This window comes from Lepidochelys kempii, chromosome 3, assembly GCF_965140285.1.
Source record: "Lepidochelys kempii isolate rLepKem1 chromosome 3, rLepKem1.hap1, whole genome shotgun sequence".
NCBI lineage: Eukaryota > Metazoa > Chordata > Testudines > Cheloniidae > Lepidochelys > Lepidochelys kempii.
Window position 1 is genome coordinate 35,117,671 of NC_136382.1, and position 72,089 is coordinate 35,189,759.

Here is a 72,089-nt window from a genome sequence, read left to right on the forward strand (position 1 = left end):
AAAAGAATCTTAAAGTTTTACAGGGCTATAGAAGATTAACACAGGTTTTAGTAGCAATTGAAAGGCTTAATCAGCTCACATTGCAAAGAATTAAGTAACAGAGTGATAGCTGCTCATTCAGGACTCACAATGCCCAATTCATGCAAGCTTTAAACACTTATTACATTAATGGCATCAGAGGGAACACAATCTTCCCAAAATATTGCAGGTGATTTTCTTCCTTTATCTCCCTGACTCTGTCTTCTCCTCCCCATTTATATTACCCCTTCCAAGATAATTTAATCCTTTCCAGCCTACTAAAACTCAAAATGCAAGAACAGTCTATGTGAATATTTTAAACAGCTCCATTCAAGTTTATTCCTCAGCATCACATAGTACTACCTCAGGTTGGATGTAATGGTACATTATACGACCAGGCTAAAAGTTTTCAACTTGAACTGTTATATAATCTTAGAATTAAGAGCGAGAGAGAGATTTCTTTGGTCATCTACTCCATTACCTGCCAGTGCAGGATTTCTCTCCATAGGGTAGTTTTCATCAAGTTCAGTTTTAAATGACAGATGTAGTAGAGCTTCCACCAGTTGGCAAGCTCCTCCACAGGGTAAATAGACATTTAGAACATTTTCCCTGGTATTCAGCCTAAGGGTTCCATTGCTTAATTTCATCCCATTACCCTTAGTTGTTATAATACTTGTGCCACCCTGAATGATTCCTTTCCATCCTTGGCATTCACACCATTCAAACTGGTTGTGCTCTGTCCTACCCCTCTTAATTCTCATTTGGTCAATCTAGTGGTCTATAGATTTCTTAAATGTCTTTCCTCATAAATCAATCTTGCCAGGCCCTTCTTCATTTTTGTTGAAATTCTCTGAACTCCCTCCAACTTAACTCATTGTTATGTGACTTGCCCCAAACTTAACACAGTATATTTTAACAGCATGGTTAGTGCTAAAGAGTGTATTAAGTAGGTGCACTTATTAAGCTTTTGTGGCCCTTTCTTGGGAACAGATTGCTAGCCTATATTAGTTATGTAAAGTTTTGGAAATGACAGTGATATTATAGTCTGGCTGTAAAAGCCTGAACAATGGCTCTCTAGGCTCTGCCTAGGTAAAAGTTAATGTACATTTACTTTCATTTTTATATACGATTTATGAAGGGCATATGCAGTGAAAATTATAAAAACCTACTTTACTTGATTTCCCTCTGGAAAATACTGTAGCTCTTTCAGAGAAAAGCTTCTTTGTCTTAACATCCAATCCCCATACAATTACAAATGAACAAAAATAACTAAAAAGAAGAAAAGACCTCTGTGCAGGTCAAAAGCTTGTCTCTCAGCAACAGAAGTTGGTCCAATAATCACTAGTCATTCTAAGCTGCAGATCTCTTCAAAAAAGCCATCGCACATGGAGTCTTTTTTAAATTTATTGTTTCATTGCACAGCTAATAGATTGACAGACATGTGCAAAAGGTGACTGCTTCCACATACACCAAAGAAAAGAGTGACTACAGATCACATTGCCCTAAAGTACACTGGAATGAAGACACACCATGCAGCATCATCATCAAAGGTAAATTCTATGTGCAATCATTAAGCATCTCTGGAAAACCTCCCTGCTGTAGGCATATTCCATCTGTTTCAAGCTGCCCTACTCACTTCTACCAAATATGATAGGAAAATAGTTATGTGGGAAAAGACTGCTACTTTTATTAATGATGAGTAGGGGAAAATGTTTCATAGATTACTAAGAAGAATCCCTACTGATTTACAAATCAGTAGTATGATTTGGCCCCAAATTAGTAATAAACTATCATAAATAACCAATACATTTATGCCAAATCTATGTCCATGATCCAACTCCCACTGATGTCAATGGACTGCTCCCCCTTGACTTTAATGGGAGTTGGAACAGGCCCTGTAATATCTAAAAATGACCCCCACTGTGATCACAATTTTATTTAAAGCCATATGCATTGGTCAGCAGAATCTGCATCAAGGGTAAGTTTACTTGCAATGATTAAGCCTGCACAACCTCCTTACTGTAGGCATATTCTATCTGTTTCAGGCTGACCTACTCACTTCTACCAAATATGACAGACAAATAGTAATTGTCCTAGTGCAGTGGTCTCCAACTTTTTTACACCCAAGATCACTTTTTGAATTTAAGGGAAACCCAGGATCTACTCCACCTCTTCCCCAAAGCCCCGACCCACTCACTCGATCCCCCCCTCTTTCTGTCAATTGCTCTCCCCCACTCTCATTAACTTTCACCGGGCTGGTGTAGGAGGTTGGGCTTTGTGGGCAGGGTGGGGTGCAGGCTCTAGGCTGGGGCTGAGGGTTTTGCAGTGTGAGAGGGTGCTCTGGGCTGAGCCTGGGGCAGAGGGGTTGGGGTGCAGGAGGGAGTAAGGGGTGCAAGCTCTGGGATGGAGTTTGGGTGCAGGAGGGGGCTTCGGGCTCTGGGAGGGAGTTTACGTGATTGGTTAATCAGTTAGCTGACTGGCTAACAGTGATTTCAGCAAAGGAAGAGTCTGTCTGGATTCCAACTGGAGATTTCTACAAGCAAGTGGAGAGAAGATGTTGTTTTAGACTCAGCAGACTGTCTAGATTTGGTGATCAAAGACTCTAACTGAGACTTAGGTGAACAAAACCTAAGCTTTTGGGACCTCTCAGTTTCTTCTCATTGTGTTTCTGTGGGGACCGAACTGTTCAGATTTTAATTTGTTTTCTTTATTTATGTTTATGTATAACTGTGAAGGTAATTTCTGTGGATTATAAAATAGCCATGTCATGCTGTAAAAATTAGCTTTATTTCTTGATCATACGATTTTACAAAGTTATTTAATTAAATTCATTTCTTTAGTTCCTTTTGGGGCTTGAATGTGGGGAGGTTGACCCTGTGCAATCCTTGCTGAAAATCCAAACTCTGGGTCTCCAGCTACTTTCTATGGGAGTTGGGGTTTTTTTAAGGCACTGGAGAAGGGCAATAAAGTGAACTCTAGTCCACCCAAAGGTTACACTAGCACATCAAATCAGTGGTTTATGCAGTCCTATATACTGTCTGCCATTATCCTGTAGCAGATGCTTCATAGGAAGGGCAATAAACTTCACTGTGGAAAAATGAAAGCCCAAGGAATAAAGCCATTTGTGAGTAATAGGGACACCCAAAATGCACGTCTGTGCACCCTTTATGCCATGCCATATCATCATGTATTCTTTATTTACCATGTGGTTGCAAAAATAAGGGAATTTATCTCATTACCACTATAACCAAATATAAAACACAACCAGACAAATAAAAAAAAATCACCAAAGATTTCATACATACAAAAAAACCTCACCACCTTCTTTCTTTTGCCATGGCCAGACTCTTGCCAAATCCTCTATTGTTTTTTATACCATATATCAACTCTGAGATCCATCTCTTCCTTGCATCCCACCTGTCAGGGCCAGATCATGGGCCAGATGAGGGCCAGATTATCCCACCTGTCAGACATAGTGGTCAGAGCCAGGGTCAACAGTCAGGAGCCAAGAGTCAGCTCGGTCAGGATATCAGGAGATCAGAGGCAGAAGACAAACCAGAGATCAGAACCACAAGTTGGTAACCAGAGTCAGGATACCCAGGGGGTCAGAGACAGAGGACAAACCAGAAGACAAGTCAGATGCCAGGAGCCAAGCCAGGTCAAGGTGCCAGGAAGATAAGCTTTGGGAGTGGAAGCTGGAGGCACAAGGTACAAAGTCCAGAGAAGGGTAGATCCCAGTTGTTCAAACAGCTTCCTTTTCCTGTTGCTGGTTGAAGTAGGGCCAGCAGGCCAATTGGTGACTCTGCCAATGAGACAGCAGGGTAGAGCTTCAAACTGGGGCTTGGCTTCCTGGGTTAGCAGCTGTCAGCAAGCTGCTCCTAAAGACCCAGGTTCAAGGACTGTAGGTCACAATACCACTGTCAAAATCCTTGTCCCGGACCACCTCATACCTTGATTCCCGTAATCTTACCTTTGTTCGCCTCCATGTATTTCATCTCCCCTATAAAAAATGCTGCTGCAAAAATTGACGTTTTCTCCTGTTGCTCTGACCATGCCACTTTCCTCTTTTGATACATTCACTAGATTCCCCTTATCTTTTCACATCAGGTTCAAGTTTCTTGCCATTACTTTCAAGGTCCTATACAGGTCTGCCCCTCCAACGTTCCTTCTCCTGATCTATTTCTACAGCAATGCCTAAAAAACATGACCAATATATCATTATTTATAGTTAGCGCAGAGGTCCCCAAACTGGGGGGCACAGAGGAATGTTCAGGGGGCATGGTGGGGCTCAGGCCAACTCCCACAAGGGGCAGGGAGGAATCATAGAATCATAGAATATCAGGGTTGGAAGGGACCTCAGAAGGTCATCTAGTCCAACCCCCTGCTCAAAAGTAGGACCAATCCCCAATTAAATCATCCCAGCCAGGGATTTGTCAAGCCTGACCTTAAAAACTTCTAAGGAAGGAGATTCCACCACCTCCCTAGGCAACGCATTCCAGTGTTTCACCACCCTCCTAGTGAAAAAGTTTTTTCCTAATATCCAATCTAAACCTCCACCGCTGCAACTTGAGACCATTACTCCTTGTTCTGTCCTCTTCCACCACTGAGAATAGTCTAGAACCATCCTCTCTGGAACCACCTCTCAGGTAGTTGAAAGCAGCTATCAAATCCCCCCTCATTCTTCTCTTCTGCAGACTAAACAATCCCAGTTCCCTCAGCCTCTCCTCATAAGTCACGTGTTCCAGACCCCTAATCATTTTTGTTGCCCTTCGCTGAACTCTTTCCAATTTATCCACATCCTTCCTGTAGTGTGGGGCCCAAAACTGGACACAGTACTCCAGATGAGGCCTCACCAATGTCGAATAGAGGGGGACGATCACGCCCCTCAATCTGCTCGCTATGCCCCTACTTATACATCCCAAAATGTCATTGGCCTTCTTGGCAACAAGGGCACACTGCTGACTCATATCCAGCTTCTCATCCACTGTCACCCCTAGGTCCTTTTCCGCAGAACTGCTGCCTAGCCATTCGGTCCCTAGTCTGTAGCTGTGCATTGGGTTCTTCCGTCCTAAGTGCAGGACCCTGCACTTATCCTTATTGAACCTCATCAGATTTCTTTTGGCCCAATCCTCCAATTTGTCTAGGTCCCTCTGTATCCTATCCCTGCCCTCTAGTGTATCTACCACTCCTCCCAGTTTAGTATCATCCACAAATTTGCTGAGAGTGCAATCCACACCACCCTCCAGATCATTTATGAAGATATTGAACAAAACCGGCCCCAGGACTGACCCCTGGGGCACTCCACTTGACACCGGCTGCCAACTAGACATGGAGCCATTGATCACTACCCGTTGAGCCCGACAATCTAGCCAACTTTCTACCCACCTTATAGTGCATTCATCCAGTCCATACTTCTTTAACTTGCTGACAAGAATACTGTGGGAGACCGTGTCAAAAGCTTTGCTAAAGTCAAGATACAATACATCCACTGCTTTCCCTTCATCCACAGAACCAGTAATCTCATCATAGAAGGCGATTAGATTAGTCAGGCATGACCTTCCCTTGGTGAATCCATGTTCTGCTCTGGCTGTGTCCCTGGCTCCTGGCCCTCTCCCCAGACTCAACCCCAGCCGCGGATCCGCACCCAGACACAGGCTCCGCCCAGCTGCTGGCCCCCACCATGAACTAGTTTCTGCTCTGCTCCCACCCCCCTGCTCCAAACCTCGGCCCCCTCGGCTTGACTCCAGTCCCGGCCCCAATCCCGCTCCCAGCTCCACCCCCAGCCTCAGCTACAATTTGAGCTTTGGCCCCCTTACCCTAGTCCACATCCCCTCCCCTTTCCCCACGGAAAGGGGCAAGAGAGGCATGACCCTGAAAGGTTTGGGGATCATGGAGTTATGGGCAGTTGGTGATAGCTGGTTTTGAAAATCAAGGAGAAAATGTCTGTTTTCAGGGGCCTTATCTACTATTGTTTATTTTATTGCCTTGCACAATGGGCCCGATTACAGATGGTCCAAATTTTTCATCCAAAACATTTTTTCTAACAAAAAATGGCTTACTTTTTTTAAAAAAAACCTAAACATTTGCAAATAAAGTTTGTTTTACAAAAAAGTTTGGGTTTTTCACTGAAATGTAGGCTCTATTTTTGTTTCCCCTTCTTTGCTACTAAATGCAATGGAATGAATATCTGGGGCCCCCCTTTCCCCTTCCCCCCAATTTTTAATTTTCTGTTTGACACTTTGTAACTTTTCAAAACTTCCTTAACTTTGGAAAAGGTACAGAGAGGTGAAGTGGAAAAAGAAACTTTGTAACTGCCACACTAACTTTTCAAAAAGCTGAGAAATGCTTTTAAAAGGTACAGAGTAACAGTTAGACAGTCTCATTTTGCCTTTTGCCAGGTACTTTTCTAAAGTTGAAGTGGTTTTGAACAGTTACAGAGTATTAAAGGCAATATGAAAAAGTCAGAGGGGAAAACAAAAAAAACAAAAAAATGGATATAATTCACTTTATTGCATAGTGACAAAAAGGAAAAGAAAAAAGGGCAGAAATGGTGGGGGAAAATGAAATTTTGACTGGGGCCTGTGGAAGTTACCGGAATGCGAGTATTAAAAAAGTAACTCCCTGATTCAGCACAGCACTTAAGTACATGCAGAACTTTGAGAACATGCCCAAGTGTAATCACTGCGACTGGATTCAGGCATGTATTCTTCTCACCTTTATGCCTTTATCTATGTCACTCTTTCTCTTCTTATGATCTAAATAATCTTCTCCCCATCATTCTCATACCTCCACAAACACTTTTCCCACTAACTCTTTCAGCAATACTTCACCAAATATAGATATAGAAGTGCATCACTTGGAGACTGAACCTTCTGATGCATCATCTGTAATACTATATGAAGCTGATTTAGCCAGTAAGCAATTTGAGATAGGACCACATCTTCCATTCTGTTTGTACAGCTCTAAATACATTGGTAGCATTCAATAAATAATAATTTGCAATAATTAATGTGGGATAGCATCATCTGTTTGGCAGAGAGGTAAATTGTGGAATGTAAATGAAAGGCTATTGAGGAATGCTCAGAATCTTTTGTCTTGTTCCCAGAGCCCAGACAACATTGAAATACTTAAAAAAATAACTATGAAAAAGCTGAGAGCAGCAAGAGACTTCTGGGTACTGATATGAAAATGAGCATGTTTAAGCCCTGATCCTGTGACTGGTAGTGCATGGATTAGCCCCATATAGAGCCCTAGTTACAAGTTTGGGGACCTAAGTGTCGCACTTCATTAAAAATAAGATTCTACACTTACATCAATTACCCTATGTGTAAAAACATTTCTATTTTCCTCTATAAATCCTCTCAATTTTCAAATGAGCATCAGCAGTATCTTCTCTCCACATACATACAAATGGACACCATAAACAGAATTATCATGACTACTCATTTAAAATGCTTGAATATAATACCTATTTAGCTGCAAATGAAGGTTTCATAATTCCTTCAAAAATATCCTTACTTGAAAGAAAAACAAACATAATTAATTCCTGTGAGATTTTATTTTCTGCTAGTAACATACTTTATAAAACATTAAAGAAAATTAGCCAATAACCTGAAAACAAAAATTATATGGAGAAATATGCTCTTTTGGCTCATGCTTAAACAAGTGTCCTGTCATTGTGGCTGGATTAAGAGAAGCACAAAAGTGCTTAAATGCAAAAGAGCTACATGGAGGTATCCAGGATTCAAATAAATTCTGTTAGAAATTGTTTCTGGCAGTTAGAAATGCATAGTTCCTTTGGTAAACTGGATTATAATACAAGGGACAGGGACTGTCTTTATGTTCTGTGTTTGTACATCTAGCATAATAGTTGTGGGGTGAGGACAAAGTCACAAAGTTCAGCCACCAGGTTTGCCTGACATTATCTGGGATACTGTTCCTAATGGCTTGTAGTCCATCTTTGTGTGGAATGTTGGTGTAGAGGGCTTCTACATCCATAGTGGCCAGGATGGTGTTTTCTGGAAGATCACCAATGGTTTGTAGTTTCCTCAAGAAGTCAGTGGTGTCTCAAACATAGCTAGGAGTGCTGGTGGCATAGGGCCTGAGGAGAGAGTTCATGGCAGACCTGGTGGCTGAACTTTGTGACTTTGTCCTCACCCACACAACAAAAACACTAACCCAGGAACCTATCCTTGCAACAAAGCCCATTGCCAACTGTGTCCACATATCTATTCAAGGGACACCATCACAGGAACTAATCACACCAGCCACACCATAAGAGGCTCGTTCACCTGCACATCTACCAATGTGATATATGCCATCATGTGCCAACAGTGCCTCTCTGCCTTGTACATTGGCCAAACCGGACAATCTCTACACAAAATCAGACACAAATCAGACATCAAGAATTATAACATTCAAAAACCAGTCAGACAACACTTCAACCTCCCTGGTCACTTAATTTCAGACCTAAAAGTTGCAATTCTCCAACAAAAAAACTTCAAAAACAGACTCCAACAAGAAACTGCAGAATTGGGATTAATTTGCAAACTGGACATCATTAAATTAGGCTTGAATAAAGACTGGGAGTGGATGGGTCATTACGTAAAGTAAAAATTATTTCCCCATACTAATTTTTCCCCACTACTGTTACTCACACCTTCTTGTCAACTGTTTGAAATGGGCCAACCTGATTATCACTACAAAGGTTTTTTTTTCTCCTGCTAATAATAGCCCACCTTAATTAATTGGTCTCGTTACAGTTGGTATGGCAACACCCATTTTTTCATGTTCTCTGTGTGTATATATATCTTGCTACTGTATTTTCCACTGCATGCATCTGATGAAGTGGGTTTTAGCCCACAAAAGCTTGTGCCCAGATAAATTTGTTAGTCTTTAAGGTGCCACAAGTACTCCTCTTTTTTTTTTGCTGATACAGACTAACACGGCTACCACTCTGAAACCTGTATATAACTGATTGTTTTCTATTATGTCTGCATTCCATGCATAGTCAGGCAACATTGACTCAACAGCTGAAGTTCTATCCTGGCATACAGTGGGTTCAATGAAAGACCTGGGATGGATTTGGAGTGGGGGGCAGTCCCTTCTTTGGTTGGAATCTGAAGGAAACTTACACAGGACATTACAGATGCCTGATGGTTTTGGGTGGACATCTGGTCTCAGAATGCACGTGTACCATCCTTAGAACTGCTCATTACCACTGTTGCCTCTGCCTCCCCTCTTCCTTGTCTGGATATCCAGTCAGACCTCTACATCTTTGCAACTATTCTGGTCATATCCATAACTGTCAACCTGTTGCCTCCCTCCCCTCTATTTATTTCATTTCATGATCTAATCAACTTGACGGCCTTTTAAAAAAATTGATAATTCCTAAACAGATCATAGAAATGAACTGAAATATAAATTTGAACTAAGTTAAACATAAGCTCATAGAAAGGAGTATCTGAATATTTGGCAACACTGGATTTGGCAGCTCTGGTGAGATCTGTTAGACAAAGGAAGGCCCATCATCCGTTACCTAAAACATGACTAGTGCTGAGTGAATAACTGATATTTGTAGTTTGGTGGCTGAATCAAAAAATAAAATCCTGAAAAATCCACTTTGCTGGAACAAAACAAAACAAAACAAAACAAACAAACAAAAAATTGTTTCAGGTCAAAAAAACATTTGGTTTGACCTGAAATGCAATCTTTTAAAAAATAAATCTGGCTAAATTTTGAAACAAAATGTTGTCTCAAAATGAAGGGCCAAAATGTTTCATCTGGAAAATGTTGTAACAAATCATTTCAACTAGGGCTGTCAAGTGATTAAAAAAAAAATCACGATTAATCACACAATTTAAAAAATTAATTGTGATTAATCATGCTATTAATTGCACTGTTAAACTATAATAGAATACCATTTATTTAAATATTTTTGGATGTTTTCTACATTTTCAAGTATATTGATTTCAATTATAACACAGAATACAAAGTGTACAGTGCTCACTTTATATTTATTTTTGATTACAAGTGTTTGCACTGTAAAAAGACAAAATAGTATTTTTCAATTCACCTAATACAAGTGCTGTAGTGCAATCTCTTTATCATGAAAGTTGAACTTACGAATATAGAATTATGTACAAAAATACTGCATTCAAAAATCAAACAATGTAAAATGTTAGAGCTTGCAAGTCCACTCAGTGCTACTTCTTGTTCAGCCAATCGCTCAGACAAACAAGTTTGTTTACATTTGCGGAGATAATGTTGCCCATTTCGTGTTTACATTGTTACCAGAAAGTGAGAACAGGTGTTCTCATGGCTCTCTTGTAGCTGGCATTGCAAGATATTTACGTGCCAGATACGCATGCTTCAACCACCATTCCAGAGGACATGCGTCCATGTTGATGATGGGTTCTGCTCGAAAACCATCCAAAGCAGTGCAGAATGACGTGTGTTCGTTTTCATTATCTGAGTCAGATGCCACCAGAAGAAGATTGATTTTCTTTTTTGGTGATTCGTGTTCTGTAGTTTCTGCATCAGAGTGTTGCTCTTTTAAGACTTCTGAAAGCATGCTCCCTACCACTTCCCCCTCAGATTTTGGAAGGCACTTCAGATTCTTAAATCTTGGGTCAAGTGCTGTAGCTATCTTTAGAAATCTCACATTGGTACCCTCTTTGTGTTTTGTCAAATCTGCAGTGAATGTGTTCTTAAAATGAACAACATGTTCTGGGTCATCATCCAAGACTGCTATAACATGAAATACATGGCAGAATGTGGGTAAAACAGAGCAGAGGACATACAGTTTTCTCCCAAGGAGTTAAGTCACAAATTAAATTAACACATTATTTTTTTAATGAGCGTCATCAGCATGGAAGCATGTCCTCTGGAATGGTGGTCAAAGCATGAAGGGGCATAAAAAAGTTTAGCATATCTGGCATGTAAATACCTTGCAATGCTGGCTACAAAAGTGCCATGCAAATGCCTGCTCTCACTTTCTGGTGACATTATAAATAAGAAGAGGGCAGCATTATCCCCTGTAAATGTAAACAAACTTGTTTGTCTTAGCAATTGGCTGAATAAGAAGTAGGACTGAGTGGACTTGTAGCCTCTGAAGCTTTACATTGTTTTGTTTTTGAGCATGGTTATGTAACAAAAGAAATCTACGTTTGTAAATTTCACTTTCAGGACAAAGAGATTGCACTACAGTACTTGTATGAGGTGAATTGAAAAATACTATTTTTTCTGTTTATCATTTTTACAGTGCAAATATTTGTAATCAAAATATACACTTTCATTTCAATTACAACACAGAATACAAGATATATACGAAAATGTAGAAAAACATCCAAAACATTTAATACATTTCAATTGGTAGTCTCTTCTTTAACAGTGCGATTAAAACTGTGATTAACTGTGATTAATATTTTTAATAGCAATTAATTTTTTGAGGTAATTGTATGAGTTAACTGCAATTAATTGACAGCCCTAATTTCATCTCTTTTGAAAAAAATCTTTTTTTTATTTTTGGCTGAAACTATTCGCCAAATTCATCTCAAACTCCTACTAGTTTCAATCAACCTGAAACCTCAATCAATCTGAAAATTTTCAACCAGCTCTAACCAAGACAAAGTACTGTATCCTTTTCAAGGAAGTGATACTATTGACAGAGAAAATAATCAGAGCTACATTGTGGATGGCCCTGCACCTATGCACGAGTGCATGGGAAAATGGCACAAAAACCTTTCTTCGCTTGTTTCTTTGTGCAGTGGCAAGCCACAGTGTTGCTGGGCACTGTCACTGGTCCCTGAAATCACTAGCTGGGGTGCCCCACAAAAGTACTGAATCAGGATATGTCAAAGCCACACCTTCTTTGCCACAGCCAGCTGAGTTGGCTGTGTACAGTGGAGAGTGCACTGAGGACCCACTTAAGCTGCCATCCTTAGCTTGAAGTAAAGCATTTTGGCAGGAAGCCAAAATTCCTCCTGGAGCTTCTGCAGCAGCATGGATCCCTCTCAAAGAAGAGCCATGACATTAAGATACAGACTAGCCCTTAATATCGGCAAAGCTTTGAAAGTGAAATCACAATACACATACTGAATACTATTAGTACTGAGCCAAATTTTCAAAATGTCTGTTATGTTTGGCATACACACAATCACTGTACAGCCCTTGAAGAGAAAGTGAATTTGGCAAAATGGGGCAAACTTTCAATCATGCTTAGTTTATAAGAACACGTTGTTACCTTTTATGGACTCACCAGTTGGAACTTGGAACTCAAATGGATATTCCATTCTTTATGAATCATTTACACCTATTGGATAGTTTGTATATCTTGCACTTTTGTTTCCCACTGCACCATTGATATTTACCACTGAGTTCAAACTTTCCAGGCTAGTGATGTTGAATCATTCTCATATAACTTTTCTGCTTGTCATTTAGTAATCAGGTGCTTGCATCAGAAAGCAAAAACACCTTTAGAATTAAAATTTTAAGCAAGTTGTATGTAACTTTAAAAAAATGGTGATAATCTGAATTTAGCTTTAAAATGCAGGAACATATGCAAATATTTCTCCAAGCGCCATCCCTGCCTTGAGTTTTGCTGGCATCAAATTACAGTGACCAGATTATCATGACTGATACTTCAAATGATGAGCTCCAGAATTCTGTAGTCAGTGACTTTGAAACTGGCATCCCATGCTATTTGCCTCTGAAATGTGGAATGGTTTTCTGTTTCTAAATATTGATTCAAAGTACAGTACTCAGATTTCTTTGGTTTTAAACACTTGGGCCGTAACTACTTTGAAAAGTAGCTAGTGAACAGCACACAAATGTCTGTCATAATAATTGTGCATTCACATCTATTACATCCTCAGATACAAAATCACTAAGGAAAATAATTGGGATGGGGAGGAAGTAAACATTCTTTAAAGACAAGACTTGCCGAAGAGCAGTGTTTCTTTCCCTCTTATCCTTGGTTATCTCTCTTCCATCTCACCCTATCCCATGCTCTCTGGTGGTTTTTCACTGTTATTTGTTTAAATTGGAGTGTCACCTCTTTGGAAAAGGGATTGTATGCAATTTATATGTATTATAAAGTATATAGCACAAATATGGGTGATGTTAAATAAATAAATAATGATCTAGGGTACAATTTTTAAAAACATCCATGGGTATTTCTACACTGCAATCACAGGGTGTGACTGCAGTTTGTTTAGATAGACACTAGCTAGCTTGGGTTACAGAGCAGTGGAGCTGTGGCAACATGCAAGAAATTACCTAGGGTTCTGGGTGGGCTAGTAAAGCCTGTGTTGAAGCACAAGCTGTTGTGGCTTCACTGGTCCAGTACCCTTGTCAGCTAGATTAAAGCTAGCTTAGGTATGTCTACATGAGTGGTAATTAGGCTGACCAGACAGCAAATGTAAAAAATCAGGACGGGGGAGGGGGGTAATAGGAGCCTATGTAAGAAAAAGACCCAAAATCGGGACTGTCCCTACAAAATCAGGACATCTGGTCATCCTAGCTGCAGTCATACCCTGTGATTGCAGTGCAGACTTATCCACAGGAACTTAATTCCCAGTTTCTCACGAGTGATTTTAGCACTTAGGAGCCTAAATCTTGTTGACAATCAATGGGACTTTCTGAAGAGTCTGAAGTCATTTAGGTGGTTTTGAAAACTTTACCCCTAGACTGCAAAATCAAGAGCAAGAACATTGTCTCTTTGCATATCTGGAAAGCACCATGTTCACCAATGGCCCTATCAACATGATATTAATACTTTCTTTAAAAAAATACTATAAAAGGGTTTTTATTTTTCACAAAGCCAGCTGTGAATTTAAAGGAAACATGATAAACATGTATCATAATTTTTAGATGACTATTTTTATTGTATTTACCTGAGAGATTGGAAAGACTCTGAAGGAGCTGATCTAGATTATTGGGTAAATAATAGACTCATAGACTTTAAGGTCAGAAGGGACCATTACGATCATCTAGTCTGACTTCCTGCACAACGCAAGCCACAGAATCTCACCCACCCGCTCCTGCAATAAACCTCTCACCTATGTCTGAGCTATTGAAGTCCTCAAATCATAGTTTAAAGACTTCAAGGTGCAGAGACTCCTCCAGCAAGTGACTCGTGCCCCACGTTGCAGGGGAAGGCGAAAAACCCCCAGGGCCTCTGCCAATTTGCCCTGGAGGAAAATTCCTTCCTGACCCCAAATATGGAAATCAGCTGAACCCCGAGCACGTGGGCAAGACTCACGAGCCAGATACCCTGGAAAGAATTCTCTGTAGTAACTCAGATCCCACCCCATCTAACATCCCATCACAGGCCATTGGCCCTATTTACCATGAATAGTTAAAGATCAATTAATTGCCAAAATCATGTTATCCCATCATACAATCTCCTCCATAAACTTATCGAGCTTCATCTTGAAGCCAGATAGGTCCCTTGCCCCCACTGCTTCCCTTGGAAGGCTGTTCCAGAACTTTACTCCTCTGATGGTTAGAAACCTTCGTCTAATTTCAAGTCTAAAACTTCCCGATGGCCAGTTTATATCCATTTGTTCTTGTGTCCACATTGGTACTGAGCTTAAATAATTCCTCTCCCTCTCCGGTATTTATCCCTCTGATATATTTATAGAGAGCCATCATATCTCCCCTCAGCCTTTTTTTGGTTAGGCTAAACAAGCCAAGCTCTTTGAGTCTCCTTTCATAAGACAGGTTTTCCATTCCTCGGATCATCCTAGTAGCCCTTCTCTGTACCTGTTCCAGTTTGAATTCATCCTTTTTAAACATGGGAGACCAGAACTGCACACAGTATTCCAGATGGGATCTCACCAGTGCCTTGTATAAAGGTACTAACACCTCCTTATGTTTACTGGAAATACCTCACCTGATGCATCCCAAGACCACATTAGCTTTTTTCACAGCCATATCACATTGGCGGCTTATAGTCATCCTGTGGTCAACCAATACTCCAGGGTCCTTCTCCTCCTCTGTTACTTCCAATTGATGCGTCCCCAGCTTATAACTAAAATTCTTGTTATTAATCCCTAAATGTGTGACCTTACACTTCTCACATTAAATTTCATCCTATTACTCCAGTTTACAAGGTCATCCAGATCTTCCTGTATGATATCTTGGTCCTTCTCTGAATTGGCAATACCTCCCAGCTTTGTGTCATCCGCAAACGTTATTAGCACACTCCCACTTTTTCTGTTGAGGTTAGTAATAAAAAGATTAAATAAGATTGGTCCCAAAACCGATCACTGAGGAACTCCACTGGTAACCTCCCTCCAGCCTGCCAGTTCACCTTTCATTATGACCCGCTGTAGTCTCCCCTTTAACCAATTCCTTATCCACCTTCAATTTTCATATTGATCCCCATCTTTTCCAATTTAACTTATAATTCCCCATGTGGCACCGTATCAAATGCCTTACTAAAGTCGAGGTAAATTAGATCCACTGCGTTTCCTTTGTCTAAAAAAATCTGTTACTTTCTCAAAGAAGGATATCAGGTTGGTTTGGCACGATCTGCCTTTTGTAAAACCATGATGTATTTTGTCGCAATTACCATTGACCTCAATGTCCTTAACTCCTTTCTCCTTCAAAATTTTTTACAAGACCTTGCATACTACAGATGTCCAACTACCACGCCTGTAGTTACCAGGATCACCTGTTTTTCCCTTTCTTAAAAATAGGAACTATGTTAGCAATTCTCCAGTCCTACGGTACAACCCCTGAGTTTACAGATTCATTAAAATTCTTGCTAATGGGCTTGCAATTTCATGTGCCAGTTCCTTTAATATGGATGAACATTATCCGGGCCCCCCGATTTAGTCCCATTAAGCTGTTTGAGTTTGGCTTCTACCTTGGATTTGGTAATATCTACCTCCATATCCTCATTCCCATTTGTCATGCTACCATTATCCCTAAGCTCCTCATTAGCCTCATTAAAGACTGAGACAAAGTATTTGTTTAGATATTGGGCCATGTCTAGATTATCCTTAACCTGCACTCCATCCTCAGTGTTTAGCAGTCCCACCTCTTCTTTCCTTTTTTTCTTCTTATTTATATGGCTATAGAACCTTTTACTATTGGTTTTAATTCCCTCTGCAAGGTTCAACTCTACATGACTTTTAGCCTTTCTCACTTTATCTCTACATGTTCTGACCTCAATAAGGTAGCTTTCCTTGCTGATCCCTCCCATCTTCCTCTCCTTGTATGCTTCCTGCTTTTTCTTAATCACCTCTCTGAGATGCTTGCTCATCCAGCATGGTCTACAACTCCTGCCTACGAATTTTTTCCCCTTTCTTGGGATGCAGGCTTCCGATAGCTTCTGCAACTTTGACTTAAATTAATCCCAGGCCTCCTCCGCCTTTAGATCCATAAGTGCTTCAGTCCAATCCAATTCCCTAACCAATTTCCTTAATTTTTTAAAGTCAGTCCTTTTGAAATCAAAAACCCTAGTCACAGATTTATTTTTGTGTATCCTTCCATTCAGTTTGAACTGAATTAGCTCATGATCACTTGAACTAAGGTTGTCCCCTACAACCATTTCTTCTATGAGATCCTCACTACTCACCAAAACCAAATCTCAAATGGCATCCCCTCTTGTTGGTTCAGCAACTACTTGATGAAGGAATCCATCAGCTATCGCATCTAGGAAAATCTGAACCCTATTATTATTACTAGCACTCGTCCTCCAGTTTATATCTGGGAAGTTAAAGTCTCCCATGATCACGCAGTTCCCATTAGTATTTACTTCATTCAAAACATTAAAGAGGTCTCTATCCATATTCAAATTAGATCCTGGCCGTCTATAGCACACCCCAAGCACTATCCCAGGGGAGGATCTAGTAGCTTTCTTCCCCAATGTGATTTTTGCCCAGATAGACTCTGTTTTATCCATTCCATCACTTCTTATTTCTTTACAGTCTATCTCATCATTGATATACAATGCTATGCCACCACCTTTCTGTCTTTCTTAAACAGCACATACCCTTCAATACCTGTACTCCAGTCGTGACTGCTATTCCACCATGTTTCTGTTATCCCTATAATATCTGGTTTCACTTCCGGCACCAGTAGCTCTAGTTCCTCCATTTTGTTACCTAGGCTCCTTGCATTGGTGTACAAACATCTTCATTTTTGCTGTTTGGCCTCACTCACTTTCTTCACGTGATTAGGCACGGACATTCTACCGCCAGTATGACCTATTAGACTGGTATCCACACTGCCCTTCCTCCTTACTTGTTTAAGCACATGACTCCAATGGCCCCTGTTGCTTGTTCTTCATTTTGTTGAATGATTTATTTATGGTATGTTTGTGAATCCAGGTCCTTTGGTGGATGATGTCATCTTTCTCTTGTATTACACATGCAGTACTACTGGGGGAAAGGCAGTGTCTCACATTCTACTACTTCTCTCTGTGCTCCATTTAATTCCTTTCATCTCCACAGTTTATTTACATGGTTCACAAATGCATTTCAGCTGCTACTGTAGACAGAAGGCATCTTAAAAAAAATGTACATTTGCATGACAGTAAATGACAGACATCAATTTTAAGTCCATGTTCAGTCTATGACTTGATATTTCATGGAGAAGACAAACTATTTTATTTGGTATTATTCACTCATCCTATAACCATATAGGCAACAGATTTCCAGAATTTTTCACGTGCCTAAAGGCTAGTAGTCATTTATGGGGATATGTTATCCCATCAGGTGCTAAATAAAGGCGACAGTATGTGATAAACCATGTCGAATAAAGAAGGTTGAAAAACAGAAGTACTTCCTTTTGTTTGTTTTAAAGTAATAGGCAGCAGGTTTAAAACAAACAAAAGGAAGTATTTCTTCACACAATGCACATTCAGCCTGTGGAACTCGTTGCCAGGGGATGTTGAAGGCCAAAACTATAACTGGTTTCAAAAAAGAATTAAATCAGTGGCAATGATCTAATGTCAATTAGCCAAGATGGTCAGGGACGCAACCTCATGCTCTGGCTGTCCATAAGCTCTGACGACCAGATGCTGGGTCTGGATGACAAGGGATGGATCACTTGGTAATTTGCCAGTTCTTTTCATTTCCTTTGAAGCATCTGGCATTGGCCACTGTCAGAAGACCGGAAACTGAGCAAGATGGACCTTTGGTATGGCCCAGTATGGCCACTATACATTCAGAAACATTTTTTTTATTGAAAAATGTTGTCCCTTTTTTCATGATAAAATTCCAACCCTACTATCAGATATGTGCATTTCACACACCTATAACTCCTATTACAGACCAACCAGAAGGGAAACACAGCAAGATCTTTAAAGCACATCCTCCTTTCAGGAAGCCTGCTTTCCACTTGTCTGGGTAAGAAAGATGTCACGTGCATTATCCTCCCCCTTAGAACTCACCCCTGCAAGATGCTGGGAACCCTCAGCTCCCACTGACTTCAGTTAGAGAGGTGGGTAGGTGCTCAGTACCTCACAGAATCAGGTCATTACTCTCTCAACAGCAGATACTTAATTTTTACCCTCCCAACATTTGCCTTACTTCTTCTCTCCTGAGGCTTGATAAAATTCAAATAGGAGCCAACCTTTTTGAATGTTTGCTCCTGCAAGTTATAGTGTTTTCAGGGGCAGCATTTCTGCAGATGGGACTAAACCTCTAGTGCTGCCTTAGATACCATCCACAGGGACTTGGCAGTCTCTTTAATAGTACATGAATCTTTCCGATAAACGGCATTGTTAACCTCAATGCTTCTTTCACATTTATCATGCATATATATTTTGAGGAAGAAATAATTTATCTCCTTCTGTTGTTTGAGCAAGAATCCCTTTTAAATCCTCCCTGATGCATATCAACTCCAATATCCCAGTTTTCTTACTTGTTGAATTCCCGCTGCTATGAATGGAAGATATATACGGAAATAAGAAAATCAGATTCAGGATCCATTAGTAAGATCCAAGAGGAGAATTTCACCCTGTAACAGGAACCAGAATTTTTTCAATTAATAAATCTTTGACCAAACATGAAATACACAACATAGAGTCATAGGGTTTTAATACGATGTCCTAAACAAAAGGCCATTGGGCTAGACAATTAATTTTCCTTTCATATGCTTATTGAGAAAGGAATATTTGAGGTAAGATTTGTGATTTTTTTTCTCCTTTCATCTTCACAACTTTATAGACTTTACTCTGATTTTAAAAGGTAGGAATACATTTTAGAGAAAATTGTAAATAGACACCACAGAGGAGAATAGCCTAGCTAAGCTTCAGATCAATGTATAACTTTATCTATGGGAAGCCTGAATCCATTAGTGAACTCAACTAATAGGTCAAGAAAAGTAATAGCCAAATAAATATTTTATTAGCATTTTGTGAAACTTGGTAATGGGTAAAGCCTACTAATCCAACAGAAGTGGGAGTCTTCTTTCGATAGCAGGTCATTACTCAATAGATATTGTCTCCAGTTTCATACCAAGTGATTTTCTCAGGGATAACTGGACAAAGATATTTTTACATTAATTTAATTTGTTACTCTAGGATATGGTGGGCTAAATTCTCTGCTGGTGTAAACTGATATCTCTCCATTGACCAGACTGAGACAAATGGAGCTGCTCCAGTTTACATTAGCAGAAAATCTGGCCCTTTTTTTCTAGAAAAACTCCTTTTTCATCATTCCTATATTTAGGTAGAAATGATTGAATAAGCAAAAAATAGTGAATAATTATTTGATTCTAAAAAAAATTGTCAAAACTCGCAACTATGGGGCTTCAATCACCACTGCCTGACTCTCTCTTTACACTGGTGTAAATCCATTGAAGTCAGTAGTGTTTCACCAGTGTCAAACTGGAGTAACTTGTGATGAATCAAGTCAGATCTAATTTTCCACACTATTTCCTCATCACTCACATCTGAAGACGACATTAATGCTTTTTAAAAAAATTGAAAATGAAATATGTAGCAGACTGAGTTGTATGTTTCCAATAAAATTTACAACGATGAAGATGCTTTGTCTAATAAAATGTCAGAGCATATTTTAAATATTGTTGTGCCTCTCACCCCACAGGATCCATAAGCACTTTACAAATACTGTTGGCCAATGTTGCACTCCTCATTCAGGTAGAATATCCATTGTAGTCAATTGCAGGGTCATTATTCTTGTAGCCCCTCCAGATATAGTGCTCCCATTCACTTTCCCTGTGCTGAGCAGCTGCAGAATTGGAGACTTGACATTGATATTTAAATTATACATGGGGAACATTTCCCACACTGAGAGAAATGCAAAGGCTTTTTTGTGTAGGTTCTTCTAGAACTTTCCCTCTCTAGTTCAGACAATATGGGCTAGATTTACAAAGGAACAGCCTCTCTAGGTGCCGAAGTACAATGTTTAGGTGTCACTGGCATTCACAAAGTCCTTGCCCAGCTGCCGCCTAACTCTTTAGGTGTTTCTGCCCGTAGGAGTGTGGAAGACTTCCTAAACCCTGATGACACTGAGCTGCTCAATGTCTATGTGCCAGTGGGAGTCTCAAATTAGGTGTTCCCCTGCCTATCTTGCCTGAAGGGACCAATGTAGTAAGTATGAACTGTGTACCCTTAACTGGTACAAAAAACAGCTAGGGGAAAGCTCTGTTCATTTTGTTACCAGTAATTTGAGTATTCATCAAGGAGGCAAGATCCTTAGATTTGAATCCCTGGTCTGCTTTATTTAGAAATAGGAGATGAATCCAGCTTCCAGGATTGGGCTCTAACCACCAAACTATCGGATATACTAGGTGCATGGGGCTGTCTCTCTCCTGTTGACATTGTTCCATTTTATATAGATACTTAACTATTCACTATGCATCCGATGAAGTGAGTTGTAGCTCACGAAAGCTTATGCTCAAATAAATTGGTTAGTCTCTAAGGTGCCACAAGTCCTCCTTTTCTTTTTGCGAATACAGACTAACACGGCTGTTACTCTGAAACCTGTTAAATATTCACTGGGGCAGGGACTTGAACCTGATGCTTCTATATCCCGGGCAACTGTGTTACCCACTAGGCTACAGATTCACTCATACTTTTCTGTCCCAGTGGAAATGTAATGATTTACTCCAAGTGGAACAGCTTCAACAGGAGAGACAGAGAGCCCCCCCACAACCACTACTGAATACCCAATATTCAGTTAGTGGTTAGGGCACTTACCTGGGAAAGCAGGGTTCAAGTCAGGCAAAGCTGGGATTTGAAAACAACTCTCCCATATGGGTGCACTAACCCTTGGGCTATTGGCTATAATGGGGTGGGGGTGTTTCTCTCTCTCTCCTTTTTCATGAGAAAGAGCTGGCTTAGGTGCCTAACTCCAGGAGAAGTTTCACAGCTTAGAATCCTGATCATAAGGAAGCACCTCCCTGCAAACTGTCAGTTAGGTGCCTATATACCTTGATAGAGCTGGGCCCTAAACCCTGCCTCTGCATTGCACTCCTGGCTAGCTTAGGCAGCTCCTCACTCAGCTTGCTGGCTTCCGTGAATCCTGTTCTTAGGCACCTAATTTTAGCCGTACAATGCATGGGGATCCTGGGCAGCTAACAAGGGCTGTGAATTCCACTGGGTGGCAGGGCACCTAGGAGACAGGTGTTTCTGTGCATAGGTCTCCTTTCTGAATCTAGCCCTATTATCATAAACTGCACTCTTAGGAAAAGAAATCAATCCATCTGGCCTAGATAAAAAGGAATCATTAAGTATTTTTCCTACTTAAGTATTAACTTAATTTAGTAACATTGATTTAATGTCCTGAAAATGGAATACTCCCTTGATCAGTATATTGTGTTGTAAATGTCAGTGATTAGTGAGATCACAAAGTAGCTATGCTTTAGATACAGGTGGTAAAAGTGGTTGTCTGTATAACAATTTTGAAGTAAATTTAAAAATGCTAAATTTAAAAATGAGATGGCAAAGTAGCCAACAATAATAAAAGTAGCAAAAGCAAAGTAGCAAACAATAATAAAAAAGACAGGAATGTGCAAAGGACTTATTTGTGTTTCTATTCTGTAACTGTGCATGATTTTTATTATTGAATCTGAAAAAAACAACCCAACCCTTATCTAAATAAATTACACTGATTTGGATGTATATATGTGCATATTACTTTATTAACTTTAGGAAAAATAAATAACTTTAGGAAAAAGTGTCAGTGCGGCCACCAGCAAGAGTTGGTGGCTGCACTCTGAGGCCACCCAAAAATGTGTTGTGAGTCTAGTCTAGTCATTTTTGGCTGATGATGAGCCTGCTAGTGCTGTTAGGAGCACTGGACCAGATCTGATAGCATTCCTGAAATTTATCAGGACCTTGCTCTATGAGTAATGTCATTAACTTCAGTGGAGCTGTGCGTGACATAGGATAGTATTCAGTATGAGTGAGGGGATCAGAGTCTGGTCCATTATACATGTATCATTTTGTTTTATCTGAGGAACTTTCCCAGTGAGTATGACCTTCATTATGATTATCTAGCTTTCATTTAATGCTGGGGTTCTCAAACTTCATTGCACAGTGACCCCCTTCTCACGACAAAAATTACTACACGACCCCAGGATGGGGGACCAAAGCCTGAGCCTGCCGATCCCTGCCACCCCGTGGGGGGATGGGGGAGCAAAGCCAAAGTCCCACTGCCCCGGGAGGAGGGAGGCAAAGCTGAAGCTCAAGGGCTTCAGCCCCAGGCAGGGGACCTGTAATCTCAGCCCCACCACACCAAGGCTGAAGCCCTCAGGCTTCGGCCCCAGACAGTAGGGCTTGGGCTTGGGCTTTGGCCCCTGGCCCCAGCAAGGCTAAGTCAACCCTGGCAACCTCATTAAAATGGGTTTGCGACACACTTTGGGGTCCCGACCCCACTTTGAGAACTGACGGCCCGAAGTTTGGCCGGCCGTGGGAGGGGGGTGTTTGGGGCTTCTCCAGGCAGGGGGCTCCAGGCGCAGGGGCTCTTGGGGCTCCAGCTGCTGGGGATGGGGGAGTAAGGGCAGACAGGGTGGAGTCGGGGGCTAGCCTCCCCAAAGGGGGTGCTCCACCTGCTACCCATGCACCCCCGCTCACTTCCTTACCCCTCCACCCACCGCTCGCCTCCACACACACCCATGCTTGCCTCCTCACTCCCCTGTTTGCAGCCAGCCTCCCTCCCTCCTCCTCACCCTGCTGCTGGCTCACTGCTCGCCTCCTTACTCCCCCACCAGGCACCCCCAGCTCACTGCTCGCCTCGCTGCTTGCCTCCTCATCCCCCACCTGCCTGCTGCTCGTTTCACCGCTCGCCTTCTCACCCCCTCCTCACCGCCGCACCTTGCTCTGTAAGCGTTGTGTGTCCCACTGTGTCTCTAGAGAGGCGGGGCAGGCAGGAGCAATAGGAGGAAGGGGAGTGGCTGATGCTCCCCCCACCCTGCCCAGGAAACTGCCGTGGCTACCAGGAAACCCCCTGGTGGCCACATTTGAAAAATGGTGGACTACACTGTGCCCCCAGTTACACCTGTACAGTCTCTTTGAAGTCATAGGCCTTATTCTCATTTACTCTAGTGTCTGTTTGATAGTGCTCTGGCAGCGTAAAGGAAAACCTTACTTTAATTGAGAATCAGGATCATCGGACTGAATCCCATAGTCCTTATTCTCAATGAAGGGGTAAGAGCAAAAACTGAGTGATCAGAATTATAGGCTGCAATTCACTGAGGCATGTATAGTTTCTATATATGATTCTATGTATGTTATGATTTCAATAAGCTGCCTATGTGTAACTGAAGGTACAATTCATCACTGTGTGCATTAGTTGCGGATTTTGTTGGATGGCATACAAATAATATGTGCAGTGGATGAAAGAGTAATTGTTCTCAGGCTCCAAATTCAGAGATCAAGCAGCTAGTTTCCCCTTAGGGCTCTGGGAGTAGGTGTGTTGTGAGGGGGATGGGGAGGCAGGAGCAGGGCCCACTAGGCAGTGTGGGTGAAACAGGGAGACAGGATTACATCCCCAAGTAGTGGAAGCAACAAGGATGGAGCAGGTAGAAGCTAATCCCCTAACACCTCACCCCAAGCAGGGGAAGCAGGTGTTGATTAGTGGAGGAGCTAAGAGTCGATCAAAGGCAATCATGGTTTACAGATAGTAGAGACTTCCTAGAGATTCACTGCAAAATTCCCTGAAGAATCTGTCCACTTAGGGCATGCTCCAAACTGGGGCACAGCAGGGCTTGCCTTGCAATTGTGCTCTGGGTTGTTTCAGGCTGTGCCAGGTCCAGGCACTAGAAATGAGAAAAGGGAGCCTGTCTCTCCTGTGCTTTCCCTCTGCTTAAATCAAGGCAGCATGGAAGAGGAAGCAATCTCATTCAAATGCACAGGAGACAAAAGCCAGACTGAAGGGGGAGGGGTGATGGATTGAGACAAGAAGTTGCGGTGGGGAGTGAGAAATGAGGGCCGGCAGCTGGGCCTGGGACTAGCTAGTGTGGTTTCCAGGCAGGCAGACTAATGAGCCCAGAGGGGATACAGCAGAACCACCTGATTGGTTGAACGGAGCTAAAAGGTGTGCTCTTACTTATGCCCAGTAACACTGACAAACCCGAGCCCCGGAGGTTCCTTCTTCAATGGTGTTTGGACGGAACCGCCGCGCTCGGACCCCTTTCCCCCGCCTCCGACTCTTGTATCCTCTCAGCTCCTGTAGCAGCAGCAAGAAGAACAGCAGCGCCATGTCTTCATGTCTATCCCAGGTGTGCCAGAACTACAATCAGGACTGCGAGGCGGCCATCAACCGCCAGATCAACCTGGAGCTCTACGCCTCCTATGTGTGCCTCAGCATGTCTTTCCATTTTGACTGGGATGATGTGGCTCTAAAGAATTTTGCCAAGTATTTCCTGCACCAGTCCCACAAGGAGCGTGAAGCATGCTGAAAAACTCATGAAGTTGCAGAACCAGAGGGGCAGTCGCATCTTTCTGCAGGACATCAAGAAAGCAGATCATGATGATTGGGAGAATGGGCTGAGAGCAATGGAGTGTGCCTTGCACCTGGAAAAGAATGTGAACCAGTCACTCCTTGATCTTCACAAGCTGGCAACTGGCAAGAATGACCCTCATTTGTGTGATTTCATTGAGATCCAATACCTGGATGATCAGGTGAAGGCCATCAAAGAACTGGGTGACCATGTGACCAACCTGCGCAAGATGGGGGCACCCAAATATGGGATGGTGGAGTACCTCTTTGACAAGCACACCCTGTGGGACAGCGACAGTGAGAACTAAAGACTCAGCATAGGCCACCCATGGGTTTCAGTAGGTCTCCTAGCTTGCTGCCCAGCAGTGCATGCATCTACTGTTTAGATAATGTCATTCTGTACCAAAAATCACACCTTTGTTTCTTTGTGTTTGTAACACCTTACATCCAATAAAGTGACTTGTTTCAACAACAACAACAACAAAACACTGAGGAAGCTGCTAGCTAACTGTTCAGTGCTTATGCCCACAGCTGTGATTGGTCCTGTGCCTACCTTGTTCCCAGTCCTTTCCAGTTTGTTCCAGACCTACTCCCATGTTTGGTTCCTGTCTGGTTCCAGCTCTGACTCCTAGTTCCTGAGTCTGGCTCTGACCCTCAGAACTGTTCCTGGTCTCTGACTCTTGCTCCAATGGCTAAACCTGACTGGCTGCTGCTCTGACCACGAGGCATGAGTGTCTGCACCCTAGTGCTGATGGGGAACTGGGAGTACAGGCTGGTACAGGGTAGTTAAGCTGAGGGACAGATTGGAGTGGTTGGGCAAATAAACTGAAGCTGGGAGAAGAGGCAAAAAAAGGACCCTGGTGGCTCCAGTCAGCACTTCTGTCCAGGCTGTTAAATGATCAGTCAGTGGTGCGAGGGACTAAGGCAGGCTCCTTGCCTTCCCTGCCTTCTGGAAGCAGCTGGTACACCTCTGCAGGTCCTAGGCGTAGGGGTGGCCAGGGAAGCTCCACGCACTGCCCCTGCCTGGAGTGCCGGCTCCGCAGCTCCAATTGGCCTGGAACTGCATCCAATGGGAGCTGCGGGAGCAGTGCCTGCAGGCGGGGACAGCACACAGAGCTGCCTAGCTGCCCCTCCGCCTAAGAACTGCAGAGATACCTGGCTGTTTCCGGGGAGCCACCTGAAGTAAGTGCAGACCAGAGCCTGAACCCCTCGCCCCTCCAGCACCTGAACCCCCGTGCCTATCCTGAGCCCCATCCCATACCCAAATTCCCTCCCAGATAAGGATTCTATGAATATGAGTGTGGAGGGAGAGAGAATGGGCATGTGTGGTGGGGGGAAAGGAGAACTGGGACTGAGACACAAAATCCAGAGGGCTGAGACTAGGACTGTGTGGGCAGAGAGACTGGGCTGGGTTAAGAAGCCTGAGGGGTAGAAACTGGGACTGGGTAGGTGAGGAGAATGGGACTGGAATGAGGAGTGGGGTGGGGAAGAGATAAGACTGGGGACAGTGACAAGTTGGAGGGGATGGAGCAGAAGGGGTCAAGTCTAAGATGGGGGAATAGTCAGAAGAGTCAGGGGTGCCATTTCAGATTGGGGGTGGCAATTTTAACCATGGGTCTAGGGGTTACTTAGGCACCTGAAAACTCTGGGGTTTTGTTTTTGTTGTTGTTTTGCAGATAATAACTTAGAAATTAGCTGACAAGAGCACTGTATCTAAATCCGAAAGAAAGAAAGAAAGAAAGAAAGAAAGAAAGAAAGAAAGAAAGAAAGAAAGAAAGAATATATATATATATACTGTATACACACACATACACACCAATTAAAACCATATTTTAAGTTTATATGTAAGTTTGGAACAATCAGATGATAATACAGCAAGATATTCCAAATCCCAAGTCTTCAGGTATCTGTTTTGGAGTCTTAACACATGTCAGAAATACAAGTTTGATATTTTGAACACTATCTTTAGAAAAGATAAATAAAAATAAAATAAAATCTGCTTACTTTCTCTGACAGACACACTCTGTGTTACTGTCATTATCTACTCTATTTTAGTCAATTGTTTTTCACTCCACTGAAAACGTATTTACTTAATTTTAACATAGGTGATTACATTTATTTTCTCTTTTTATTAAGAACAGGAATTTATTTTTCTAAGTATTTTGGCATTTATGTTTACCGATCAAAAGCATGTACATTTGACTCCATCATTACTATTAGCATTAGACATGGAATTACATTTATTTTCATATGAATTTTAAGTTATTTACAGATATAATTTAAAATACAATTTGAAAATAAGCAACCTTCATCTGTCCAAAGTTATGTGTTTAGCTAATGTTTGTTTGTTTTTTTGAAACTGGCACTGCTAAGGTGAATGCAAGCTAAATTTACATTCTAGAAGGATACTAGTATTTGATTGAACCACTTTAAATAATGAATGACAAAGCACAATCTGATAATAAAAGTAATAATAATTACTCCAGCCAGGACCGGTTAGGCATTTTAGAACTCACTACTCATAGAATTAAATTTAAGCATGAGAGAAATAAAATTATGAAATGCACAGACCAATAAAAAACTAAAATAACAGTACTGGAATCCTTAATGAGCTTTGAAAGAATAAAATTACAGCGAATGTATGTGCATTGCACATTTCAACAGGAAGCACAAAAAAGTAACAACAACAACAATAATATAAGTATGTGTGTGTGAGAGAGTGTGTGTGTTGAAGGGGGCAGTGTGCATGGGAGACTGTGTGTTTCTCAGAGAGATAGAGTGTGTGTTGCAGGGGGGTGAGAGAGACTGTGTTTGTGTGTGTGTGTGAGAGACAGGGTGTGTGTGTTGAGGGGGACTGTGTGTTTGAGTGAGCATGCCAGCACACTGTCTCCTTAAGCCAAGCACTCAGGAGCCTGAACATTTGTTAAGTACAGCAATAGCTGCAGCTCCCACTCCTGAGCCAGAGGCACCAGCACAGACAGGGTCCCTGTCCCCCCACAGCTCAGTGGAGACCTACTTAGGCACTGCTACCTCTAGCATAAGGCAAGGCCCCCAGGCCAGCTATGGATCAGCTTCCCAAAGAAGGGAAGACTGCAACAGCAGGAGTTGGACTGCCGGAGAGCAGCAGCTGCTGGCCAGGTGTCCAGCTCTGGGAGGGGTGACTACGGGGTGCGGGGGGGGGGGGGGGGGGGGCAAAAGCAAATTTTGGGGTGGCTATAGCCCCCACAAAGCCCCACCAGCACTACCCCGTTCATAAAATTATGTGATATAAAACTCGAGGGGGGGACGGACAAGTGCCCCCTTGCACTCCCTAAATGGTGCCCGGAGAAGAGTCTGTTTGCATCAAAGCATACTCCTCTCCAGAGCATGACTCCCCTGTCCAAGATTCCCAAGTCTCACCGTTCCTCTGCTGTCCACAGGTGTCTCTGAAATCCACTAGCAGAGTGTTGCATCCCTCTCTAGAGCTGGTCCACATAGAGAATGACAACCTACTTCCTCAGTCAGCTACTCCATTAACTCAAGAGGTAGGGTTTTGTGCAGTGGATCAAAATGTTCTGACCCTACTGATGAACCATGTTGGAGTCAATATGATGTCACGTGATGGAGTTTATGCTTTTTCAGCTTCGTCTTTTAAAAATGTAGGAAATTACACACAAAATCTATGTTAAAAGAACGTTTAAGGCTGCAAAATCAAACACTTGAAGTTAGGGGATGTCAGAATTGGGGCTGAATGTGTGTTTGCAGTATGATAGTGTTTCATTACATGATCACGTACTATTTTTCCCACAGGACCCCTGCCTCATTCAAGATGGACCTGCTCTGGGGATGAATCAGGGCTGTGTACCTATTGTCGGTACCAGGAGACGGTGGGCCTAAGCCTGCCAATAGTTAAAGGCCCTCCCCCTTAGCTGGCAGAGAGGGGACCAGTAAATTCAGGTCATAACTGAATGCTGAGGTCCGGGGACAACAGGAACAGGAGTGAGAGTCATAGGGAAAAATCATGGGATTGAAAAGAGTTGCCAAGAACAGAACCCACAACAGGACCCACTGCTCCTCAAAGGCATCCAAGGAGGCAGTAGACACTGCCCAATCACTTGTGTGTAGTAAAGGAAACTGTGGTCTGTAGGACCGTGCTTCACTTGTTGTAGAAGTGGAACGTGTTCTGTGAATGAGGCAAGGAAGAGAAAGGTTAAGGCAGTTTAATTTTGCCCTGGAGTACTGGATTATATTCCTGTCTCTGCCACAGAGTTCCTGTGTGATATTAGTCAAGTCACTTAAACTTTTCACAGGTGGTGACTTATGGTGTGTTCTTAATTTTGAGTCCCTAACTTGAGACCCTGGAGCCTGACTTGCAGAAGTGCTGAATTCTTACCAATGCAACTGAAGTCAATGGGAGCTGTGCTTTGAACTGTACATAATGCTATATACTCTAAAGTGTCTCAAATGGGGCACCCAAAATTCGTGGATACTTTTGACCGTAATGTCTCTGTGCCTCAGTTCCCCATCCATAAAATGGGGATAATACCCACTCACCTCACAGGTGAGGTGTTGCTCAAATAAATTATTGCTTTCAAAGCCCTCAGATACTGTAGTGATGAAAACCACTAAAAAGCCCATAAGGAAATTAATTCTGTCTTCAATGCAGGGTTTTAATACTGTACAATAAATAAGGCGTGGGGCCACATATTGAACAGTGAGGAGAAATCCCAAATATTGAAGTCAAAATATTGAAGCCATTAAGGGAGCACCATCCATTCTGTGCACTGAATTAGGTCCTGTAGAAAAAATATTATCAAAAAGAAAAGGAGTACTTGTGGCACCTTAGAGACTAACCAATTTAGAGCTGTAGCTCACGAAAGCTCATGCTCAAATAAATTGGTTAGTCTCTAAGGTGCCACAAGTACTCCTTTTCTTTTTGCGAATACAGACTAACACGGCTGTTACTCTGAAAAAAATATTATGTGATCATGGAATTAAAGACTATATCATAATGCATATGCACAAGGGAGAAAAATTAAGGTTACTTAAGCAGTCTTAGTTTTGGTATGTTCTGACTTTTGAGTGCTTGACTTCACAACTTTAATAATCTTCCCCAGGGAATGGCTGGAAAGAGAGCCTGTGGAGCAAGGAAGATAAGGGCTGTTAACTTTGAGTCCACAGCCTTCTTATATGACTTTATCATATGCCTTCAGCATCATTTTATTGTAAATATTTTGTATATTTTATGTAAATGATATACAAAATCACAGGTTGCAGTCTTCGATGTGTCTGAGGGTAGTATACACACTTTTTTTTGCACCCAAACACCATCTCTACTGTAAAAAGAAAAGGAGTACTTGTGGCACCTTAGAGACTAACCAATTTATTTGAGCATAAGCTTTCGTGAGCTACAGCTCACTTCATCGGATCCTTATCCGATGAAAGCTTATGAGAGAGGAGAGGCTGAGGGAGCTGGGATTGTTTAGCCTGCAGAAGAGAAGAATGAGGGGGGATTTGATAGCTGCTTTCAACTACCTGAAAGGGGGTTCCAAAGAGGATGGCTCTAGACTATTCTCAATGGTAGCAGATGACAGAACGAGGAGTAATGGTCTCAAGTTGCAGTGGGGGAGGTTTAGATTGGATATTAGGAAAAACTTTTTCACTAAGAGGGTGGTGAAACACTGGAATGCGTTACCTAGGGAGGTGGTAGAATCTCCTTCCTTAGAGGTTTTTAAGGTCAGGCTTGACAAAGCCCTGGCTGGGATGATTTAACTGGGAATTGGTCCTGCTTTGAGCAGGGGGTTGGACTAGATGACCTTCTGGGGTCTCTTCCAACCCTGATATTCTATGATTCTATGCCACAAGTACTCCTTTTCTTTTTGCAAATACAGACTAACACGGCTGTTAGTCTGAAACCTGTCATCTCTACTGTATTTTCCTAACCACTGTTGTGGTATGTGGGAATATCCTGAATTACCGAATGCTACATAACTTAATTACCCACCTAGCCTGTAAGTGTGATTATTTCTGGCTTACATATGGCAAAACTGAGGCACAGGGAAATTAGGTGTCTTGCCCAACATCACACTACAAATCAATTAGATTTGAATTAGAATTGCAAATAGAGCTCAAGACTCCTGGTTTACAGTTCCCTACTCTATCCAGCAGACAATGTTGTTCTCAATGTAAAAAACACTGCAATACAAAGTATGTTGTATTTTACTCAATTATCTAAGGAGAAAATTAACAAAAGTATTAGGAGGGATATTTTTAAAGGCATGAATGGGAATTAGCTGTCCAACTCTCATTGACTTTCAGTAGAAGCTAGGTGCCTATATACCCTTTGTACCCTTGAAAATCTCTCCGTAGGGGACTTTCAAGTGAGGAGATTTGCACTGTAGCAATATCATCACGTCAGCAACTTTGTTCTGACCTCTAAAAAGTTTGCGTACTAAAACTCAATAAGCAACCAAAGTGACAGTCAAATATGAAGGTTACATTATTTGTTTTGCAGCACATTTTGATGTGTTTTTATTACACTTGCATACAGACCACAACTGTCAAAATAGTGGGAGCGAGTATATGTAAAGCTGATTTACAGATAACTAGCCCAAAAGCAGACTGTCTTATTTTATATCAATGACTTAAAAATGTATCTGCGGTGCACAGAGGGATGTTACAGAGGGTTAAGGGCATGTACACTTAGTGTCACAGAGAAAATAAATATTTATGAGTTTGAAATATATGGATGCTGCATTATTGTGAAACTTAAGGGCACAATTGTGCTAGTATGACTAAGAGTCACACCTTTTATTCATTTTGCATTTTTGCCAGTTGTAGCAGCTTACAAAGGAGTTCTGTCTCATTCCTTATGCGCCCTCTGAAGTGCATTACATTATAATAACTGAAAAGACTGATGTTTTCTAGTTTACACACATCTCAGTAGATTTTCAAATAACTCTCGTTTTCCAAGTAACTTCTGAATCACTGGAAAACACTGACTATACGTTAAATCTTATAGAGATATCAAATCTCATCTGAAAGGGGTAAGGTACTTTATCCTACCTATGGAAAATAAAAACACTGCCATTTTTAAAAATGGAGAAACTGTTGGGGATTTTTTTTTATTATTCTTTAACTCAGAAATGGCTATAGGAATTATGCTCAAATTTTCGTAAAAAGATCACGTTGAGATAGACTCCTAACCGGAAAGCTTTCAGTCCAAAAGGTGAAACCTTCCACAAGTTATAAGTAACTGAATTTGGGAGAAGAAAAGGAGTACTTGTGGCACCTTAGAAACTAACCAATTTATTTGAGCATAAGCTTTCATGAGCTACAGCTCACTTCATTGGATGCTTATGCTCAAATAAATTGGTTAGTCTCTAAGGTGCCACAAGTACTCCTTTTCTTTTTGTGAATACAGACTAACACGGCTGCTACTCTGAAAGCTGAATTTGGGAGGTTATAATGGATACTTTTTTTGTGCATCAGGATAGTTACTAGAAGTAATCACTTTCCTATGTACACACATACATGCGTGTGAATAATTCTCTGAGTGGTGGTGTTATCTATGTGATATACGGCATGTATTTTTGACATGTACCTTTGACTGTGTCTACCTACTGTGACTGTGTCTGCATATGCATCCATCTCTGTTGAGATAACTTCCGACATTCCAAATTTCAAAACAACATCAGTCAGTCACCAAAACCAATTTGCTGGAAGAATCTTTCTTTCTTTCATCCCAAACCCTCCTCCATCAAGTAACACTGACCCAAGGCTCTAATCAGACAATACCTCCAAAACTGACAGTTTTAAGATCTGATGTCTTATGACCCATCAACTCTAGAAACAAATTTATACAACTGGCTAGGAGAGACTCCTAACTTTCCAGTGGGGCACACACCCCATTTGCTTCTAGCACTAATAGGATCTCATATATATCAAATCTTAAACTCGTAAGATTATGTATAAAAACCCTATTTTAGTAATTCTAGTGGTTTCTAAAATGCATAGAATTTTCTCACTCACAGGCCTGGACAGATGGAATCGGGTTAAGAGTTTTCAAAAGCACTCAGGGTCAGCTTATTTCTCCCATGGGAGACAAAGGAAGATTTACCACTGACATCAATGGAAACAGAGTGTGAAAATCCCATCAATGGTGATTAAAAACCTGGTCTTTACAGGCAGAGGAATATGAAAAATAGTACCAATAACCTCCCAGATTAATGTTTCCTCCCCCCCTCCTCCCCACTATGGAAATTCCCTCCCAAAGGTACCATTGGTCTGAGACCCAAGATAGGCAATATTCAGTCCTGGCCCAGAGGTAGATTTTAAGGTCTGATATCCTGTAGACCCACAAGCTAGAAAATTGCAACTTGACCACTGGAACATGGATATTTCTAGCTTTTTAATGAGATACAGGACATTGGTTTCTAGCTCTGGAAGATCCTAACATACTGGACCATAAAATTGTGACACTTTAATATATATATAAGCTATTTTATGCTATTTTTAGAGATTTCTATGTTTGCCTTGCTTCTTGGTGCTGTACAGTGGGATTTAGGGTAACTAAGGCTTTATAGGCATAAGAATTCAAAAATTAGTCCTACACTATCCTACAGATAGCAAGTGTGAAAAAATCGGGATGGGGGTGGGAGGTTATGGGGGTCTCAATAAGACAAAGCCTCAAATATCGGGACTCTCCCTGTGAAATTGGGACATCTGGTCACTCTACCCAACACATTGTGTTAAAACTCTGTAAAACAATTATAAATAGCTTTTGTGTAACGTTTGTAGCATGTACAGAATAAATGATGGTATGGTGCTGTATAAAGAGTTTATTGGCACTGGTCTGGAATGACCAACATGTGCCCATGAATGCCCCTGTCTATCCCAAATGCATACAGATGAAACCTTTATACTACACCACACTGTCTGATAACCACATGCAGATAATAAACAGCTTATTCATGGGAAGCATGCTTTTTTTTAAAGGAATCATATCTTAAAATGCTCTACATACTCTTGGAAAGCTAGGTAGGCATTATTATTTCTTCAGTAAGCAGCCTTAGGAAATAAGACAGCTAACCACAGTGATTTTTTTTTTCTGCTCAAGATGTCCTAATGCTCCAGAATATCTAAGGAACTCTTTTCCTTGATGAATCAATTGTACAGGTAAGAGTCTGTTCTCAGGTTTGGAGGCCTTAACCTGCTCCCATTGGCTTTTCTACTGTTGACTTTATTAATTATTAATTGCATTATCATAGCTACTAGGAGTTCCAGTCATGGAACAGGACCCCATTGTTCTAGGTGTTATACAAAGAGAGAACAACAACAACAACAAAATAGGCACTGATCAAAGAGCTTATGATCCTTTCCTACATGCAGGAAGCTACAACCCCACCATACATCAAGATGTGGATACAACAAAGTTTTCAGGTTTATATTTACATATCCAAGTCAATCTTTGAAGATATACATATTAAACAAAAGTTAACCCAGTACAAGTCTTGTTTGTCCTTTGGTGAATGATGAAATGTGTACATGTAAGACCTTTGGAGGTTGAATTTTAGCAACAGATGGGTTGTGCTATTGTGCATTTTGAATGTTACAATATAACACAATCATTTCTATAAAACCATATTTAATATACAACAAACTCTCACCACATAAACACATTAAAACACCTTATTATAGTTCCAAGAATCAATTACAGGTTTTCATAAAAACATTTTCATATCTAGAATCTTAATACAGAATGATTTATTTCTATGCCAAAATACATTTAGACTGTAAACTGTTTGTAGAAAAAGACAAGAGAATTGGGGTTTGCTGGTATTTAATCTATCTTATTTCTTTCTTTCATGTTCTACTTTGAAATATATCTGAAATGTTTACATAAAACACTTTGTTTTTTATCCGAAGTTCTAACCAACAAAAAAGAAAAAAAGAAAAAAGAGAGAGAAAGAGAGAGAGGAAGAAGAAAATTGTCTCTTCACTTCACTGTCTTTTGGATGTGCACAGAACAGCATTCACTGTCTGCACATGCTACCCTGGTCAGGACTGTGTGCCATGTTGGTTTTGAAAGAAAGACACAACATTCCCTTTTAATACAAGTATTGGGTGCTCACAGAATGAAGAATGGAGCCCCACTAATAATTGAATTGCATTTAGCAAATAAAAACTGGGGGAAAAAAATCCACATAAAAACACATATGAAGATTGATCACACAATTTTATTAGAGTCTTTTGAACAATTGTATTATGTTGTTCCTTTATTTAAAAACTCTTGCAAAAAAAGACATTGGAGTGGACTGTTTTCAACCCTGAGCATTAACACTGCATATCAAGTACTGTAGTAAAGAAGCTGGTTAAGATTGTAGCACTAGCACAAAGTCACTGATATTAATCCTCTAAATGATCAGGTTTTTACAAAAAAAATACATAGTTTTCAATAAATAATGCTTAATTTTACAACTTTGATACAGCAATGTCATACACTGTTTTGACACATACTAAACTCTGCATGCTATATAGTCTACTAGAAGACAAAACTTTGCCATGCATTTTCCTTTACTAGTGCTAGAAAACACTTTGTCCTCCAGTGCATTGCCTCAAGCAGCCTTATCCTCTTCTTTCTATCTCATAGCAATAGGCCGTGCACTGGCATGCAAAACCTTAAGAAAAGGTTCCCCCCCACCATCACTCAGACTTCTAAACAAAAGTACTTTTCAGCTTTCCCCCCCAGACCTGGAGTGTCTATGAAAATGAATTTCATGTGGCCTTTGAAAAGGCTTTGAAATTACATATTTTAAAAGTGTCATGCTGAAAAACGGCTCTAAAACATTCAGTTTTCCCCACTGTGGCCATCATGCAACATCTTTGAAATGTTGTAACCATCAAATGTCCCACATTGGAAAAATAGGCCTCCATTTTAAAACAGCCCTCCCTCCCCCCGAAAAAAGTATCACAGCATTTATTTAGAGACTCCAAAACTCCAACATATGTACAAGAGCAAAACCAGATAGAAATTGCAAATGAGCTAACAATGGCATATAACTCTTCTTCCTGGTATACCCAGGAGTTGAGGCAAGTTGGCTTTGGAGATACGCAGGAAGATGGAAACAAAATCAAATTGTGATAAATAGAAGTTCCTGGAATAGTATTTATTATTTGATCAAATTTCTTCAGATGGTAAATCACTGTTGTTTTTATTTTCTGTGAGGTGAATGTTACTATAATGTGATACCATGATAATCAAACCAGTCTTAATTTCTGGAGGTTCACAAATCTTAGTAGCTTGATTTCCTCATGTTCATTCACTCTGCAAGATTTCACTTCACAGAAAATCCAGATATAATAGCTAAGCACAAAAAAAGTTTGATTAAATAATAAGCACTGGAACCTCCAATCTCACACTTCCAGGTTGTTTGTTCATCATTGAAAACCACTCACCCCTTCTTGACCATATTGCTTTAGGGGTTTACTTTCATATAGAGAAGTCATTGCTTTGAAACTGCTGTCAATCACAATCTTCTAAGAGTTTTTAAAATATTCCTATCTTTGCACTGGCATAAGTATTGGGTTTCCTAAGAGAAACTCTACCCAATGAAGGTATTACTTTTTATACATGAAACAATACAAGTTTTGTTTCCCTTTTTCGTAAGTCATTCTACACTTTCTGCACATTTGTGCTTTATATTGAATATAAAAATAGGTCTTTAAAACTCTATTTACTTTAAACTCACTAAAAAACTACTTGCTTGTGAAATTCTCTTACAAATTCACTGCATCCATGTAGAGAAGATAAAACTAATTAGGCAGTTAATTGATACAGGTAGTGTGTAAAAAAATAATAAATTTTAAAAATCACAGCCTGAAATTTGGGAAAAAAGAGAAATTGAAGGAATAAAATTGTATAGTTGAAATGTAAGGCATCTCAGTATAGGGAGTTTCTTTCTGGTCATTATCATAAGTGAAGATTAAGGGCAATTTAGAAAGAGAACTACGTTTTTCAAAAAAACAGGAAGAATTGGGACCCAATTCCGCACATCCTTCTTGAAGCAAAAAACTCTCATTAAGCTCAATGAGAATTTTTGTTAAGAAATGCAGGTATAAGCACATACCAGGGCATCAATATGAAGATGTGGCAAGGTTAGAGAGAAAATGAATGAACTATAATGGAGTATCAAATAGCTGAAAACTACATGGCCCTGATTCTTACCTCACAGGAGTTTCACACTAGAATAACTATAGAGTTGCACTTGATTTACACTTGTGTAAGTGAAGAAGCAGGACACACAGATGCAAACCACATTCAGTAGACTCTACCTTTGGGGAAGTTTACCCTGGGTGGATGTGGATGCCTACACTTTAGACCACGAGACATTTAAAAGACATTTTGAATATGTCTTCCTGTTAAATTTGAAAAATATTGTCCTTTTAAAGGAATTAAACAATTTACTGTGAGTTAGTACTTTTACAGTTGAGAGAATAAACAGAAGACAGCAACCAAAAGGGAAAATGTCAATTGAAGTTAACTTCCAAAAACGTTCATTTTCAAAATCTAAAAAATACCACCACCTTTTTCTAGGTCTGATATTTAAGTGAGATCCTAAGCTGTTTTTTCCAATTGGAAAAAGCTGAGTTTCTTCTTTTGTGCCCATAAGTCTGCTTACACAAAGAAAAATACTTTACGGAGACCAAATGAAAACAGGGGTAATAAGAAAGTAAATGGGAGACACTAAGCCTGGAACATAAAGATTTCTCCAAGAGGGTAGTCAACAAGAATTCATATGCATACTTAAAAGGAAAAACTGGGAATAGGATTATTCAATTTGACCAGAAACACCCCACACATAAAATATGAGGGTAACCTAGCTGATGTGATCTTTAGTGACTGTAAGACTGCTCTTACTCTCACTAAAATGAGTGGGAGTTCAGGCATTGATTTCAACAAGGAGCAAGTTCTAGCCCTAAAAGTCTCGTGGCTTAATTAGAATATTCATTCATTTTCCTTGGGCAATATGCAAAGTTAAGCTCTCAAATGAATTAAATGTCAAACTTTTTGGGAAAAAAATATGTACTGTCCCCCTGTACATTGCATCGTCACTCAAAATATTAATTTTACATGTTCCCTTCCAAAAGCCAAGACTCTTTTGGCAGGGTGTTTTTTTCCTTTGACTAAAGTAGACCTGTTGCTCTTTAAAATCTGCCTGACTGCTCTATACTTGGATATTTCAAATTAGTTATTCTTGATTAATATTTTGTAATGATAATTGTAAAAATTTCCTCCAAAAATTTTTGTGAGCTGAAACATATACCTTATTACAAACTGAATCCAGCTTAGATTTGACCATCATTAATACATAACTCACTGAACATTTGCAAAACACAAATGTTCAATTACACTGCCTATCATTTTAATAAACAAGGATGCATATCAGAAAGAAGGGAGTGGAAGAAATTGTCCACACCCTCTCATGATAGCTTGAAGAATTGCTAAGAGAATTTTGGCTCAGTTTTAAAGGATTGGAATATGATCATCTAATGCTATCACCCTAGCCCATGAACTGGTTTTCAATAGTAGGACAGCTAATGGCTAGGCTGTAGAGCACTTTACTTCTTTTTCTTTCTTTTTTTTCTTTTCTTTTTGCCTTAGAAGAGATAAATGTCATTTGTTTTCAGTCTAATTGCTAAGTAATTATATAGAGAACATACTAATCATTTGAGACCAAAAAAACTTAAAATTCAAGAAATTCTGTTTTATTGAGGACTATCCATTGCCAAGGATATTTTGTGTGTTGTACTTGTTTGTTTTAAAACAGTTTTTTTTTTCATAAAGAATTATCACAATGCAAGACATAAATTTAGGTTCCCAGATACTCTACATCTCTTTTCTGATAGCAAGGATTTAGGCCAAACATCTTTTATTTAGACTCATGAGTAAGTTTTTTAAATTATTATTATTATGAGAAAGAGATCAGATTATATGAATCATTTAACTACCAGATTATTTAACTAACCTAAAGTAGCTATCTCACCACTTAAATGCCTAAGAGTTGTCTTTGATTAAACATAACATGCATGCAGGTTTAAATGTTGTGTTTTATTATGCCTTACAAATATGTATGCAGGATTTTCATTTTCAGCAAGTCTGAAAGCCTGTAGCAGTGGTTGCCACCAAAATTACCAGCACAGTGAATTGTCCTTGTAAACAGCTGGATCATTTATTAGTGGATAAAAAGATAAAAGGATCGACCAATGCCTATCAGATAAAAAGTAAACTTCTTGAGAAACACACTTCCACCTTGAGTCTGTTTATTGCCATCAGCAGTTCTTTCAAAGTGTAAAACTGAAATCTGACGGCTCCTAAGGGGGAAAAAAATGCACATTTACAAAGTCTGTTCATCTGCAGCAGCCGCTCACATCCGCCCTTCCCACGCCCCAGCTCTCAGACAGGCAAAGGCAACTGCAAAGAAGAGGGAATTGGAGCAGGGATCCCCTGGGTTCTCCAGCTGCCGGCGGGGCGGAGGTTAGCGCCGTGCCACTGCCGAGGAGGGCGGCAGCACGCTCTGGGCAGGGCATCGGTAGCTACGAGCCCGCCCAGGCCGCTCAAAGGGAAGGGCGGCAGAGGCAGAGCTGGCTGGGGGCAGATCGCTCCGGCTCCGCGAGCTGGGGGCCAGCAGCGCCTGTGCGCGCCCGGCTCGGGCGGGGAGGGAAGCCCTGCACAGAAGGGACAGGGCAGAGATCAAAGCTGGCTGCACCTCCGCCCCTGCGGCAAACTGGAGGCCTCAGCCCGCCCCTTCTTGAGCAGGATCCCCCGGCTGCGGCCGGCCTCCCCGGCTTGGAAGCCCCGCACCCGGCCGCTGCTGCCTCCCTGCGACCCGCCTCGCCTGCCCCTGCGGAAGGGATGCACGGGGAGGCGGGAAGCAGCCGCCAGCCCAGCACCGTGCTGCCCCGGCCGGCGTGGGGGGCGGAAAAAGGCGGGGAGGCTCGCGCGCCCCGCCCAGGGGGAGCCAGCCGCTCTCCGGTCCCTCCCCGCCGCTGCACCCCGACTCCTTCGCCCGGTTCCCCCGTTTAAGACTGGCGGGGCTGGGGGAGGGGGAGTGGGGGGTAGGAGAGAAGCTGCTAAAAATAACCAGCGCGCCTGCCGCCGCACAGCCTTCGCTGGCCGCACATGGCCGGACACACCCCCTCCGCGCACGGCCAGCCTGGCCCGCCGCACAGCCCAGCCCACGTGGAAGGGACCCCGGGAGCCAGCGCAGCCCCCTCCCCGAGAGCCTGAGGGAGACTCCCCCAGGCCGAGCAGGGAGCGAGCTAGCACCGGCCCCCGACGCTGCCCTCCGGAGAGCCGAGCCCTGCCACTTGGGGGAGCGAGGCCAGAGCCATCCCCGCCTCCTACGCGCACGGATCGCAGCCTGAAAGGTGTCCTTACCCCGCCGCCCCGGAGATGGGGAGAGGGCTAGAATCCCCCCTCGGCAAAGGGCCCCTCCGCTAGCCACACTCAGCTGGGATGCGCCCCCCCCCCAGCCCTTCGCCGAGGGGAGATGCAGCAACGACAGAAGGCAGGTAAACGGGCAGAGAAGCTAACACTCAAGCGTGCCTGGAATCACGTTCTCCGGGATGCTCCCCGCCATCTTTCTATGGGCTCCTGAGGGCCAGCCACCCCCGGGGTCTCCCCTTCTAGGGTAGGTGGCCGCGGAAAGCTGGCTGGGGGAGCGGGGTAAAATCAGCGATTTTACACGTTTGTGGAATAAAAAGCTGTCTTAACGTTCTCCCCCCTGGCTACATGCAGACACAGCCGCCTACAGCTCCGCGGGTGGGGCGTGGGCACAGGGCATCGCCAGCGTTACTTCTACAGACACTAATAGCGATTCGAGTTTCTATCAGTTCCAGCTGATTTATTAAAATTGTCAAGATACAGACTTTCAGCATAAAAAAAAGGCAATGATGTTGACAGTGCACAAGTCTGCTTTTGCCATCATTTGCTACAAAATATGCAGATGGTCTGTACTTTAGATTATATTGCACAAAATGAGAAACTTTTTTTAACTATGTGCCTTTTTTTGCTAAAAATCGAGAATCCAGTTTCATACCTTCCATCTGGGGCCCCATCCACATATCACAGCGTATGAGATACATAAAGTCCTACTATAGTACAGTACATATACAATCTTTTAAACTAAGATAACAGCTCTGAGGTCTATATCACCATTTTCAATAAATCTTTACCTACAAATATTGAACAAATCTGAACTATAGCTGTACAAAAAAGTTTCTTTTTTTGTTTTAAACCACAAGGCCTTTAGATGCAAGGATTATTTTTAAAATGTTAATCCTTTTAAAACCAGGACGTAACGTACCAACAAACTTGCATGCTAAAAACAGAAAAGAAAAAAAATAAAAGGGAAGAAGTGCCTGAAAAGTCTTACTGAAAAAACACAGCAAGAATGTTCCCTTTTCACTGTACAAAAATACGCCTGAAAATATATTAATTTTTAAAAAAGACTGAGGTCTGTTATGTATCAAAAATGTTTCAATACCTTTTTGTACTGAGGTCTAGGCTGTCTGGTATTCAATCAAGGAGGTATAAGGGAACAAGTTACAAAAAAAAAGTTGGCAAGTAGAAATCACATTTGTAAAACCATAGACAATTTGATCTGAAAAGTAAACTCTGATCTTAAGTCAGTTCACAGTTTTTTTTTCTTTTTGTAAGCGTTTGTACAGTCTGCATTTTTTCAAGCTCCCTGCAGCTTTGTTAAGAATCGGATGCATAGAAGACATCAGTTTTCTCCCTCCAAAAAAAGTTGCAATGGTCCCTTTCAGAAAAAAAAAAATCAAATCAGAACAGTTCTTTTAAGATCTCTCGCGGGAAAAAAAAATCCACAACCCCCTTGAGTAACAGTTGTGCTGCCAAAAGACTTCTTTGCAGACCATCTTCCAGACTTCAATCACAGACCGACAAGCTTCGAATATCGACTTCTGAATCATTTTTCCCCCAGTCCCCCATGCCTTTTTGTTGTTGTTGCGATCACCAAATTAAAAAAAAAATCATAACTCCGGGCTCGGTTTGGAACTAACTTTGAGACTTACAAAAAAAAAAATAGAAAAAAAGAAAAAGAAAAGAAGACATTTTATTATTTCATTTTTTTACTCCCCCACTTCCATCACATCATCACCAGCATCATCTTTCCTCTCCGATTTCTCTGCTCGGTTGTTCTCACCAGCGACACGCCTTCCCGCGGCTCAGTAAGTGAAGACCAAGTCGGAAAAGTTCGCTTCCAGCCAGTCCCCTGCGATCATTTCGCTCAGCTCCGGGGTGCAGTAATCGGGGAACTCGAAGTGAGAGCCCAAGCTGCCCTCGCTGAACGAATCCAAATCTTTATCCACCAGGGACAGAGACAGGTTCCCCGAAGCGGAGCTCACCCCCAGCTCCGAGGCGGCGTGAGGGTGCTGGGAGAAATTCAAGCTCAGGTCGAACATCAGGTCGTCCGTCTCTTCGCTGCTGGAGGAGGAGGTGGAGATGGACCTGGACGACGCCGGGGACAGGCTGGGCTGCTGCTGGGTGTTCTGCTTGGTGATGTTCTTGAAGTTGTAGTACAGTCTGTTGCTGCCGCTGCTGCCGTGCGAGGCGGCGCCGCCCCTCACCTCTTCGTACAGGCTGGCCCCCTCGGTGGACTCTGCCGAGGAGCTCAAGGTGGGACTGGCCGGGACTTTGGCTACATTATATCGCCTCTGCTGCTGCTGCTCGTCTTCCTCGTCCTCCTCCTCCTCCGCCTCTTGCTTGATCCTGAGCTGCAGCTCGTCCTCCTCCTCCTCCTCCTCCTCCTCCTCGTCCATGAAGACGCACTTGACGGTTTTGCTGCTCACTTTCAGGGTGCCGTAGACATAGTCCTCCCCGGCGTAGTCCCCGGGGTGGGTGGCTTTAGCCCCGGGCTTGGCGGGAGAGGAGGAGGAGGAGGAGGACTTCAGCTTGCTACATTTCTTACTGGAGCTCTTGGCGCTTTTGCTGCTGCTGCTGGTGGGTGCGTTTTTCTCCGGGCTCTGGCTGGCACTGGGCTTGGCTGATGGGTCCATTTTGGGCTTTTTCCTGGGTCTGTATTTGTAGTCGGGGTAATCGGCCATGTGTTTGAGCCTCAGTCTCTCCGCCTCCCGGATGAAGGGGATCTTCTCGCTGTCCTTCAGCATTTTCCACCGCTTGCCCAGGCGCTTGGAGATCTCCGCGTTGTGCATGTCCGGAGACTGCTCCATGATTTTTCTCCTCTCGATTTTAGACCACACCATGAACGCATTCATCGGTCTCTTAATGTGCCCTGAAGCCGTTTTGCACCAGTCCGGGTCGCTCTCATCCAAAGCGACCGGGCTGCATGCCATAAACTCGCCCTCTTCGGTGTCCATCGCCTCCCTGGGCAGATTGCTTTCAGTCTCTGTACTTTCTGCTTGCTGCACCATGCCGGGCTTGGAGCGATTTCTTTGTGTGTGCCAGCCCTTTCTCTGCCCCGCCACACGAGCCCTCGGGAGTCACAAGGCGAAGCCCCGCGTGCGAGTTGCAAGGTCCCTCCTGCGCCTTTCCTTCCCCGCTCGCACACGGCCGTCTCTGCTCCCCTTGCACCAGGCACCCGCAGGACTGGGACGCTCTGCGGCTCGGCTCTTTCCCCTCCCCCCGGCGGCGGCGGCAGCAGCACCGGCAGCCGCCCGGACCCCGAGCTCTCACTAGATCACACGCCCCCTTCTGCAAAAGTTGCGGCCGGGTCCCCTCCGAACTAGTTATCAGGGTTTCATATGAGTGACATCACTCCCCCAGCCAGCCAATGGTGTAACTCGGGCTCCTCCCACTGGCTCCTCCCCTCTGCCTTTATTGAAGTCCCCCCCATGCTCCACCCGCCCTTCGCACCGTTTTAGTGGGGGAGGTGTGGAATTGGAAGAGGCTGGGCTGGGAGCTTAATCTTAATATACATATATGAAAAATGACTTGCATGGGTCATTTAAGATGGGTTGTATTAATGCTTTCACCATCTCCTCCTGGGCTGGCTATTAGAAAGCATAGCAATTTGTTTTGCTAGAGAGTGTGGGATAGTGGATGTGAATCTGGTGCGATTATTTCCCATTGCCTAGTGCAGTCAGGCTGGGTGAGCTCATGTCCTAGGGACTGAGGTGCATCCTCCGGGCATCTGCTCTCTGTGCTTCCAAGTAACTGAAGATGGCGCTTTAACACTACAAGCTTTTCAAAAGCATGCAGCTAGTTACTTTTTTGCAAGGCAAAGAAATCAGTTTAAAGATAAAGTGCTGATTTCTCATTCTCGGGTTTCCATAGTGTCTATTTTATCCCTTCTTTCTCTTATTCTCTTCCTCCGAACCTCCCCCACAGTCAAGGCATCACCTCTTTACTCATGGTTCTCTATCTGCCAATAGCTGGAGAAACAGTCAACGGTTTTGCTTTTGATCAGTTAAGATCAATGACACCTATCTGAGATGTGTGGATGTTTCGGACTTCAAAATCTGGTGGCTGTGACATTTACAGGCACAAATTGACCCATGGCCACCTCTGGCATTACTCACACCTGTGATCATTTTTTTTAAATCATGAAAAATATAGCATACGTTAAACAATCTAATTGCATAAAAACAGTACTTTGCCTGTCATGAATCATTTATTTTCACTTCCTAATTTCGACTAGACCATAATGCCAATAATTAGCCTTTTTTCCCCCGGGCTAGTAGTAAACCAGATTAAATAGGGCACTGTGTCACATGGTGATTTAAATCCACCCTTAACAAATCAGGGTGCATAGATGGTACTTAAAACATGTTTAAGAGGAGCAAGTTTCTCCCCCCCCCCCCCCGCCGCCTTTCAATTTCATGGTGCTGTAAGGCTATCTACATGTTAGCTCCAGATGCTGGGGAGATAGGAAGGTCTAAGCACCAGATACTCCCTGGAGGGAAAAAGTAGGAAGGGTGGGAAAGAGGCAGAAACATAGCTCTCCACCCTATACCTCCCCAAGCACTGTCCAGATGCAGAGAGTGGAGGGAAGAGAGAGCACAGGATGGGAAAAGGAGTCTTGCAAATTACTGCCCCCATAACAAAAAGGGGCCATGTGAGAAATGTTGTCTCTGAGGCACAATGCGTCCCAGTCCTCCCCATGACGGTGCCTAATGACCCAGTCTAACCCATAATAATGGTTATTGTTTATCATCTGGGTTGTATGAGGTAAAAAGGAAAATGTGAATGGTATGAGTCAGCCTATCATAAAATATTATGACTTATAGTAATATATTAAAATAGATCTTCCTAACAAGGGGGAGCAGACTCTTCAAAGCCTGGCCTACCTGAGGGATTGCCTATTTCCCTATGTAATACTGCCACCACTGTGGTCATCAGAGGAGCCTGAGTAGAATTCCCTTCATTATAAAAGAGGGAGAGAGGGTTGCTGGGCATTCTCTGTGAAGGCTTCACGACTCTGGTTTCTCCCCACCTGGTCTGAAGTAGATTGAATTCCGTGTCCATATGGGCACACTGCAAATGTCATCTGTTTGATAGGGGTTTTGGAGAGGGTGAGGGTATGCGTCCCACAATGATGAAGGGGTGGAAAGGAGTCTCTGTAGATGTCTGGCTGGCTGAGTTCCTGTGAAATGACTCCTGGCTGCTGGGATTTTATTATTAGTGATGTCACGGTGCCTAGAACCTTGGAGAAGTGTCAAAAAGGCTAACAGAATGTTAGAAACTATCAGGAAAGGGATAGAAACTAAGACAGAAAATACCAAAATGCGACTGTATAAATCCATGTGCTCCCATACCTTGAATATGGTGTCCAGTTTTGGTCACCTCATCTCAAAAAAAGATACAGTGGAACTGGAAAGTTGCAAGAAGGGCAACAAAGATGATCAAGAGAGACTACAAAGATTGAGGCTGTTAAGCTTAGAAAAGAGACGAGTAAGGGGGGTTATGACAGAAGGTTATAAAATCATGAATAGTGTGGAAAAAATGGTTAGTGACGTGTTATTTAACTTTTCCCACAATATAAAAACCAGGGGCCACATGATGCAATTAAGAGGCAGCAGATTTAATACAAACGAAGAAATACTTTTTCATGCAGCACACAATTAACCTTTGGAACTCATTGCTGTGGGATATTGTAAAGTCCAAAAGTATAACTGGGTTCCGAAAAAGAACTGGATAAGTTCATGGAGGATAGGACCATCAATGGCTGTTAGCCAAGATCAGGGATGTAACCTCTTGCTTGGGTTGATACTAAATCTCTAACTACCAGAAGACAGAGGTGGATCACTCCAACTGCCCTGTTCTGTACACTCCCTGTGAAACTCTGGTACTGGCCACTGTTGGAGACAGGATCCTGGGCTAGATGGACCATAGGTCTGACACAATATAGCCATTCTTACGTCTGGTCTTATGTTCTTTTTGTTATTTTAAATTTAAATAAATAACGTGAGTAGAGATGGTCGAAAAATGGAATTTCCATTCTGTGGGAAATTCTGAGATTTGGTGATATTCTGAATCAGAGTGAAAAGTTGAAATCTCAGAAATTTTGTGAAATATTTTTTCGACCTTATCAAAACATCTCATTTTGCTAAGGTTCAACTTTTTCATTTCAACTTTATTATTTTGACTTTTATGCTATACCATATAATTATAACATGTATTGTAATTTATAAGAACATAAAAGTTGAAATGATAAAGTCAAAACAGAACATTTTGACCTTATCAAAATGAAATAAAGTTTTGATGAAATTGGCATGTTCCTATGAAAGTTTTTGATTTAATTCTGATGGAAATCTGTTTCAATGGAAAATTTCCAATTAGTTCTAAATGTGATTAAGAAGCCAAACAAAAATATAGGGCCTTTCATGACTGGGGTGCCATCTAGAAAACATTGCAGGATCAGGCCTTTAGCTACCAGAACTTTTAATGTAGTCAAATAGCAATAACACTCCAAAATAAGACAAGAAAAAGTTTTACTACTATCACTAGTGGAGGGAAAAAATAGGCCAGATTACTTCCTTCTTTTTACCACTGTCATTGCAACCTAAAGAAGACTATTCTGGTTGAAACATTTTTCTTGTCTGAGTTTGTCTCCTTTGTAAAGATGAATATAAATACTATAAAGGCTTCCACATAACCCCTCCTCTCTCTTTTTTTTTTTTTTTGAGTGCCTTTGGTGTATTTTGACAACATTTAAAAATCTTTCAAACTGGTCTTTTAATTCTAAGCAGATATACTGCTCTTGCGGGCTTCTTAATGTTGATCTTCTGTCTGATTTTTTTTTTTTGGAGGGTGGTGCTGGAGAGATGATGAAGTTTGAAAAACAAGGCTGATGACTAATCGCGACAGGCAAGAAAGTGAGTGTCTTGCAGATTTCAGAGATCTGTTGCTGCACAGGAAAAGGTCTCTGTAGAATGAATAAGGGGCTGGGTCTGCCCTCAGGAGTGCACCTGAGACTAAAAAACCACTACCATAGTGTTCTATGTGGAGAAGCAGACCCCCCTATGCAGGGCCAGATTAAGGCAGGGACTTTAGGGGCTGCAGCCCAGTGCATCTGCTCAAGGGGGCCCCCACAAAAATAAATCACAGGCAGTGATCTCTAACTCCGGGTCGCTAAAAGTCCCGCAGTGCAGAGGGGCGCTCGGGCAGGCTGCCTGCATGCCGTGGCCCCACGCTGCTCCCGGAAGTGGCCAGCTGCTATCACGTCTCTGTGGCCCCTGGTGGGGCGCAGGGAGGCAGCTCCGCATGCTGCCCCTGCCCCAAGCACTGTCCCCGCAGCTCCCATTGGCCAGTTCCTGGCCAATGGGAGCTATGGGGTGGCGCTCACAGGCGTACACAGCACACGGAGACACGCTGCCCTCCTCTCCACCAGGGGCTGCAGAGACATGCTAGCAGCCAGCCACTTCCGGGAGCGGCGTGGGGCCATGGCATGCAGGCAGCCTGCCTGAGCCCTGCTGCGCTGCCGGCCATGAGCCACCTGTGGTTAAGTGCCTCTTGGCCGGAGCCTGCACCTTCCACCCACTCCTGCACCCCAACCCCCTGCCACAGGGCAGAATCCACTCCTGCACCAAACTCCTTCTCAGGAAAGAGACTTGTCTACAGGGGCCCCACAAAATCTAATAGCCCTGGGCCACAGGAGAGTTAATCCGGCCCTGCCCCTATGTACTGCTCTTCTAATGGGATATCTGCCAAAATAAGAATTAAGTTTGACTCACAGATATGTCATGTCTGCTGTTGAAGAAATAGAGCTGGGTTTCTACAACCGTGGGAGGTATGAGTCAACAGTTGTTCTGATACCAAAAGCGCAGTGTGGTATGCTAGATAAAATTTGATGACAGGCTCCCTGCATTTTGTGCATATTCACCACCACCACCACCACTCTGCAAAGTTTTTGCATCTGGTCAATGTTTCATTGGCTGCAGAGCTTGGTGAGGGGATAGTCTGACCATTCTTAAGCATTGGTCCCATATTAAATCAGGTCGGCTGCTGCTGGCTACGTGATCACAACGTCACTGAAATTTTACCTGTCTGCCCCTCTGTACAGGCAGACAGGCAGCTGGGCCAGATTTCCGTGAGTGGTGTTGCAACATGGGACAGGGGGTCACAAGATCACTGAAATTTGGCCCAGAGTCCCCTCCATCCAGATGAAGGGGTGGTCAGGCCAAATGGTGTTGCGACCTGCCACACAAGGACTCTGCTCCTGTACTATGGAGTGCAGGGGAGTCTGCTGAGAATTCGATTTCTGGTGGCACTGGCTCATGCACTGAGTGGGTAAGAGAGGGGAGACTCCCTGCTTGAGGGAGACCTGGGATTTCTGTGGGAGGAGTGGGGGAGATGAATGGAGACCAGAATGGGGTCACTGCCAGAGGGAGTGTGAGCAGGGCCAGATTAACCCATAGGCTAATAAGGCTATAGCCTTAGGCCCTCCTATTTTTAGGCTCTACTGTAGGTCTTCCATTCCATATTGAAGTAACAGCTGAGTGATGGTAGTGGGGCCAGCGGAAATTTTTTGTCTCATTAGATATTGCTTTGTACAAATTAATCCATCAAGATTGTGAATTCAATTGATGGTGGTTGTGATTTTGTCTTTATAGGCTAAGGAAGTGTTTGTGGGCCCAAGCAATACTGAACTTTGTACACAGGCGGCCTACACTGGACAACAGAAACCATGTCAAAGAAAGCAGGATGGTAGAAATTGAAGGAGAAAAAAGAAAGACGGCAAAGACAAGATGTAGTGCTGAAAGGTACTCCTCTCCTAACATTTCTTCCTCCTGCTAAATCTGGTGCTGAGGAAGTCCAAGCGAACCAGCCCAAGTGAACCTGCTGCGCCGGCACCTGATGAAAAGGAGCAGCCTCCTGTGACTTCTCTAGCTGCAGTCTCACTGCACTCCTCTGACGACTTTCCCAGTGATAGTAATACAAAAATACCCATCTCCAATGACTCAGGTCTTCTCAAGATCTCACTGCATATTGGACTGAGAAGGGCCCACAGAAATGCCAGAATCTAGATGCTGACTTTTCATTGCCGAAGCGAGAGTACATCAATCAGAATCATTATCTGAGCAAATCAATATTTGAATACATGAAGCCTAACAAACAGATTGGCAAGCGAGAATGGCTCATCTATTCACCTTCTAAGAAGAAAATGTACATTTTATTGCTCCCTGTTTTCTGATACCAAAAAGTGGGGAATGTTTTGCGAAGGCTTCAATGATTGGAAGAACAATACTGCATACATTACCAATTATGCAATGAGTGAGCAGCATACATTGTCAGTTAGCATGCCCTAAAGAAAGTTAGCGGTAGAATTGATACCCACATGGAAAACCAGTTTTTGGAAGCTCGTGCTTATTGGAAGAATGTTCTCAGACATGTAGTTGAAGCCATAGTTTTTCTTGCTGAGCGCGGTCTGCCATTTCATGGCTCAGATGAGATTGTTGGATTGAAACACAATGGCAATTACCATGGTGTTCTAGAGCTAATCGCTAAGTTTGACCCTTTCTTAGCTCAGCACATCAGTGAACACATAAATCATGGAAAAGGCTATACATCATATCTATCAAAGACTATTTGTGATGAATTAATTGCACTGTTGGCAAAGAAGATACTATCAGCCATTGTAGATGAGATCAGAGATATGGGATATATTTCAGTGTCCATCGACTCAAGACCGGATGTGTCACATGTAGATCAGCTGACTGTCATCTTGCATTATGTGCTACCCAGCGGACCAGTTGAGCATTTCGTGACCTTCATAAACATCACCAGCCACACAGGAGAGAAACTTGCCTCATGCCTACTCGATTTCCTCATGGAAAAGGGGATGTCGTGACCAAAACTATAACAATGCAAGTAATTTGAGTGGCAAATACTCAGGGATGCAGGCAAAGATAACAGAGCGCAATGCTTTGGTTGATTACGTTCCATGTGCTGCGCACTCACTCAACCTTGTTGACCAATCTTCCGTGGTCTGTTGTGTTGAAGCAGTTTCTTTTTTTGCATTTGTCCAAGAATTGTACAATCTTTTCTCTGCATCAACCAGTCGTTGGATGATTCTTAGAGAGTCACTGCCAAAGGGATGCCCAGTCTCCACGTCACTCTCAGGGACACGGTGGAGTGCCAGTGTTGGAGCTGTGAATGCAGTTGTTCTGGGGTACCCCAACATCCTTGAAGCACTAGAGAGCATCAAGGATGATGAATCTCAAAAATCAGCAACAAGAAAAGATGCAAAGATCCTGAGTGATGCAATGTGCAGTTTGGAAACTGGTATTTTGTGTGAGGTCTGGAATGATATACTTCAGCCATTCAGCAGGTGCAGTCTAAGCTTGCAAAGTGTCCAGATTGACCTTTCCACTGCTGTAAACCTAATGAGGAGTCTTGGAAGTGTTCTTCAACAAATGCGGGATAGTTTTGATGAGTGTGAAATTTAGGGGGCTGCAAGGACTGCTAACCATAAGTATAAGTCAGCCAAACACCACAAAAGACAGAAGACATGCTACAATGCAGCTGCCCACTCATTCAGTAACAAGGAGGCCTTCAGAGTTAATACCTTCATCACAATCATCGACAAATTGAAGAGTTCATTAGAACATCGGATCGAGGCTTACAAAAATATTGACAAAACCTTTTGTGTACTGACAACTTTGTCACCTAACATTTCAAGTTCTGAAGTCAGTGAAGGTATCAAACATCTATGTCAGAAGTACCCAGACGATCTCCCAGTAGATTTTACTAAAGAATTTCTTCAATGTGTTGAATTCACATCACTCTCAGATATAGAGAGAAAAGATGATGAAAGCAAATCTATTCGGATGTACCGAGTTATCACTGAATCCAATGTGATAGAATCTTTCCCAAATGTTGAAACTGCTTTACGGGTGTATTTGTCGCTAATGATCACTAACTGGAGTGGAGAATGTTCCTTCTCTCTTCTAACAAGCGGCAAAAATGTCCTCCGATCCACCACGACTCAAGAGCATCTCAGTACTTTGTCCCTCTTGAGCTTTGAGAATGAAATCGTCAGATCTTTGAATTATGATGACATCATTCATGACTTTGCCACAGCTAAAGCTTGGGGGAGAAAATTGTTTGTTTGAAGAACTGAGTGTAGTGAGAGTAGAATAAACTTGTTAATTTTACATAAATAAGTAATATGTAAATATGTATGTAGATAAATGTTTGATTACTTCATGTTTTTTCCAATATGTAATTCATACTTAGGCCCTTCCTCCCATTAGCTTTAGACCCCTCATTATCTTAATCTGGCCCTGAATGTGAGGCGAGGATGGGAATTTGCCCCAATCAAAAAATATCTGAACTGGTGCCACTGGACATTCTTTTGTAGAATTATTACATGGATCTGAAAATTCTGTGTCAGCTTTAAGTAAATTGAAAAAATGCATTTTTATTTAATTAAATATTAAAATGAATAATATAATCAGGGCACTCTTTCATCTGTTGTTTATTTTAATGTTAAATTTAATATAGTTCCTTCTGGCCCCAAACTTTCAGTGTACCATAGATTTTTTCCCAAAGTTGCTTTGTAGAAGTTGTCAGGTGTGAAACTGGAGCGTGTATCTGTAGTGTACGGGGACAACTGCAGATGTTGACACCCTGAAAGTTGTGGGAGATGGTTTAACTCAAAGTTTAGATTCAAACAGGAGGAGGAAAATGGGGTGATACAGTTATAGGGTCAAGGAAGGTTTGTTTTAAGATAAGGGATACAAGGACTTGTTTGGTAACAGAGAGGTGAGGCCGGAGAGTATATCACAAACACATTCTTTATGGGTCTTATCTGGAATAAACATAAGCTTCGTCAGCTGCTTGGGTCTGGTTTTCACTAGGGAAAAAAAGTATTTTCTTACCTGGTGTTAGCTAACACATGGTAACTAACACTAGGTAAAATCCTATAGAAGACAAGGCAACTGTGTTTTTAACATGAATTAGAAAGTAAAGCTCCTGCAGTGTCTTTACCTCAACCTGGCAATTTATGTGAAAACTACAAACTTCCTTGTCTTCACTAAGATATTACTTCTTGTTAGTTACCACATGTCAGCTAACACAAAGATCAGACCTTTTTCCGAGTCAAGACATACCCTGAGTAGGGTACTGCCTGGTTACATGTGACTTTAAATATATTGTGCAAGTGGATGTCTGAGAGGATGAATAAAGGACTACAGAGCCTTTCACCTCCAGATTGCCTGATGGTTTGCTTTTCACAAAACTATTGTTTTGAGAGTAAAAATATGTAGGAGCCTAGAAGTGAGTTAGAAAAATAACTGGATTCATCAAGAGTAAGAGATTAACTGAACTAAACTGAAACAGAGGAATAATTTGATAGATAATTCCAATTCGGTCTGAATCCAAAGAAACTCCATCCTCACCAAACTCTTAACTAGGATATCAAGTTTCAAGTCTACATCAATCGAATAAACTCTTATTGTCTGATTGTAATCCAAAACCCTATTCAGAATTTTTCAAATTAACTCTTGCTTTTGGCGTTCTGTAAATCATAAAACCATTTGGACCCAAAAAGGGACTTTATGAAATTAGAATTATGAGGTTCCACATTCATTATGTCCATGTCAAAATTGCTGCTTGCAAGTAAAAGGATGGTTTTTTTGCAATTGCCAGCTTCTGAAATTTGCCCTGTGCTCTGAAAGTCAAGATGGGTTCCTTCTACCTTATGTATCCTCACCAATACTAGTGAGTCTGTAGGCCAAATGATTCCCTCAGCTACATCTGTGTAACCCCATTGATTGGAGATTATGCTTCTAGCAACACCTGTGCAAATCCAGGGTTGGAAATGGGATTGCACAGGTGCCTCTGAGGGCATAATTTGGCATACAGAATATTTATTACTGGCTGTGATGCATAAGATGGAAGGAATCCAGTGTGACTGTCAGAGCTCTGGATGAGTTTGTGCAGCTGGCAGTTAGAAATGTACTTGCAACTGAGTTCACTGGATAGGAAAATCAGTGAGATAATGAATTTGGAGCCCCACAAGGTCATTTTTACCAAGTGACTTTTTAGGGTAGAAGCATAATTTAGAGGAGGTGTATCTTTTATCAAAAGTGGCTGAAAATTGTACTTGAAAAACTGAAGGGGAGCCCATAAAAGATTACATTACATATATTTGATATCAGAAATGATGTTATTGTTTCTAAACCTCTTTAAATGTAAACTCTTGCCAATGTTTATTTCTATAGAGTGTATGGAATACATAAATACAATAAAAGCAGAATTTTAATGCATAGTCACAAATAGCCAGAAAATTGACCTGTTTGCAAGTTACCTTACATGCAAATAAAATAAAAAACTTAAAGTTTTTTATGTTTAACTATTGTCTTGTATTTAATGTCAAAACTTAAAACAATACAAAGAAATAAGCAAATTTCAGGATCTTTTATGCATACATTTGTGTGTGTATATATACACTGCAGGCCTTATAGGCACTGACATCCTAAACAGTTGAGCAGGTCTCTTAGGAGAAGGTGCTGTTGTATGTTGGACCAATTCTAGATAATCTCTGCTTAAAACACCAATTTTGCTTCATATTAATAATTTAACATTGTAAAATGCTCATCAATACCCTGTCATCTCTGAGGGCATACAGGCTTCATTGCATAATATTTCCCAGTCATACATTCTGGTTAAGATGCTTATCTGGAGATTTTTTATGACTCATAAAACTTCTCTATATGAAGTCCATAATGTAAACCACAGATCTTATACTGATTTTTGTTATGTCTAGAAAAAAAATCTCCAAGAAGCTTGCTCTGGACTGGACAGCCCAAACAAGACACAAGGTAGTAACTAAAATACACAAATATCTGCACTAGGTATAGATTAAATGCTGATATATTTGTCAGAGGCACAGATATGTAAACATACTCACAGTTGAATCCACCTGGAAAGATTTGTCTTTAAGCTCTTCCGCCTTCCAAAGAGAGCAATAGAGGGCATGAATTGTGTTGCTCTCATTTTCCGTTATAAACGGATAACATTTGAACACATAAAATAGAAACGGACATTATTCACCCCTTCTACATTGCACTGTGGAAGGCTGTGGGGAAGCAAACAGAGGAGGCTCTACAAGCACAGTGCCGCTTCAAATTGTTGGGGAAGGCTGCTGGAAGCATTGAATAAATGCATCCTCCAGGTGCCCTGGCAATGTTTCCTCTTGGGCGTGTGCTGACCACATTTGGGATAGTGCTGGCTGGCAGGGCAGGGGTTATGGGCAGCTTGTATGCTGTGGTCCCTCCGCCGGGCAGATTCTCCATGCCTGGCAACTCTGTGCCATGGTCTGTGCTGGCAGAATCTAGATGAATCAAGCCCAACATCTGTACAGTTGCAAGGGAAATTAGTACTTTATTGCTTCATAAAACAGTACACCGCAAAACATTCCTATTAGTTATATGTATATGGAGGAAAGGTTTCATGAAGATCTTTAGAAAAATCTTTAATTCCTTATTTATTTTTTAAGTCAATGTAAATCTTTCCGCCACTTTCTCTCTCTCTAGTTCTCTCTCTCTCTCTCAAAAAAGTTTCATTGCCTAATTTTGCCATTGAAAAACAAACAGCACCCCTAAAATAACTAAATAATGTCAGCAGTCACAAGCAACCCTAAAATAACAAAAAATGTACACCACTAGAAATCCTATTTATTTTACTCACAAAAGTAGTTCCACTGACTTCACTGGGACTCTTTAAGTGAGTAATGCAAGCATGTTGGGGGCCCTTTGAAGGAAAACATTTTAGAAAACAAACATTTTAGTTTCAAGTTTCTAATGCTTTATTATACTAATATTACCTGGAGTGGTCTGTCAGATACCAAAGGAAAGTGCAGCAAAAATAAACTTACATATACACACCAAATGCAGGCACGTGCAAAAAAAAATATTAGACTACTTCAAAAATCCTTTATTTTGGAGTAAGAATAAAAAGCTTGTATTAATTTCATTTACTAATTTTTATATAATGTGCCAGGAAACTAGGTGCATGCAAATACAAACTATACCAACCATTTCATGAAAGTGAAAAACATACTCATTTTAAAATATTGCTTACCCTAAACCTCTCCTTTTCCCCCACTACACTGAAAGCTATATAGCCATAGGCATGGTACCACCAGGATATTTAAAAACACCAAAGAGTCTTTCGCTGTGAGGTTTTCCTGATGCTATAATCTGTAATGAGGAAAACATCATAACACACCTAACTTCATCAGATTGGGCATTTCATTTTTACTATGTTGTGCAACAGCATGCTGTAAGCACAGAAAACTGATTGTCTTGTATCAACATGGCCTAAATCCAGTTCTTACATATGAGAGACAAGATTACTAATGTTCTTTGTAAATCAGCTGAGATTCAATCTTATTTTCAGTATCTCCACATAAGGAATTGTAAATCAGTCAAAGCAACAAATGAAAGGTGTTCATTATGGCTTAGGATGTATTGTGTTTGGCAAAATGTTCAATCAAAACAGAAACAATAATAATTAAGAAAAGGAGCACTTGTGGCACCTTTTCTTTTTGCGGATATAGACTAACGCGGCTGCTACTCTGAAACCAATAATAATTAACAACATTGACTATGTATGTCGGCCTTTGTATCTTTAAGGTGCTGTACAACAACGTTACTCAGTCCTCATCCCAGTGACTTATGTAAGTAAGCATTATCACCATTTTACAGAGGGGGAGTCAGAGACATTGGGCCACATTCTCCTCTGCACCAAGATCCAACAGCACAGGAGAGAGGAGGGAGCTGGATATAGTTTCTTCATTTTCAAGCTGCCCTGGGCCTGACACAATAGGTTTGCCTTGGGGCTACTCTGATTTACAAAAGCAGGCGTATGTCCCTAAGGAACTATATACCAGCTGTGACTTGGTGTAACAGAGCTCTGCTCTACATCCCAACCCTCCCTCGTTACTCCCCATCACATCTCTTTCCCACAATCCCCACCCCGCCTTGCCAGTAGCTTGAAGGGGGCAGCTGGCATAATAGCCAGCTCCATCAGCCTTGTACCAGACTTCCTCTCCAAGAGGATAATTCTCAACTTGACAGCTTTGGCCTGATTCTGATTCTTTTGCACCACTCAGATAGCATAAAGGGATCAGGACAGGAGCAGAGAATCTGATTCATAGGCTGCATAACATAATGAATGTGGTAGGACTGGGAATTGAACTCAGAATTTCCCTATTCAGTTTTGTGTTTATACTTCCAGACCACACAGCTGACAGACTATGATAATATTTACACCTAAAAATCCCATTTATAAGGACAATTGGCTCCATTGGATTACTCCTGATTTACACCAGTGTAAAGGAGATCAGAAATGGGGCCAACATTAGTAAGAGAATATGTGAAAAGGGAACTTGGATTTTGCTGGTAAACAAATGGGAAGGCTGGTATAATTTATTCTCTGGATAACCATCTACCTTTATCTGAAAGAAGGAAGAACAACTGATAACAGTTTGTTCAATTTCTGTGTTATTCTGGTAATGTCTTTTAGTGACTGTGTGCATTTCTTATTATTCAGAACCACTTCATGGAAAGATTGGATTTACATTTTATCTAGACACTGCTCTTACCCAAGAATATCTTTTTCATTTCATTGCTGGCTTGAAAATCTATTATTTGCTGTTCAGCATATTGATGTTTTCATTTGCAGCAAGCTAACTGTAGCACCAGAAATAGGGATAAAATCACCAGCTTTGTCAGTTGTGCATTTTCTTGGAATATAGATGAGCCCCACCAGTTTCCCTCAACCCTGAAGTACTGTCCACCCTGCGTTTGGAAGCTGTGGACACAATCCTGCTAAATACAGCATTTTTCCTGAGAGATGCTTAGTATCCTAAAACTCCCACTTGCACTCTGCACCATTCAGAACTGGGCCTGACATTAGCTCCTTTCTACACTTAAAAAGGTGCTAACATGTTTTTCCTGGTCGGCGCAGAAAGGCTGTAACCACTAAAAAAGTAATTTACAAACCTTTTGAATATGGAACTGTGAATTAGCTGGAAGGGGCCAAATTCAAATCCTGCAGTCTTTATTCAGTCAGATCTCAGCATTTTCCATTTCAAATAGTTTTACATTAATGTGCACTAGGGAACTTTTAGTGAATGCCAGCAAGGTCCACACGGGCCATTTAGTGCACAAGAATGTACACTCCTCTGGTGCAGACTAACACACCATGTAGACAAATCCGGGGAGATGAGAACTTCCTTAACCACATTAATCCGACTGGGGAATTTATCTTCAATCTAATAATGAGACCTTCTTTGGGAAATGGAATTTGTTCATGTGGGAAATTTTTGACATTACTCTGATTCATAGATTTGTGGAGTTTAAAGCCAGAAAGGACCATTAGATCATCTAATCTGACCTCCTGTATGTCACAGGCCATTAAATTGCACCCAGTTACCCCTGTATTGAGCTCAGTAACGTGTGTTTGTTCTATGTTTGTACAGCACTTAGCACAAAAGGCTTCTTGTCCATGACTGAGGCTCCTGGGTGCTATAGGGTTGCCAACTTTCTAATTCCAGACATCTGAACACCCTTATCCCGCCCACTGTCCCGCTCATTCCCTGAGGCCCCGCCCCTGCGCCGCCCTTTCCTGGGGCCCCATCCCCACTCATTTCACACACACCCCTTCATTGCTTGCTCTCACCCACCCTCGCTCGTGTGCTCATTTTCACTGCAAAGCCCAAACAGGCATATTTATTGTTTTGACAGAGGTATTATGCTGATTTCAGGTTTTATTTATTACAAGACACTAGAGCTGGCAGCAAAATAGTCAAAAAGGGTCATTTAAAAAAATGAAATTTCACAAAGGTTTTCATGATTCTTTCCCTCCCCTCTCCCATTTTTCGTAACCAGCTCCACGTTTTTTTGTTCACTAAAGTTATTGTAATTTTATGTGTGGAATTAGGACCACACATTATCACAGCTGCAATGGGTCCTTTAAAGGCCCACTTCTGAAGCCCGAATACAAATCCATAGAGCACAACCACAGAAATGCACACTTGTCCATATACCTATATAAATAAATCTGTAGAAACTGACTCCCACACCTACATGCAGATATGCATGTGTATTCATGTGTACATATCTAGCATGCACTAACAATATACTTCTACATTATTTATTATTACAATTGTTGCTTAGTCCCGAGAGACCCCAACTAAGATCAGGGCTCCAGGGTGGTAGGTGCTGGACATACACATAAAAAGAGAGAGTCTGCAACAAAGAGTTTATAATGTAGCTAGACAAAGGTGGGGAGAAATGTGTGATACATTGGCTCTTCTGCAATTACTAGACAACAACATTCACTTTTTAAGAAAGAACACATTTCTTTTAGAGTTCCCTTCTCTTTTAAACACTTGTTATGAAATGAATACACACATAGTTTATGTCACCAAATTTTTTGTGCACAAGCCAGCAAAAGGAATAAAAGTCAAAGAGTTAGGCTGCAAATTTTATTCACACAGCTATATACACATGCAGCAATGCATGCACCTCCCTACACAAAGACACACAGTCTCTTTCACACATACAATGCATGCATGCACACACTTGCCTACACATAGACACCCAGCAGGGAAGGGAGGAGGGTGGTCTGGAGGGGAAAAGATGTGGCGGGGGGAGGGGGGGGGGAGAGGACGGGGAGGGAAAGAGGCCAAGGACAAGAGCAGGGTGAGGCACAAGGCTACAGGTGCATGAGGATGTGGGGGGCACAGGGGTGTATAGGGACATAATGGGAGTGCAGCAGTGTATGGAGAAGAATGGGGAGCAGGGCTGTGGGGGTGAGGGACATGGGGGTGGAGAGGATGGGTGGGATGGGTAGGTGTGGGGGGCAGGGCAGGATGGGATGGGGGGATGGGGGTGAGGGACAGGGAGTGATGCAGTGAGGGGAATGGGGGTGCAGCCTCAAACATACCTCGAACTCCTGGGTACCGGCGATGGGGCGACAGACCGTGGCTCACCGCAGGGCACACACCACAGTTCGAGCCCAGCCACAGCAGGAGCGTGAGGAGGAGAAGAGGGCCGGCAGCAGCGGGTGAGGCGTGTGCCACGACCCCTCAACAGCAGCCTGCTAGCTGCGCTAGTTCATCCCCTGCTCTGACCAGGCCAATGGGAACTGCACCTGCGGGTGGCGGGGCGTAGCAGCATGTGGACCCCCTCCAGACCTCTCCTAAGCCTAGGAGCCAGACATGCCGGCTGCTTCCCGGTCAGCCAGGATCCCTTTTTGACCAGGTATTCCCGTTGAAAACCGGACCCTAAGGTGCTACTGTAGTACAAATGATAATTAATAAGTTCAAAGTTAGTTTCCACTCCAAATTGGAATAGGAAGTTGAAATGTTGAAAATTTTCAAGACCCAAAATATTCTGAAAAGTTTTGAATTGGAAATGTCAAAATGAAAAATGTAGCTATAAACTGAAATGATTCAGTGCCTCAGAGGAACATATTTCATTTTCAATTGACATTTTGTAACAAATAAACATTTCTTGGTTTGAAATGTTGATTCAAAATTAGATTTTTTGTTTAGATTCTCATAATTGGAGAATTGGAAATGTTAATAGAACTCAATCTTTTCCCATACAAAAGTTTGATTTTTTATTATTTTTTATTTATTTTCTATTAAAAACCCCAATAAAAACCCAAAAGATAAATGACTTACAGCTTGAATATGTTTCTGAATATCACACACTTCATGGCATCTCCAGTAGAATATGCAATTATGGCAAGAAAATTTTGATATTGACAAAATCACCTATTCTGATTGGAATTTTATTTGTGCAGAAAATGTAGATCAGCTGTACTAATGATGCACTCTAAACGTCAATATTAACTATTTTAATTGCTGATCATTTTAGAGAATGGACAGGGAGGAGGTTGGGAATGAAACTCATGAAGGTTTGGAATTAGGAATTTCTGCAGGAAAGGAAATAGAGAGAAAAGGAGGAAAGGCACAAACAGGAAAGGAGAGAAACATAGAAAGGGTGATAGGGACTAAAGGGAAACTGCAGGAATAGTGGTGAATTTAAACATGAGCATATTATTCCACAGCGATGCTGAATGTTGACAATAAGGTATTGAACAAATAATACATAATGATAATAACTAAACTTTATTTACTACACAAAGGTCAAATTCTATCCTTGATCTTTCTGCCAACCTCCTACTGTCATCAATGATAGACTTGGTGTGGACTGAGGGGACTATGAAGAGACAAACTTATATCCTGCCCCAAGGAATGACGCGCTCACTTTTGAATGAGCTCCTGGTCTGGGGACTTGAGGAAAAATAAATAGAAAGAAAGAAAGAAAATTTGAAGCACAGGAAAAAGTGCTGAGCTGCCATAAACTGCCAGTCTGACCCCTGCTCTTAACATGAGGTTTCTTAGTAGTAATAAAAATTAGCTATGTTTCAAAATTCTGAAATGTATGATGGGTCCAACTGCCCTGTCCATTCCCATTTACACAATGTACAGGCATCAGGTACTTTTCCCACAATATTCCACAGCAATGTTCTCTTCTGGTTTAATCTGCTAGTGAAATGCTTAAACAAATAGTTCCAAGAAAAGATGTTTTTAGGGCAACTCTGGTGTCATCCAAGTGCACGAGATAAGGTTAGTGATTACTCTTCTTTTTTATCTGTCACACAAATATATAAAAGGAAATAGTTAAAGCTTCAGTGAAGTTTTTATTCAAATTTATACAAAGACTGCTGTGTCAAGGTATTCCTGCTCCATACTGGGCCAGAAGTGGTTAACCCCATACTATGGACTGAGGAGGCCACGCCCCCTCTCTCCTGCTGGGCATGATCCAGCTGGAACCACATTATAAAAGGGAGCAGCTCAGCTCAGTCTGCCCTGACTTGGGAGGAGAAAGGATATATGTTCCAGGCTCCCGCTTGGAACCCCAGACAGCAGAGGCTAGGCACGCCGAGACCCAGGCAAATACCCAGCTGTCCATAAGGGGAAGGAGTCACTGGGAACTTAGCCTGCTGACTACCCCAGAAGACCTGTGAACTATGGAGCAAGAAGACAGAATAGGAAGTAGCCCAGGGGAACCAGACATTGATCCAGTTGTGGTACTGGGAACAGAGTCAGATTGTTTCAGAAGGATCCCTGCTGATCCAGTGATGGATACTCTTACCTCTGCTAGGCCCTGGGCTTGGACCCAGTGGAATAGGGTGGGCCCAGTCCCCCTACCCGGCCTCTAACCCACTCCTGGATAGCAGCCCACCCCTCTCTGGCTGCTAGGCCGTACTACCTGGTGCAGAAGGGTGGTCCCATTGACTGTGGCCGCTGGGCCCTTCTGCCATGCACGGAACAGCGGTCCCATTGACTGTGGCTGCTGGGCCCTACTGCCCAGTGCAGAAAGGAGGTCCTATTGATTCTGGCTGCTGGGCTCCACTGCCCTGCACGAAAGGGCGGTTCTATTGACTCTGGCCGCTGGGCCCTACTGCCCAGCGCAGAAGGGTGGTCCTGTTGACTCTGGCTGCTGAGCCCCACCGCTCTATGTGGAAGGATGGTCATATTGACTCTGGCTGCTGGGCCTTACTGCCCTAAGCTACAGCGTCACCTCATAGATGTAGGCCACTAGGCCGTGCTGCCCTGAATCTAAGGACAGCCCCTCTTACTCTGATCATTAAGTCATACCACCCTGAGGAGAAGGGTAGTTATTTGGATGTGGCTGCAGGATCATAACGCCCTGCAACAACAACATAGAATCCTAGGGTTAGAGGGACTGTATGGATCATCTAGTCTAACCCCAAACTAGTTAGACTAAATAGAGTGTTAAAAGGTATCTGTTCTTCATTGAAATAACACATATAAGTATCTATCACAACAAAGTACAACTCATGTCTCTTTAAAAAAAACCCAACCTTCCTTCTTTCTATACTTCTCAACAATAACAGCACTGAGACGTGCAGCCCTAAAACACAATTTCCTACAGTATGTCACATAGCTGTTGAAATGTAATGATTTTCAGGGCTAGCAGAAAAGAGCAGCTGCCCCCCAGGTTGTGTTCCGTAAATGCTCCCCAGCACCCAGGAGGAAGTGGTATAAGTTCAATTCAGTTAAGCTAATTCAAACATTTGCCGCTTTGTAAATGGACCATAAGCACACGCTCACACACACACACACACACACATATTAATATTTGAAGGATTCCAACAAAACAACTACACATACCTAAAAACTCATAAACATTTTAAGATTTCTCTGGTATCACTTATATTTTGAGTAACTGTAACAGGGCCCTACTAACAACGAGTTTGCTTTTAAGCACTATACCCAAGATACCAGAAATCCCAGTTTATAAATAGATATCATTCCTTGCATGTAGAACGGAAAATTTCATGGAGACTAGAATATTGGAGGGGAAAGAAAATGCTGTTACTAAAGCTTTTTGTAAAGACAAAGCAGCTTTTCCAACCAGTGGGTGCACTTTCTAAAAAAAATTCGTAATTAGAGGCAGCACAATTTCATTAAACGTGAACACATTTATGGATTTTCAGTTTGGATTATTCTTATTTTGTTTCAAAACCTGCCTTCAATTTAAAGCTACAATAGCAAACCTACCATGCCAAAGCCCTCTTTAATACTAATGATTGCTTACTGCCTAAGATTCACAGTTATTCTTCACAACCATCATCAAAATTTACAACTGACTTTATTACTACATCATGTCATAAATCAAAAGGATATGCAGCCAGGCTTATTATAGGAGAGTGTTTGCCCTATATACTGGAGTTAAGTGACTGGCGGCATTTTTATCTTAAAATATGTATTTTAAGGGGTTTAATCTTTGCCTTGTAAACAAGACTGAGATGATTTTCCTCCCAATTTGCTCAACACTTGGCCTGATGTGCTTTTTTACTGACACAAGTATGAAATACAATAGAGAGTTAATGATGTAAAACACCTACTGTACGCATACAACTAAATACCAGCTTTGATTTGTAAATAGGAATCTGGCACTAGATTCATCCACAATCCCTTGTGGTACTACGAGGGCGGAAAAACAGCGGAAATACTAGGTACTAAAGAGTTCTAATAAGCACAGTACATTTTTGTTAGCAATATCTCAGAAAGGTTTTCAAATTCATAGAAATGGATGGGCAGCAGCTACATTAACCTGATATCAAGTTAATGATCTAGAATCAAAGAGTGCACTTAGGGAAGAAACAGGCCTCATTTACATATCATGAAAGGCCATTCAAGGTCTTGCAAAATTGGATTTGGTGTCTACAATTGGCACTGTAGCCAAATGGCAAATCACAAGAGCTCCAAAGCAGTAATCAAAAGTCAACTTTCATTTATAACTTTTATGTCAAAAATCCACTTTTATAGGGTGCCTGTGTATGAATTTACACAAACCATAAAATCTCTAAAGGAGCCATAAATGTCTAATGGGTAAATAATGAGTGTTATCAGAAAAGTATGCAACCCAAAATAAATATTTAACCGACAGTCATTGTAGTCTGCTGTGTCAACTATCAGATTTTCATGATACATATTTTTTAGCTACGTTATATTTAAATAATGTTAGCGCTGATACTCAAATGAGAAAATTGAAATTTAAGATTGTCACTCTGTCCTTAACTCACTCTGTTTTGCTCATCTTGTAGCATATATTGTTCATATTAATATGCAGTAATTTCATATATCTGCCCTGCAACATTTAAAGACACTGGGGTAATTTAAAGGTGGATGTCTAAATTAATCACTGTTGAAAGCAGACACAATTCCATTAATTTTGTGCAGTTACACCCACTTGTGCCAGCAATGAATTTGGCCCATTGTAAGTTAAGGAAGGAATTTCACCCTTTTGAATTTCCTAGCTTTTTTAAAATTTATTCTTCACCACATTTTGAATTTATATGCCCACACTTATTATTTAAAGAGAAAACAAAAGCCTGTTAGCCAGCCAGGAAAGAGAATTTTCAGGTGTCCTACTGCTTGAGCATTAAGGCTACTTAGCTGACAACACTCTGCGGAACTCAGCAAGGGCCCATTGGACCAATGATCTCCTCCCCTACAAATAAAAAGAAAAGGAGTACTCGTGGCACCTTAGAGACTAACACATTTATTTGAGCATAAGCTTTCGTGAGCTACAACTCACTTCATCGGATGCATATGGTATTCAGAAGGAATAAACAGAGGAAGGAAGGAGCATCCCCTCCCACCACACTCAACTACCATCTACATATAGAAAATGTTTGATGGGGTCTGTAACTTCTTGATCATAACATTGGGAGTCCATCATGATCTCTAGTGTTAAAGGGCACAAGATCACCCTCAACCACATAGTCTTTCCATCTTCACAACATAATTCTTCCAGGTCACTGGGTGGGGGCTCGCTCCAATTTTGCATTGTGTTATTGAAAAGGAACTCCTAGATACTGAACCTGGCCCTTGTTGCTGCCAACTCTGACAGGCAGAAGGGTTACACAAATATAGTTGTAAATCTTCTTTTTCATTGTTTGACAAGCTTTAATAAGCACTGTCTTAGGCCTTATCCCTCTCCTCTTCATGGATCCATGGGATTTGAATGGCCATATCAGGAATGAAGAGGGGACACAGAATAGAGAGAAGCAGTGTGTGAGAAGCAGGGAACTGTGTACGTGAATACCTCTTGAGCAGCTCTGTAACTCTTATGTGCAGAACTGAGCACTCATCTAATTGTTGACATTATATACCATAACCTGGACAGCTCAGTCTGCTCTGCAGCCAGTATATGTGGCCTTCTGGGGCTTGTGCATCCTACATGTTCACATGTATTTCCTTTTGAATAGGACCTGATCGGCATTTCTAAGTCTAGTAGCTAGATAACCGTTTCCCATACAGATGATACCTTTTTTGCTGTTGGATTGGACTGAATCAACAAAGAGATCACATTGATGCAGGTTCTTTCAAAGCATTCACATTTTTTTCTACACTTATTTTGTCAGCTGCTTGGCAATCTAAATGGAATTACTAACAATTCTCTATTTCTATTTAGTTTAAAATGGAAACTTTCCCTATAGATTGTTTCCCATACACTTTATTTAGGTGAGTGTATACAACTAAAATATATTCTATATTGTTGTATTAAAGCATAGTTCTGTATAATTGGTATGTTAATTACAAGCACCTGAAACACCTTATAAGGATTCAGGCAGAGTTGCCATATATTTTCAGTAAAATATTTTATTTTTGACGTTGTGTTTCTAACTTAGATTGTTAATTTTAGAATCAGTCCTGTACCTGGCTATACTGTTGTTGTTCCATGCTTGCCGATTAAGTGACTCAGAACAGAAACAGTCATTCCAGACTCCATTTACATTCCAGTGTCGAGACAAATAATAGACAGATCTCATTAAATTTAGGAAGTGAACATCATAGGAGATCTGTTTGCCTTTCATACTGTATAATCCTTGAATTCATTGTTGCATCTATCAAATCAGTTATTAAAATGCCATTAAATGACCTTTTCAAATGCCCTTTTTTTCTCTTAAGGAATAGCATTTAGTACAGCCTAAAAATTTGTTAATGTTTACACAGAGACAAGGTGGGTGAGCTAATATCTTTTTCAAGGAGCAGAAACAACACCACGGGACCACAAACTCTGAATGACGAATAGCTATTGTGCTCAGCTCACCAACCATTCAGCATCTGAAAATTCTTAAGTCAAACTATTTAGCAAATAACAGTTTCAGAAACTCAGAATAGCTTATGAATGGTTCACACACCCTATGAAAAGTCTACATTCAGCTGATATTGGTTCAGAAAATACTATTCGACCAGCTCTCCTTTTTGTTTTTCTTTTTTAAAAAACACACCATCTGCTGAATTTTGAGAGGATGGTTTCCCCCCTATTTTAGATCACTTTATGTGATTTCTAGGTGGGTGGATCTATCTGAAATTTACTGAGCAGGGGACAGATGAGTGCCTACCCAAAAACAGAAGGTGAAATCCTAGCCCCATTGAAATCAATGGCAAAACTCCCATTGAGTTCAGGAAAGCCAGGGTTTCAGCCAGAAACTCCAGTCGCTTAACTAAAACAACCTTTTTTTATTTTAAGCATTAATACTAGGGATGGACCAACCTTTTTGGGAAAAATGAAAGCTCCCGCCCTTCTGAATTTTTCCCCATTTCTGGAACCATAACCATTTGGCCTAGATTCACCTGTGTCCTCTAGCTGCTTTGTGCTGCTCCAGTAGGGTGATCAGATGTCCCGATTTTATAGGGACAGTCCCGATTTTGGGATCTTTTTCTTATATAGGCTCCTATTACCCCCCACCCCCTGTCCTGATTTTTCACACTTGCTGTCTGGACACCTTATGCTCCAATGAGGCTAAGCAGCTGCAAACTTAACTTACCCTGAAGCAGTGCAGAGCATATCAATGACTGATCTTTTCCTTTTGCAGAGGTTCTGAAGTGTTTGGAATCTTATTTTTTCATTTATAATTTATTCTCACAGTGTTTCTTGCTGCAATCTGGAGTGGAAGTGCGAGCGACCAATTCCCAATCATGCTCCAGCTATGCTTCTGGCACTGACCTGGAAAAGTCACTTCAGCTCTCTGTGTTTCTGCTTCTGCTACCCCATTGTCTCTCCTAGCTGTTTAACTTGTAAGATCTCTGGGAGAGGGACTTCCTCTTGCCATGTGTTTGTAAAGTGTATGCCACAATGGAAGTCTCTAGGTCCTACTGTAATATAAATAATAAATACTGCTAAAAGGAAAAGATCTTATAAGGTTTTCTGGGCAACTGTGGAGATTCAGGAGGTTTGGATAAACCTTCAGATGCTTATCTGAACTGAACCCAAACTCTGAAATGGGGAGGCTTTTCTATCACTGATTCATAATTAGAGTTGGTCAGATTTTTTTCCCCAGCAAGAAATCAAAAACTGAAAAATTTCAGCTGAAAATCAACCCCCCAAAATTTTGACTGGGAAATGCCATCCTGGTGCCCCATTGGAATTGGAATTCAGGTGTTTCATGTCCCCACTCTCCTTTATGGGCTGAGCTGCGTCCCTGAACCGACTATATGTCCCATGATCTTCCCCTCTTGTTGAGTGGTTCTGGTGCATCAGGAGAGTTCTTGGTCATGGAGCATTGCATGAAATATAGTTCAGTTCAGTTTATGGGTATTTAGCTTTTCAATACGATGCTGACATTTTCTGAAGAAACAGTCTTTTGTGAAAAGTTTTAGTCAAAAAATGAATTTTCCATCAAAAAAAGTTTTGATGGAAATTTTCTGACCAGCATTGTAATAATATTGTCCCAATATTCAAATGGTCAAGGAGGATTTGGACTTCTGGACTTATTTCCTTTTTGTGAAAGAAATGAGTGGGCAGACATAGGCGCATAATATTCGTTACTAATCTATTTTTATTATCACATGCACATACTCTTTGAACAGGGATGGACATAAAATCATAGAATCAGTAAAGCTTTCCCTTCACTGGCTTGGGACCATTTTCAGAACTCCAGCAAAAACACATTTGATGTCTTCTTTTGCCCAACAGCACATTCTGGGCCAGATCCTCAGCTAACGTAAGTTGCCATAGCTCCACTGCCTGAGAGGCTTCAACACAACTGCATTAGTTTACACTGTCTGAGAATCTGGCACTCTTCTCTGTCCAAATTGTCCAGAACACTATTTCCAATCCTATGGTCCAAATTCAAAGCTGTGCCTAAGGGAGTCTCAGATGGTGTCCTTTGTGCCTTTCAGCCTGCTATGCATGTAGATTACACTGATTTACTCCCCCTCAGACTCACAGCCACTTACAGACATAGACGTAAAAGCCTTTATGTGTCACTTGTGACTCTGGCCTTGTGTGGCTGTGTGTGTTACTGTATTTGAAACATCAAAATGCCTTTGTTAGATCATGTTCCTCAGCTGTGCTGTGCCTTTCAGGCCAAGCCCTCTGTGGGAGTGAACAGTGCCGGTGCCAGACCATTGGGAGCCCTAAGCAGGAATATCCCTCCCCCACCAAAAAACCCCAGGCATTTTCTTATAAGAAAAAGTGAATAGGAAGCCTCCTTGAGCTGCTCAGAGCCCTAAGCAATTGCTTAGTCTGTGTATGGCGGACAGCACCAGCTCTGGGAGCGAGTAAGGATACTCATCGCCACTGGGGAAAGTCTGGGGGAAATTTGTTTCAGGGATGCAGAATTCCTCCTGATGCTTCCTGGCATGAAAGGGGTTGTGCCCAATGCTGCATCCCTTTCTGGGGTGGGGAAGAGTATTTCCACCTGATCTGTTGGATGATGCATGGGAGAGATCATCTCTCCTCATCCCTTTGAGGTATTTTGTGCCCTAGGAGCTGTACAAAGAGTAATCTGTGTGGTCCTTGTATAGCATTTTTCCGATGAGTGAGAGAATGAGGAGAGGGAAAACCACCAGGGAAACGTGTGTGGTACATACCAACAGGGAGGAAAGCAAAAAGGACCCAAATAAATAAATAAATAAATAAATAAAATAAAATAAAATAAAACAGCAAAGGAAGGAAAAGAATTGGAGGGAGAGAGGGAGATAGAATATGGACAGGAAAAAAAAGTCAAGACAGTGGCAATTGTGCTGAAATATGACGCCTTTCATCTCGTGAGATCCCCATAAATTTGACACATTCTCATGACATTTCACCCACATCCTGACCAAAGCTTAGGTTCCTTCTGGTTTGGGATCTGATCAGGAATTAAGACCATATGGCTGGATAGGGATTCAGAGCTTCAAATTTGAAACCCCTTGAAATACAAAGGGATCCAGACACACTTTTGGCTCATTCCTAATAGCACCAGCACAGCTGTGCTCAGGGACCTCTCACAACAAAAGACAAATGCCAGATTGTTTGATCCAGATCTCTTTTAAGTTGGTACTGAAATGGGGTGGCCAATCTTATTTGCACATGTGACCTAAAGACATTATATACAAAGGAGGTACCATACAAAATACAGTTCCTGACTTTCAGATATTAGACGTTGGACTTATTTTTAAAATATGCCAAAATACCATAATGTGCGCTTTAATTATTATTGAAAATATTATTTATTATTTTAGGGAGCTGCTTGTAGATTTTAGAAAAAATATAAGTATTTGCAAACACTAACATTCTTTTTATTTTTAGGAATGCATATATATATATATATATATATCTTCACATAAGATATTTAAGATATATATATACTAAAATCATTTGTTTCCAAGCTTAGAATTTGTATTCCAAAGGCAGTTGAGAAGGAATTTTTGCATTCAGGTTATACATTCTGGAAATTAAGGGTTCATAATAGGGAAATGCTGAGAAACCCTTATTTATAGCAGTCCCAGCAGATGCTGCAATAATGAACACTGGCCTTTAAGCTGTCCTCATTCTGGTATTCAAATCATTCATACCAATTTTAATTATGAGCCATGTAATGCAGTGTAATGTGCAGCTTCTCTGCCACACAATCATAACATACATTTTTCATATACATATGTCTTTTCTTGTACTAGGGCTCTGTAATTGAAAACACTTTATCAGCTCGAGAGTTAATGACATTAGTGGGGCGGGGGGTTAGGTGCACAACTCCCAGTGATAATGGGAGTTTTACTGTGCTGAAAATGTATTACTAAATGTCTACTAAAGATAAGAACAAAATATATTTGTGGCATGAACTTCAGATAATATTTTACCTGTTCTTTGAGAAGGTAAGCAAAACAAACACTCCACATTTGCCATAGCCAAGTCAGCAGTAATTTACAAAGGGAGGAGGGAAAAAAGAACAACCTTGACTTACTCTGCTTACACTGATAGAGCTAAATGGTAGAGACAAGGTAGGTGAGATAATGTCTTTTATTGGGCCAACTTCTGTTGGTGACAGACCCACCTTGTCTGTTTAATATTCTGAGACCAATGTGGCTACAACAACGCTGCATAGGGCTAAATTATGCTATCTAGACAGAGCCAAGAGCAAAGGATGAGACATAGCCATAGCTTCCAGGGGAACGATTGTGAGTAAGGGGTCTGTGGTAGTGCAGCTTCCTCCTTCATATGTTCTCAGCCTGCAGTCAGCCAGTGTGGAGGTAGTGGCACCATGATCCTAGCTCCTCCCTGTCCCCTTCATGGTAATGTGTGTCCTCAGAGGCACATGAAGGGAGCAGTGCCTGCATCTCCTCTATTGCAGGGCCTGTAACTCTGAAAATCTACTTGCAGGCTTAATATGCCCTTCAAGTATTTTCTCTGGTCCATAGTTCTGTGAAAGGCATGGTCCATCTAGGTACTGAATGACCTCCATCATCACAGTCTTGGAACAACCTTATTTGAAATGTACTAACACGGAAAATGGCACCGAGTAACTGGCATGGGGACATGAAACATACCTATTAATGTATGGCCTCGTCTGAAATAAGGTTCTCTCAAATTCACAGAAAGTACCTGATATGTTTTCTCTGGAATTATAAAATTGTCAAAAGGATCCCAATGTGGGGATTTATGCATGGAAGGATGGTTAGCTTTAAGGTGACATTTGCTTCTCTAAATCTTTCTATACAACAATGAGACAATAGACCCCTGTTAAAGATCTAATGTATTAAATGCCTAATAGGTAGAAAAAAGAGAAAATATATTACAATGGCATATTTGGAGCATGCTAAAAAGGAGCTTGGTTCTAGGTCAACCACTGGACAAATCCTGAAGTGCTTAGTCAGGCTAAGTTCCATTGGTGGCTACGCAGCTCAGATTCCTGTTACCCTCACACCTGAGCACACTGAACAAGAGAGGTGACAAGATTTGTCACTAATCTTTCACTGATGGAGACACTAGGCCTGATTTATCATTTCCTGAGGCTCCTTTATGACACCTAGGCTGGTGCCTAGGCCACATGGTAGGCATGAGTCCATCCCAGACAATACCCCTGCAAAGGGGACTCCTATGCTCAATCACAGAACTGTCTCCAGGAGCTCTGTGCCAAATACTGGGTGCACAGGCATTCTGGGGTAGGGGTGAGACCAAATGGGAGGAGTATGTCAGGGAGGGGAGGAGGTGTGGCCAGGACACACCTGCACCCTAACAATTCTGTGCCCCTGCTAAGCGTCATAGGAGCTAATGAAGCAGGAGTGCAAATGTGGGAAGCACTCAGGCTGCTCTGGCCTGTGCTGGGAAGTGAAATGCCCCTGCAGCTTCTGAATGAGTGATATAAACTGCCTCCCATCCTGCCCGCATTGGCACCTGCCAATGTCTCTGCTAGCTAGGTTTCTTGCTGTCACTTCCCAGCATGTTATCCATAAAGAGCCCTCACCTGCATTCAGTTTAGTCAACCTCCAGGGCTTGGCATAAATAAGATTTGGCTGCTCAAACATCTAGCTGACTACTCATATGGTGAGGTTAAGAGGTACATTTTTGTGCAGACAGGTATGGATCATTTAACATAAGAACATAAGAATGGCCATGCCGGGTCACACCAAAGGTCTATCTAGCCCAGTATCCTGTCTTCCGACAGTGGCCAATGCCAGGCGCTCCATTGGGAATGAACAGCATAGGTAACCATCAAGTGATCCATCCCCTATCACCCATTCCTAGCTTCTGGAAAACAGAGGCTAGGGACATCCTCCCTGCCCATCCTGGCTAATAGCCAGTGATGGACCTATCTTCCATGAACATATCTAGTTCTTTTTAGAACCCTGT

The 72,089-nt window shown here is 41.8% G+C and overlaps 1 protein-coding gene and 1 pseudogene across 1 annotated transcript; one reads left to right on the forward strand and one right to left on the reverse strand.

Moving 5' to 3' along the window:
* The first annotated feature begins 24,702 nt into the window (after positions 1-24,702).
* On the forward strand, positions 24,703-25,321 carry LOC140908142 (ferritin heavy chain pseudogene; annotated as a pseudogene).
* An 11,486-nt stretch (positions 25,322-36,807) lies between these two features.
* On the reverse strand, positions 36,808-43,651 carry SOX11 (SRY-box transcription factor 11). The gene has a single exon (XM_078852074.1). The coding sequence runs from the start codon at positions 43,377-43,379 to the stop codon at positions 42,174-42,176; it is 1,206 nt and encodes a 401-aa protein (XP_078708200.1). The 5' UTR covers positions 43,380-43,651; the 3' UTR covers positions 36,808-42,173.
* Positions 43,652-72,089: the final 28,438 nt, after the last annotated feature.

What these genes read in the sequence shown, in the direction of transcription:
- SOX11 (XM_078852074.1), bottom strand. Translation starts at nt 43,379, where the DNA reads ATGGTGCAGCAAGCAGAAAGTACAGAGACTGAAAGCAATCTGCCCAGG.